Source organism: Larimichthys crocea, chromosome VIII (genome assembly GCF_000972845.2).
Source record: "Larimichthys crocea isolate SSNF chromosome VIII, L_crocea_2.0, whole genome shotgun sequence".
Taxonomy (NCBI): Eukaryota; Metazoa; Chordata; class Actinopteri; family Sciaenidae; genus Larimichthys; species Larimichthys crocea.
The window spans coordinates 5,136,611-5,208,699 of record NC_040018.1 but is presented as its reverse complement, the minus strand read 5'-3'; the positions used below and the strand labels follow the sequence as shown (position 1 = coordinate 5,208,699).

At 40.8% G+C, this 72,089-nt stretch overlaps 1 protein-coding gene across 1 annotated transcript; it reads left to right on the top strand.

Annotated features, from left to right (window-relative positions):
• Positions 1-27,922: 27,922 nt before the first annotated feature.
• lrrc4cb (leucine rich repeat containing 4C, genome duplicate b) lies at positions 27,923-68,290 on the top strand. The gene is made up of 2 exons (XM_019273443.2): positions 27,923-29,683; positions 63,763-68,290. The coding sequence occupies exon 2, from the start codon at positions 63,790-63,792 to the stop codon at positions 65,683-65,685; it is 1,896 nt and encodes a 631-aa protein (XP_019128988.1). The 5' UTR covers positions 27,923-29,683; positions 63,763-63,789; the 3' UTR covers positions 65,686-68,290.
• The last annotated feature ends 3,799 nt before the right edge of the window (positions 68,291-72,089 follow it).

Here is a 72,089-nt window from a genome sequence, read left to right as displayed (position 1 = left end):
CTCCGTATTTCTGCTCACGGTTTGCATTCCTAAAAGCTCATTTTAATTCATGTTTGTTCACTAAAACTTTAAATGGTATACACAGCATGTTGCCGGGGTAGACATGAAATCACATAGCTCTTTTTGATCCTTCATCATTGCGACCATTAGCGGTCTTTTTTTTTGGAACACATTATCAGTTGCTATCTCATTACAACCATCGCAGAAAATGTTATTTCCCCCCAGCCTTTTCAATCAATTGAGAGACGTATAACCGCTCAAATGCTGTAGTGGCGCCCCTCAACCCATAAATTATGTTCAAGTTCTATTAATGTGTTTGGCACCCATGTCTCAGGAGAAAAGGAACACTCATTGCAGCGCCATATTTTTACGATATTGATTAAAGTGTAAATGTGTTTATGATTTTTAGCTTCAGTAAAAGCCTTGTGACAGGCCAAATGGTGATATATATTAATATTATTGACGTTCAGACGCAAGTACTGTGAGCTTACGTGTCAGCCAGCCAGTCAGCTCAACAGTCACACATCCACACACACACACACACACACAAAAAACACTTGAAGATCACTAATGTATCTCAGAGACGGGGTCAAAAGACAGCTTTTGTATTTTGACATTCTTTTACCACTCCTTTTTTTGACATTTTGTACTATTTAGCTTTCATTAGTTAAGAGAATGACGAGAGAATTTATGGACAGACAGGAGCCAGCATTATATATAAAACAAGTGGTGGATTTAAAGCCAGAGCATTTACATGGTACTGTATGTTCCTTAGCCCACTTAGTCACTAAGACATTAGATTTTGAAGTTGGCTCTTGAACACAGCAGTAAATTGTCACAGTCTTGTTACAAAATTGTTATAATCTCCCTCCCACTTAAATAAATTAAATTTGATATTTCTCGCACCTTGGTCTTCACTAAGAGAATGATTATGTTGTTTTTTTTTCCACACAAAAGAACGTCCATCTCGCAGTAGTCAACTTGCTGTGGTAGCACTTGAACACTGCAACTTTGTTCCGGTGATTTATCGACCACAAAGCAACATGGATTATATTTGTCTAAATATGGTTTTAACTTTGCAATCATGGAGCTCCATGGGTCTCTACCTGGCCTGATTCGGAGGGTCAGACTTTTCACTGGCAATAAATTAAGACCAATAAGTGACAGGACTAAGGGCAACACCCCCTGTCCTCCGGCTCAACAGTTTCTGGGCAAAACATCAGTAGAGTCTCCACCTGTAAAGTTTTTTGAAGTTCTGATTTGTCATAGGATGCCCACGTTAAATATATGCCCACAAAGACGTGGCCAAAGATCCATTACCTCAGTGTAAGAGCTGGTCTCCCATGTGACATTCTAAAACAAATATACCTGACCTTCATTCGTCCAATCCTTTACTATGCCAGCCCAGTTCGGTTGGGCTCACAAAAGGCCTCTGAGGAGCTGGAGAGGGTACAAAAACAATGCTGCAGGATCGCTGGCATTCTGTCTTTTTCTCTTCCATCACTGAGTGAAAGGCATGATGAGGCCACTTTGTGCACCCTTGCCAACATACTCAAGGACAGTTAATCCCCCTTGCACAATTTCCTGCCTGCGGCCTCAACACCCACTTACTCGCTTCGTCTGCACAGAGAATTTCGTAGCCCCCACGAGTAGAACCAAAAGACATGAACTTCCCTTTATACCATGTGCTCTTTAAATTGTTTAATAAATGACATATTCATTTTAGGGTTTATGCTCTCAATGCTATGTTTTTTCTCATGATGCTGATCACTGTTAAGTTTGACACATTTGGGTCAATGCTGCAGTACCCTGCCTTGTCAAACTTGGGAGTTGAAGCCTACCACTTACAAACATACTTCTCTTTACAGTATAGGTAAAATGCCACCAATATGTGAACCTGAGACCATTACATCTGTTGGAAAATCTCTTCATATTTCAACATTTCAAAAGAGAACTGATCAGTCACTTTATTCTGGTCATCAGCTGGTAGTAACCACAAATCCAAAGTCAGTTACTGGAAGTAACACCATTCACACTCATGCTCTGACAAGCCAGGTGTTCACTACTTGCTTAGCTGAAACCAGCTAAAAAAAAAGTTGTACCACTTAGCCAATGATCCAGATTCTCAAGAGCTGATGGGAACCGAGCACTTGTTAAAAGGACGGAGACAATTGGGCTTACATTTACAATTTGACCAGAACATGGTTTGTTTCAAGTTTCTCTGCCCCCAACTGGTATAAAGCCCTGTAATGTACTCAACTAAACCGAACATTTAGTCATAGTTATTTCTGATTGATTTGAGTTGTCAATGGCTGCCAAAGTAAGTATGACATTTTAAAGTAGTTGCAGTGTATCACACCTTATTGACCTGATTCAGTAAATGTGTGTAACAGTTAGTAGTCAAATTTCCTGCACGTAATTTTAGCAGAAATATTGATTTGAAGGGACCGGGAAACGCGAGTCAATAAATAAATTAACTTTGACGTGATATTGAGAAAACTGACTGAATTTACCTGATGATTAAACATAAAAAAAAATGTAATACTGATGGCTGCACCTATTTGCAAGTCAAATCATAGGTTACCTCTGTGGGTGGCAAGGTGTAGCTGAAGTAGATGCATTATTAGAGCTCTACAGAAAAATATAAACAAAGGACAACAGAAATGTTCATAATGGATCTTAACTAATCAGCACTGAGTGTTGAAGAAACATTCGTTGTAATTCAGAGCACATCAAGCTTTTATGAAGTACTGATGGTACTGATTAAAGCAAACCGGCAAAGAAATGTTTTTGATGGAGGATTTTAGGGGGGATTAATATCTGTTTGTCACCAGGTAACAAAACAAAAGATAATGAGGACCTTGAGTTACTGCTGGTTCAGGTTGGCAATAAGACTTTATCCTCTCTATCAGGTTTAATTTACTGAGCTGCATGCCACATAATCTAATCTAGATAGCCGGCTAAATAAGCTTAGTAAGACACATAAATCAAGTGGCTGTAGCTGCTGTGAGTTGTAGCTATGCAAACAAAAAGGTTCTAGTCCCAGCTCGTGCTGCTACAGGTTTCGAGGTACAGTTTAAGAAAACATAATCATGTACTTACTTTTGCTCATGTCCTCTGCAAGCAATAATGGTTTGATGTCTGCCAAATTCGAATGTGAATCAGCCTCCTCAGCAAACTTATCAGACCGACAGCAGCACTTTGCTCTGGGCCCTCTTCTTTCCTTAATCCTTTCACCCAGGCCCCACTTTGTTTTCTTGCCTGCTCTGACTTTGCTGATAGAGATGTAAAGGACTTCAATCCGCTTCCCTAGAAAACCTCTGTCTGCACTCCCAAATACAATTATTTCTGGACTGTAGATATGTGCAGTTTCAACTAAGTGGTCAAAAACAACCTAGAGTGCATCGTGTGTAGTTAAGTTTTAAAACTGCATGAATATCACATATAGCCTCCTAACGAACTCTTTAAAGTGTCTTTTTAGTCACAAGCTCGAGCTTTTTATTGTACAACTGTGTCCTCAGTTTAGTCAAATTGGATTGCATAGTAAGTTAATAAGTGTACCAATTTTTATTGCAAACATCTGCCAAAATATTTACTCTGCAAAAGACTAGAGTGTCAGACTGACTGACAAGCTGACATCGCCATCCCAAGAGCTATGCAACGAGCAGGGCTAATAAATACAGAAATTCATAATTATGCTGATTGCAATTATATGCACGCACAATTCACAGCAAATAAAATACATTCAGTGCATACTTGTTTTAATTCCACTGTGTTCACAAATCCATAATAAACATGAACATTCTTGTCCATTCAGTCTTGAACATTATTGATTGGTGTATAATAATACAAGGCTGGTTCTGTTTGTGTTTATATTTGCCATATTTTACCACTACCCTTTTTTTTTTTTTTTTTTTGTAAAAGTGTGTCTGCCAATAATTTACTTTGTGCTATCTTGAGGAAAGTGCAGGATTCATTAAAACCAAAAGAGTTTATCCTCTTGGGGTCATAAATTCTCTCTGCAAATTGCATAGCAATCTGCTACAATTAGGTTATGAGAAAACCTCCATGCACAATTAAAGTACATCATGAGGCAACAAAAACAGAGTTCCTCCACTGGGGACAATTATTATACACAACAAATTTAATAGAAATTCAGTTGCTTTTGGGCCTGTAATTGTCAATAGGTGTGCTTTACAGGATAAGACCTACTGTAACATTTTATCCTCCCAAATTCCCAATATTTAAATGGTAATTCTACAATTTATCAGGTCGTACAGTGCCAAGTGGATATAAGATGTCTCATCATGAATGAACAATATCTAACTATTTATGTATACTTTATCAGTTGACTGCATTTATAGAGTAGCATTTTATATTTAAGTTTGGTAGTCTTTGCAGAGATGTGTGCATGTCTGACTTCAAACATGCAGAGTTCATTATAACTAGCTTTGAGAGCAGAGCTTTGACTCCAGCTTTGGTTTCCTACTCGGCAGAGGCCTTTTTTCCCCAGGGCTATGAACAGATCCTCAAACAGACGGATCGGACAAGAAAGATCATCAATAAAAATTCAGATTTTATATTACCTTTTATGTGTAAATCTGTCGTCATATGTGCCTTTTAATTTTAATTTTAATTTTAATTACATGTAAGATCCTTTATTCAAGAGCAAATCAGAAGAGACTGAACATACAGCAGAGAGAGAGAGAGGGTATGTGACAGAGATTATGAACCAGATTTATCATTGATTGATAATAATTCCCCTAAATCCTAATTTCCTAGAGACAACCAGGCCCTGGACAACCCAAAGTCATAAATTATGTTGATCCTCCAGACTACAGGACAGGAAATGAATTTCATTCTGATTCTCTAAACTCTAGTCTGAAAGCCAAGTCTGCAATACTCATTTTTACAAAGAAATGCCACTAAATAGTGACGCTGATAGCCAGACACTGTTCCCTAGAGGCACATCAGTGACGAAATGTGATAATCTCATAAAATGTTGACGTTACGTAAAAGCCTGGATTAAATTAGCTGGTGTTAAATATAAATCTGACAGGCTAATATATTGTATAGGCCTTTAACAGTCACTTTATCAAAGCAAAGTTGTGACGTTGAATTGTCCTTGAAAGTGTTGAGGCTCTGTGAAAAATATGCCAAACCTGACAAAGATTAAATGGATTACAATCATAAATTCAAGTAATGCATCCGCTCACATCCTTCATGTTCCATGGAAGTGTAGTCAGGACTGCAGTCATCAATGTGCTAATACGTCTAGGAGCCCAGCTGACATTTTACATGGTATTAGTTTGAAAGTCTTTCGCTGCTTAGTCCTAAATTTAGTCAGTTTTAATTAGCTGCTGTAACAGCAAACCAACTTCAAACCGTTTTTATATTCAAGCACCACTTGCAATGTAAAACACAGCTTCTTCTCTCCTGACCATAAATGCTCATGGCCTTGACACAAAGTGCAGTTTCACCTTTAAGTAAATGGTTTTATAGTGTTCAATCATTTGCTTGTTTGTTTAATAACCTACCAATGATTGTTCAAACTCACTTTATTTCTTTGGAGACAAGTTCTGGAGATCAGAGGTCTCCAACATCGTGGTCCTATTTAACCATTACCAGCCAATATAGTTTTACATAACCCACGCGATTTCTTTATCAGATTTTTACTAGATTTGTATTCTTGTCCATATTCACATTTGAAACCACATAGGAACCTGACTGTAGATAGTCTGTCTTCCTACTGATGTACTCATTAGCATGCTTGGTAAATACACATGCACAGTAAAAGACTGAGTTATACATTATTCATTATTCAGCTTCTTGTCATCTTGAGTTTTGTTGGACCTTTTCATAACAAGTTAGAACGCAAAAGAAAATGTGGTTGTTGTTGTTTATTAATTAGTATTGATTGATTTGGAAAGAAAAAAAAGCATGTTTGAGCCTCCAGATTGTACTTTTATGGAGCTTTAGTATGTGTGTGTATGCCAGAGACAGCTTCAGCTGTGCCAGTTGAAATGCAGCTAGACTGGATGGGACTTGGTGGTCATTTCATGTCTCAGACATTTTAGTAGGATTATTTTCAAGGGAGAGACGAGCATATGATGTAACAGTGGACAAGAAAGTCTAAATCACTGGAAGGGTTTTCAGTAAATTGTGGCATTCATTGTAGGATGTATTTTCATGTGTGTTAAATTGGCATGAGGTGTAGTCACACACTCAGTACTTAAGCCCAAGGGTTTGAGCATTTTTTAAATCATACCATTTGTAAATGCTGATCATGTTTGTGGGTTATTCTGTTGTGGGTTGTGGATGACTTTTCTAAAAAGACATCCGAATTTCTAAATATTTTCTGAGAAATAAGACTGCAGATTTTGTCCCCTATCATTTGCACTGTAGTTGCTTTGTGAAGGAGACTCTTGGCAGTCAGTATCAACAGTTGTAGTGCTCTCAATGTGTACACGGAAATGTGAGTATTGTTTTAAAACATACCTGAAGAAAAAAGAAAAGAAAAGCTGTGTTTGGCAAGGGTTTAGATGGGAAGCTTTTCATTTATGCATTTGTTTGAGGTTGGTGTTTACTGCATGAGCTTCTGTGTATTTTAGTGATGCTTCTTATGAATTTCAATTACAACTTAGCTGATCTTGGTTTGGAGGCTGACAGGAAATTGGGGAAAGGGAGCAGAAATGAGGGTCCCAGCCAAACTCAAACCAGGGATGTGAACCCCTTGGAAGAGATGAGAAAGCTCACAAAAGACAAGCTCTTCTTAGCTTCAGTGCAATAAGCAGAAGGACAGCAGTAACAGTAAAGAGCAAACTGTGGAAATTTGTGGAAATGAAAATCGGGCGGAGCCCCTGACAAAACTGTTAAGGCAACTCCACAGTGATTTCTTTGACTGGAAGTAGCAACAAACATGCTGTTATCCATAATGAAAAAGACAACTGAGATGATATTGCCCAAATTGGTTTCAGTGGATTTGAGAGTACCATTGGGCACCTGTGACTTGTGCAAACTTCTTTTGGCTACGGCCAAAAACGATATAAAAGCACAGAGGGAGTGGGAGCTCTCATACTGAGTCCAGGATGGGTGCCAGGCACACTTGTAGCCCATTGTCTGAGATAATTTTTGTCTATCCAAACACACATGGTTTGTTAGCAGACTAGCAAAAGAATGGTATATGGAAGGGTAACTTTGGCAGTAGCAGCACAGATGAAGTGACATATCTTTGGAAGTTAATAAAAGGACAAGTGGGTACCCCAGGTTTCTATAGATCTGAAAGTGTTCTCCTGACAGCAACTCAGAGAGAAAAACATAAAGCTTAAGAAGCTGTCCGATAGACCAGCATTTCGCTGCTACAGGAATAAATGACGTCCATGCGTTGTAAATTCCACTCCCCCCAAAACCCAGTAAAGATTTGTTTGAGAAAGAAAGATAAATCCACTTATATCTGAGATCAATTTCTCCAGGGTCTGACCAACCACAGACAAGTCCATGCTGTTCACTCCCACACAACTCAGCGGCCATTGTATCCCGCAGCCAGGGCTTCTGCCTTGAGTGCCTCAGATGGTACCAGCCTGAGATCAGCTTTGAGCAGCTGCCGAGCACTTTCTTACGTCAAACACCATCAGCGACTGGATGACTTATTGACCAATTGACCTTCTTGGGTGTGTTAAATGAAGATTGACCATTGAATCAGAACATTTTGGAAGCCAATATAAATCTGAGTGAGAAGAAGAAAGAAGCCACTGCAATTGTTCTTCATTGAGTTTGCAAAGTCCTTTCATATTGTGTATGGAAAAGCTTGAGAGCAAAGAAGAATGTGTGTTGATGCATGTACTCACCAAGGACTTCAACAAGGACTGTTCCATGTGTGAGAACCAAGACAGGCGAGGCTGGAAGGATCGGGTTGCGAAATGTGTGTGTGTGTGTGGATGTGTGCTGCAGTATGTTTGTAGATATAATCAAATTATATGTAGCAGGCACCGGATATCTGGACACTTGGGGTTTTCATGTAACACAATCGCATCATGTTTTCTCTGCTGTCCTTGTTAGCATGAAAAAGCTATTAATTCTAACCACTTTACAGTTGTCGACTGTAGATTTGACCGCACTATCTATGACTGAGTACAGACGCAGAACACAAACTTACAAGAAAAAGGTAAAGTTCTAAAACCTATTTGGCTTAAACTAGCATTAGATGAGCTTTTGGCTGTTTGGGGGCATAAAAAACAAGATGCAACAAAGCTTCAGGGTGATTTGGCGAACAGTTAATCTATAAACTGATATCAAGAAGTGTATAAGCATAGTAATGCAGAATCTGTACGCATGGGACCAAGATTTTGACATCGGAAACGCTCTATTTTCCGTTCGTAGTGCGAGTAGTATTGACCAATCACATTTGAGTTTTAATTGCAATAGTTTACGTGGAAAACAAATGAGGCTAAATTCATCAGCTATAATGATTTAGATTTTTATTAGCTGCATTCATGTGAATCTATCTCTTAATAGAGATTAGCTGCAATTTGTCTGGTTTGTGGAGATTCATTGTTCAAGAAGCTTTAGTCCAGATTATCTGGTTTTTGGATAATTACTGGCTACACCGAAAGCCATGAAACACTAGCCGTTGCCCCCAGAGGCTAATTCGTCATCAAGCAATACCAGACAGGTTCCAAGATTGGCTAATAGTTGCTTATTTGCACATCAGGCAGACACAGAAGAGCATTGTATTGCTGTATCATTTAGAGTCATGTTTCTTGTCATTTGATAAATCTAAGACCTACTGACTCTCTTTTTAACCTGTTTAACATGTTTGGTCTCCACTCACTCCTGACAGAGATAGCGGGTTCTTTAGCTCACTAGAGTCACTAACTTCATCTGTCTACCCTTTTGTGCCAGGGAGGTATCTTATAGCGGGTGGGAGTAAATCTGCAAAGTGTACAACCAAAACAATGAGCTAAAAGATGCTGAAACACTCTGTTGTGCTTGCAGAGTTTTCTGAGAATTCTCGGTGGGTTTGTGATCATGACTGAATCCCTTTATAAACACTTTGATCCATTGTTAATAAAGAATATTGGTTAATTATAGCAGCCTTAAAGTGCTGAAATGTGAGTGCTTGTTTAGTTTATGGACAGAAAATTAAGGTACTTATTGGAAAAAAAAAGGCAAACACCTGCTGCAAAATATAAATGAAATATATCTTTGGGTTTTAGAGCTTTGGTTGGACAAAATGAAATATATCTTTGGGTTTTAGAGCTTTGGTTGGACAAAACCGACAATTTAAAGACTTCTTCTTGGAAAATTATGACCTTTTGGAACCCCTTAAGTAACCAAGCAATCACCAATTCATTAGAAAGGTAATAGACAGATTAACCAATAATCAATTGTAACTAATTGTTTCTCACATAGACAGAGAGCAATACAAGCTGCACTCGAAAAGGCACCGACACCTGAAGGGTTCAAACCCAGAGACGTCTTCCTATGAGGCACTATCCATGTATCTACTCTACACTGTAGAGTTAATCTATTTGGTCATATCCTAGCTGCATAAACTGGCCTATCAAAATTAGATTGTAGATTTATTAACCAAGTGTATTGTATGAGCCCTGGGATTCCTTCTCCTGATTCATTTAGCTTCCCGGGCATGTGCGTCATTCACCTCCCCCTCATCACATACCCCAATTGGAGCATGAGGTTCTGTCATGCAAACTACTTTTTGCCAAATCAAATTTGAATGGATTGGAGGGATGACAACCATTCCCAGTGAATGGATTTGCAAGGGACTTTGTTCCTTCTTGGCACACATCCCTGCTTCAAGAAGCACCCATAAGACAGAGTGCCTTTACAGCTGCCGCTGCACATCTCTGCTATCTCAGTTGAAATATTTTTGCACTCCTGCAGTGCATTTCATACATAACATGATTGGATACATCCAGTGGAGATCTGGCAAGACTCACATCTAATCTAGTTACTTCCACATCTGGATTAAATGAACCGCGTGCTGAGTAGATATAGGATGATGCATTGTTTTACACATATTTTATTATCAAAGCAGAACCGTGTTTATCTGACATTTTCTGAGGAATGGAAGTTGTTTTATCTTGGGAAATGATTGGATGACTGCATCATTATATTTGTCTTTACTTTGAACCTCAAAGGTAAAATGGTTTATCCTAGATGCAATCATAGAGCTGCAGTGGAAGTGATTTAACAACTCGTTTCAGTTTATAGTCAGTGGACTGTGATTGCTTCTGAAGTCAGAGCGTTTGAAACGGCCAGTATACTGTCCAGTTGTTCATGGCTGGTACTTCTAGGTTTGAGTGATCTGACAGCTTCACTACTGCTCTGCAGCACGACATGACAGCAATATGTTAGCCCAGCTTAGCTGTCACATTTACATCCCATAAGCATGTGGTGGCCCAACAGCTTTTGCCTTTTTTCCTGGTTGTCCCCACTGCATCCTTTTGATTCTTGTTAAATGTAGCTGTTGGAGGCGGCTACAAATAGCTGACTGGGAACATGATGATTTTTTGATGCCCTCTGCTGGTGCCTTGTTGCTGCTAATTAGTGCTTGTGGGGTACTATTAATAATGCTGTGATTTATTTTACCACTTAGTATTTAAACTCGGTTAAGTGATTAAAATGAATTTAGAGAATAATTTAGAACACAAGTGGTAGTCTTTGAATTGCAGATATCCTCATCTTTCAATCATAATGAATATATTACAAAATTAGAACTTAATTGCGAATAATAGGCCTAACACCAGAGCAGTATATGAGAAAAACATCTCTACACTGTTTATTATGACAAAGGCATTTCAATCATGAGCAGCAGAGGAAAAAAGGTGTTGTGTTCTTGGCGTTTGAGTTGTAATTACATCTGTTCAGTTTACTGAGCACTCATAACTAACCTGAAATTGAACTCAATGGTGCAGTTGCCATAGAGCTGCTGCCTCAGCAGAGGCATGATGAGGTAAATTAGACAGTCAAAACTGAGTCTTTACTCTTTTTAAAGGATCTTTGTGCAGGATTTAGTGGCAGTGGTGTAGCTCCTGATAGTAATCCCTTCAACATGACGGACTCGGTATAAGAAGACGCTCATTTTGAGGTAAAAGACATTTTCAGGTGATTATAGACTCATTAAACGATTCATTATACACATTTTATATTGCATTTCTGCCATTTTCTGTAAATAGCGCCCCATAAATCTTACACACCGACCCTTTAAAAGGTGTGTATTATTAAACTTCATTGTTTACCGAGGATTATTTTATACCTGATTTACACAAATTGTCAGACATAAAACTAGAGGAAAATAGTTTCCACAGCCTGAACACACACAAGAACAAAATCTAAATCAAACAAACTACCTCAAAAACATAGCCACATAAAAAGATAAGATAGACTTTATTGATTTTCACCAGGGGGAAATTCAGTTAGGCACACAACAGAGTCAGAAGTACACGAGTACATTAGTGTTATTACTACAGTTTGTTGAGGGCAGTAGTGATGGTAGAGGGCACAATGCTCTTATGGTTTGCTTTTTTACATAACAGGGATCTGTATGTGAGGCTGTACGGGGAGTAGAGCGAAGCATGAGTTCAGGAGGTTGGCGGGGGTCGCGTGCTATGTTGAGTGCTTTGCATGTGGTGGCAGTGTTAATGAGTGCTGGGAGGCTGGGATTAGAAAAACCAGCGAGGACCATTTCGAAGAGTTTGTTACTGTTGGTGAAGCGTGGTGAAGTAGAACATGTAACAAGAGACGAGGAGGGTTCTGTGATTCACTGTGTATTTTGATCTATATTGAGGTTATATTGAAGTATTTCTCTGTTTTCTCATATATTTGACAACACAGCTGGTTCATCCTCGTTTCAGCCACAACACCCTATCAGCTTTTTTTGTTTTTGCCAAAGGGATTCATCAAACCGCTAAGTGGGGACTGGACCAGAACATTACATCCCTGTTGTTTTGATGATGTTATGCATTCACACAGAAACAGTACGTAATACAGCAAGCGATACATATATCATATCTCCATGGTGATGGATGTTTTCTGTTTACGGTGGCCAAGCACAGACAACCTTTTCATTTATACCTTCTCCCTTCATATGGAGCAGTGCCGAGAAGTCGATCAGTCAATTAGTCGACAGGTAATTAATTGATAAGTTTTCTCATCAGTGAATTGTTGTTGTAAAGCTGCAATAATGAAGCCATGAGACTTATTACTTCTGCAGCTCCTCTCAGCTTCTCCCTTTCTTTTAGCTCTTTCAGCTCATTTTTTTTTTTTTTTTTTTTGCTGTTTTGGTTCACGCTCATCACTTTCATCGACCCCATTTCCGAGCAGCAGGCAGCTGTTTTCAGTGAACAAGCTCCAATAAACCCACTTTGAGCTTCCTTCCCATGCCCGAAGGAATGGCGGTCAAAGGTAGCAGCTAGCAGGTGAACATCGTCAGTCATTTAGCTGCTATGGATATTTGTTGTTAATGTCAACAAATGTTTCGGCTTCTCAAATGTGAGCATTTACATTTTTTTTCTGTATTATTGTGCATTGAACACATTTGGGCTGTTGGTTGGACGAAGCAAACAATTCAAAGATGTAACTTTTGGTGCCAGAATATCATTTTCGGGCATGTTATAGACATAGAAGCAGTCATTCGTTGTGCCCTTATTATGGATCTTCCCCAAGTGAGACTGCGAGTGCAACAGCAGTTTCTAATGAAGGGTTAAAATAGATTTATGGAAGGGCCATTAAATGCAGTTTTGTAACACCAGTCCCAGAGTTTAAATGATGAGGGGTGGAGGAGGATCCTCTCAAACCACAATAACAAGCAGATTTCAGTCACAGATCATCCTTGACATAAACAAAGGAGTGTCCCTTTATTAATGAATAAAAGATAAATAAATAATTACACAAAGAAATGTTGCACAAGGGTGCTATGACACAACATTTTAGTGCTGCATCTTCCTTAACTTGTCTGGACCTCAGTGTGAGTAATTAATGAAAATACTGAAGTAACATTTTCACAGTAGAGATGACTAAGACAGCCAGGCACAGAGACCCAGTACAAAGGAGTGTGGGGGTGAGGAATATCTCTGTATTACACCTTGGATTAAAAAAAAGGAAGTAAAGGCTCCATTTCGTACACATTTAAGTTTTCATAGATTTATGCCAGATCTTGTACAAAATATTTCATTTTACAGAGGGTGAACTATCACATCTCCATCTCGACATTATCGAAGTGCACAATCAATAGAGCTTGGCTGATATTTGCAGTTTTGCAAATGTCTTATAAGATTGTAGCTTGCAACAAATGTGCCATGGCACTGCAGGGAAGCTGCAACAACTCAGCGTTGCTATTTTCCTTTTCAAATACTGTATGTGCAAATCTTGTAGCCACATTATATTTGTGTAATTTCTCAGAAGGAAATGTCCCCTTTGTTGTATTTTGGATTGCATTGTTTGCCCTACTTTCCTTCACACTAACTTGGCATGCTGAAGCACCCACTCAGCACTAGCCCACAGTGTCTGGCAGAGACGTGTCTAGTTCACATTTCTGTCAGCCTCCCTGCCAGTTATGCTTTCTAGGGCCACAGTCGAACACAGAGGGACGCGGCACTCGCTATACAAGCTTACAGTAAAATCTGGAGTGTGATCTGCTCCGTGTTCACATGGAGCAGATCACACCCCATGCATGTTTTTTTTTTTTTAAACTCGAATTAATGAGCGTCCAGCAGGATTCATCATTAAGGTTCATTTGAGTCAAGTATTTAAAAATAACAACGATCGCTGGAGACAAGCATTTCTAGGAACATATAACACACTGAAAAGGAAACGCGACTCACATGTTAATTCTTGACATACCATGTCCATATTGCAACTTGCCACGTGATCGTTGAATCCTGAAACACACATGCGTAGGAATTTAAACCCACCATGAAGTCAACCATTGGTTTGTGGACTGTCATTGCCTTGAGCCATCTTGTTTCTTTGGAAGCAGAAGTGTTGGAGCAGGGGAGGATACGCATTGATACACAATATGTCCTTATTGGATGTGACGGAGAATCTGAGGACAAACCGTGGTATCGATTTAGTAGCCACGCCCTAAAGCATACCCTTCTTTATTGTCTGTTTTACTCTAAATGGGATCATGGTTTGCAAAAATAAACATTGCGTGCGTGAAGAAAGCCATAGACAGTATAAAACATGGTTGTAGTATCTGTGACATACTCTGGCTGTCGCCATCTTGGCAGTTCTTGGCCTCTGCCAGCTCCACAATAATCCAAAGAATGGGCAAAGCTGTATGGCATGGGTGGAGCTGAGGCAGGCCGAATGAAGCTCAAACAAAGTGACCATGCTCTTAATTTCTGCATAACTTTAAGCCTTAATATAAATTGAATATTAAGTTTTGTGCAAGGCTGTGAACATGTTTATTTCTGTACATTGGCCATTTTAATACGGGGACTCTTGTACCCAGAGTCAAGTGGCCGTTTAAGAAACTGGGGTTTTTGGCACTTCCACTTTGGATTCTTGCCTAAAACTGGCGAGTGAAACCACAAACTCATGTGGAAACTGTTTCCTGAAGTACTAAACCGGGTCATAAGGTCATTTTTATTACTGAAACTCAATACAATGAGTTTTTAAGTGGAGTCACCCCCTGTTGGCCGTTAGAAAGAATTCCAGTTTAAGGCACTTCCACATTGGCTTCACTTTTCACACCCACTATATATTATACAGTGTATGGAGCTTATATATTCTACAGCAGTCAGAGTGGGGATAAAAAATAGATGGCTTTCACATCTATGATCATTGCATCTCTCTGGTGAAAATAAAGCTGGTTATAGCATCTGGCTTCCTGATGGTACAGTAGCACTGACCAACTGTGCTTTGTTGTCGGGTTTTGAATTAGCGACACTATTCGATATTGTACCTCAAGATGAATTTTCAAACGCGTCTCTATCATCTCTATCAGACTATAGAAACGAGCAGACATGTGTTAATTCAAGCAGCAAGAGGTACGCAGATGAGTATCTTATTGCCCCGCAGAAGGTGAATGATTAAAAACATGAGCTCACAAAACCTAAAGGTCTGCAGCCTCGCTGGAATAACACAAGACCGGGGCTGAGTGCTACAAACGCCTGCAAAGCTGAGGTAATAATTTAGACATGCCGCCAGCAGACAGGTCTTACTGAGCTCTTAGGAAACCATGACGGCACCTCATCCGTCATCTGTCATCTTCCCTTCAGCCCATCTCCTGGGCCCGGCTGGAGAGCATCCTCCATCTCTCTTTGCCCACATAGACAGACACATACACCCTCAAATATGATGGATGAGGGGAACGAGCACACAAGCCTTACTCTTTCAACAGAGCATGACTCCATTTACACCTACAACATTACCAGTGAGCACTCTGGCTGGTGGACCGCAGTGTTGTCCTTATCCTGACCACTTTTAAGAACAAACGCAGACAGATGTAGGGCGTACTTGGCTCCATTTTCACTCTCGTTCAGGGAGTCTAATCTCAAAGCTGGTGTTTGAGCGGAGAGGAGTTAAAATGTGCCTTCCAGCATGAGAATAAGGAAGTTAAAAAATGAGTGAGCCACAGTGAGATCTGCATCCTGGTTATTTGACTGACTTAGTGCAACATTGTTCAGTACAATTGAGTTCAGGACAAAGACTGTCAAGAATATTTTGGATCTTTTTTTCTTTGAATGAGAAAAGTGATAACAGCCTGTATTTTATTACTTTATAGTATTTAAAGCTTCTCTACTTGAATGTCTTCAGAACTGTCAAACTCAGACACTTTAATAATAAAATATGTCATGAATCAATCCCTACTTTTTTAACTAACCTTAATTATTTCTTGTGCGGTTGAGAGCTGCTGTATTTTATCTCTCTTAAGCCACGAGATACGCAGCGCTTTTCACTCTTCGCAGAGTAAGTCACCTTGTTCGAATTTGGCTTTCGGGAAAGTTCCTTTACAGTTTCTGAGATGGCAAACCTGTCAAAGCCTGTTTTATATTTAATGTGTTTGCTTTACTCTTCATTTTTTTTTCTGAAACGAGCAGATTTCTGCAGTCACTATGACAGTAAGTGATAATGTGAGTGCAAGAAACTCTAACAGGAGGTGTAAAGTAATGTTTAACTTACTCTGTATGCATATGGATGAATCCCTTTTTTGAGTTTACTGAACTAATTAATATCAATAAAACACAAATATATACATATACTGTATCTACAAAGATAGATACATTTGAGCCCTGTGATGAACTGAGACCTGTCCAGGATGTACCACACCTCTCACCCAATGCCAGCTGCTATCAGCTCATGGATGGATGGATGGAAACCAGGGAGCGGAGTCCTAAGACTTCCCCCTTATACTGCATTGTACTTTGCTCAAAACCAGGATCCTTAAGTGTAGGCCTACTGCACGTTTGTGCACATGTGTGTATTTTCATTATGAGTGGTGGGGGGGGGGATTATTTCAGCGCTGAGTGCACCTTTCACCTCGATGGATGCCATGAATGCTGCTAGGTAAGAGTAAACCTCCTGCAGCGCTTTAGAAAACCGCTTTTCTCTTCAGCGTGACAGTTAACTGTTCACATACTGACAGGTTCTGTCAGAAAGAGCTGCAAGCGTCACAGCCCATGACACTTGCCTATGACTCATAGGCTAGCAACAGACTTGACAATGACACACTGATTGATTGACTCACATAGAGACAAATCAGTGATGAATTCAGACATGCGGTGTTGCTGTTTATGTTTTTTCCGTGCTAGGTCAAGGAATGATTAGTGAGAGAACATCGATGCAAGTGCTGAAAACAACTATAATAGAATTCTTTTAAAAATAGGCACATTTTAGTGTCAGGACTCAGCGCTGTATGCTTGCAGTACATGTGGTTTGAGCTCTCTCTGGTTGAAATCTTCAAATCTCTTTTACCTCCAGGCTCCGTCGTCAGAAGTGTTGCACCGTGGCACCTGTAACCACACCCAGCAGTGATGTCACAGTGTACGCACATGACCTGACATCACTGCTAGGTGAGAATTAACACCACTAGATGAGAAATAACATTTTCAAGGGGTGTATATTCACACTTATAAGCTTATCCTCTCCAAAATACATAAAACACCTTCTCTGAATTCAAATATCCAACCTAGTCTAGCCTTCCAAAACAACTCATGTGACAGTGTTCTGTTTTTTGAACGCCGTGGTTAAAGTGCGGTTAAATTCAGGCAGCAAAAATAATAAAAAAGACATTTGTGTTCGGTTTAAAGAAACCAATGTTGACACTGCTGGTATGAGACATTTTGTGACAATGCACTCTACTTCCAGCCATGTTTTTCTGGTGTGGACGGTCTCTGAAGAGCAGTGCATCTGCTGACCACAAGCTCAGCTGTTTGTCCACATGGCTGGAATAATCACTTCATAATTACAGAAGGAAAACAAAAAGGCAACAATCCACATTTTACATTAGAGGCATCTCATCACGTCCTGAGATGATGAAAATGCTGTCAAAGAGTTTATTCATCCACAAGGCTGTATTCTGACTTCAACAGCAGGCACTAGCGAGGAAAAAAAACAGCACAAAGACAACAGAAGACACAGATCAAATAATCAAATCTTTGCACACGCCACATTGGTCTGTGTCCAAGTATCGACTAAGGCCGCAGTATGTCAAGAGCAAGCGCGTCAATACAGGTTTTAACCGGTTCCACTTGTATTTTAAATGACTGTAGTCCAAACAAAATAAAGTAGTAAAAACAGAATATGGAAGCCAAAGAGACATCCTTTGCAGGTTGCAACTGGAATATATAAAGAATATATTAAACTTTGTATGTATGTATATGCAAATTGCTGACATGCAGCCATGGCCAAGACTGAGTCGAAAACCCAGCTGGCTCACTTCCAATGATACATGATTTGAATATTAGATTGAGATGCTGACTGAGAGACGACCTTTCACAAGTATTTATATAGATCTGTTTACTGGGGCACGTGAACGTCATGTGCTGTGACGTAAAGGAGGAATGTCAGCCGGTGCAGTTATGTAATGTTGACTCTTTAGGTATTTTAGTGAAGTGGGCTGTGCAGCAGGCATGGCTTAGTGTGAAATGTGAAACATCTCAGCCGCATAAGTGAGGCAGGAGAGGGTGCAATAACAGGAATTGAAAGATAATGTTCTTTTAGATGTGCGTATTTGCAGTTATATATAGTCTTATGTGCACAAAATATACTGCTTAGGACGTCAGAGCTAATGTGTGTACATTAAACTTCCTGTTCTCTCTTTAAGATGATAATCCATCCCCTGCTTTCTAATAATCCAATGTGGGTATTTATTTTACCTCACGAGTGAGTTAAGCTAATACTCCCACTTTCCCCTCATTACTGTGGAGCCAGAGGTTATTTAATCTGTGGATTCTGTGTCAGGAATGCACAGGACTGAAGAGAACCTCTTTGTCTTGCACGGCACAGACTCCACGGGTTACATAAACAAACAAACACGAGAAAGCCAAATCAATCTTGCAGGGAACTCTTTAAATGAATCACATGATCACATTTTTTCTCCCGGCGATCCCGCACGTTGATATTTTGTGATCCTCCTGCTGCAGATCTGATCAATGTTCCTTGCGCAATTTACTATTGCTTCCCGTGTTTATTTAGATATTTATTTCTTTACCGTTTATTTTTATTTATTTATTTTTTCGCTGATCCTGCTCTTATCGATCGGCTGCACTCTGTTGCAGCTGAGAGGGATGGGTAGGTGGTGTGTGGGCGTTTTATGATCCGTCCTCATCCTCTTTCCATCCTGTAAAGTGCTTAACGACAATCAATCTTAACTCCCCTCCTTAGGAGATAACGTCGACCATGAGGTTGGTATTGATTTGTGAAGAGGCCTCCAGGTGGTCTTTAGTCATTCCACAAACCTCACCTACTCGCAGAAAGAGAAAAATACTGATTTAGAAGGAATCGAGAAACCCAGGAGCCATAACCTCTATTAATCAAATTAGTTGCCTGGTGAATGGAGCAGTTAGATTAGTTGGTTACATAATGAATTGTGCTGCCTGTCTGATTGTCACGCAGATTTATGCCCCAGTCACTATTTGTAGGTGAGTATATCCTTCTTCTGACATCTGAATTAGGCTTCTCTATGGCTGCTCGACCTGGATTATGGCACAAAAGACTGTAACATCAGATCCTGTGTATCGATTAAAACAACCACCTGATCATATCTGTCGTCCATCAGCCATTTTATAGGATTGCAGAGGAGAGAAAACGGTCTTGTTAAGGTGACAATTTGATCGTCAAGACAACTGAAGAGCGTTCGCTCGTACCAGATCTCTCCCTCCACACATCGATTTTTAACATGAATGCGTCTGGCATTCAGAGAGGTTTTTTTGCTGTAAGATAAGATTCAAATTTCAGTGCATGAGTACTTAGAGATCAGTGTTGCAGAAGACTGGCTCAGGCTGTAAGAGGCAATCCTACAAATGGAAGGTCAGTGCTTTGGTCCTTTATGACACCCGCTGTCCATTCTGATTAAGGAAGGCATTGAACTGCCACTGCAGGAGCAACACGAGGATCTCAACCTGCAGCTCCATCTTTACCCCTGATAAATACTTACGTTTATCTGCTTCTAATGAAAGTCGAACGAGATCATTTCCTCCTTGCGCTTGCCCGATACGGGGATTTTCTAAACCACGAATCGAAAGAAATCAGACCACATTAAAATCCTATATGCATATCTCCTCTCAGACGTGTATTAAATCATTCAACGCATCGCTCATCCTAATCATTTTAACTTAACCCTTGAAAGCATTCCTCATTGTAAAAGTTGTTTTATGCATCAAGCTCACGACGACACCCGACAGATCAACTATGACAGCGTGCAAATAATGAGCTGATTTTGGTCTTTTCTCACCGCCGTATGGGCCGAACACACGGGGAAGCGTCATAACTCACCGAGTTCCAGTTTGCTTTATCGTGACACGCTACAGCGTTTATGGCAAAATAACAGGACACACTAAATTTCCCTTAACTGCTGTCCCTGTGCACTCCTCGCTGCCTAAAGCATTTGCATTAATCACCATCCTTATGCACTGAAGTCTATCCGAGCCGCGCTTTGCAGGTTCATGTGACGAGGTAAAAACTATCGAGAAAAGTTACCAGATAAAAAGATAAAAACACCCCAGCCCGTTTTAGAAACCTCTCTCTTGTCTTCATGTTTATGCTAATAAGGCTCATTATAATGCTTTATAGAAATCTAGGGCCTGCACAGGAAGTCACATGATACTCTTTTGGAGGTCATTCAAATTCAATGGGGACCTGCTGCAATTAATCAAAATAATGTATTCTGGAGAAACAAGGCCTGTTGGACAGCAGCGTTCAACAACGATGGGAACATGGAGCGTATTTGACTACGTGCCAATGGATCCATATTGGCATGGAATAAGAAGTGGAAGCGGCTTTGGATAACAGAAATTGTTTCTCTGCACCCAAAATAATCTCGGCTAGAACCTACGAGAACAGCCACAACATTTTTTATTTATTTATTTTTTTACTTGCCTGATGAGTCTTTTAAAGCACCCACCAGAAAGATATGAAATACTGCCTCCACAGATATTGCCACGTTTATTGCACAAATGAATGTCAATGGTGAACAAATTGGCCCTGAATGCCTCCTTACTGACAATATCGTTAATTTAAAGTACTTAGGTGAGATGAAAATAATTGACAAACAGACTAAAGTTAAGATGGAACTTTATTTTATTCACTTTATTGTTGTGCAGCAGCTGCAATACAAAGTAGGAAGGAGGAAGGAGGGTGCAAACATAAAATGAAAAGCTCCTTTTTTAGTCTTGATATACAGAGATTTGACTCTGGTTTCCACTTATCTTTGCTTGAGTTGAATTCACTGCATAAAAGAAATCATCTGCAGTTTTTTTTTTTTTTTTCCCTTGTCATGTAAGCCACAAAGGCCTTTATGAAATGAGGCTTTCTTTTGTGGCCAAGCATATGAAGGTCAAAAAGTCAATATGGAAGTCATGTCCTACATAAAATGTGAATAGATGTTTCTCTTTGACCTACATGCAGATTATTTTGGAACCCTTATAAGCTATGAAAAATAGAAGACTTAGGGTGCTGCAGTGGCATACTAAATACAGTTGCCAGTCCACATAAACCTTATTTTAACAGCAGCTAAACACATTTCATAAAAGATTCTTTTGCTACAAATATTTTTAAACCTTTCTCAGGATTCTTTGGCTTTAAAGGGTTGGGCATGCGGTCTTCCTGCCCCCAGGAGCATCTTAAACTGGCACCTTTCCTTTCACGACCGAGTGGAAACATTTAGTGCCTTAACAGCCATTTCGCCAGCTGAGTTATTTTTTTTCTTTAATCCACAAAGGGGCTTTAGTGTAACATGCATGCACAGAAATGCCACTTCAATTATCTGGAACTGCTGTAATGAGAGGAAATACGGTCCATTAAGGTTCATCCTCCTATGCTGCTTACTGTGATCACTGAATACTAACAAAATGAAATGAGGGGGTGGGGTGGGGTGTAGTATACGTTTTCCCTCTCTCATGTAGTCTTAATATATAGACAGGTGAATACGTAGAGAAGGGATAAAACATGCAAATGCTCCTGTACGGGGAATAAGAGGGCACTGAATGGCCCTCACAGTCAGCAGATTTCAACCTAGTCGAACACCGATGGGACATTTCAAAGTCTTGTCTGACTTGTTAAGCTGAGCAGACTCTCTGCATTCTTATTTGTTTTGTTCGTTGTGTTAACTTACACTAAGCATTCAAATCAGCCTTTTCAGCAGAGCCAGAACATGCGACTTTTACGCACAAACGCTCCCACAATAAGGCGCTTGCATTGAACGCAAGCACCTCCGACGAGACGGCGACGTCCTTTGCGCTGTCGACAAAAGGAGATAAAGTCAGCGTTACTTTGTGCAATTCCAGCGTCGAAGAGAAATATAAAGTCGCAGATGGCTGGAAAGATGCAGACAATACTGGCGCCTGCTCTGCAGTGAAGTTCGGTTTTATATTGCAGCAGTATCAGTCGAAACAGTCTTAACCAAAACATGTAAAATGCTACTCCGGTAACGTTAAAGCAAGCAGTTCATAATAGATCTTTTGTGGGAAGTCAAACCACTGAACTGCTCAAACTGCAAGACATCCGACCAAAAAATATACATATATATATGAACAGAACATCCTTTATCATGGTGCCCATCCCCTCAGATTGCATGTCAAACGACAGCCTCAGTCCATACAGTGTCTGCCTGGTTTTATGCCAGGTTCAGACTACATGATATTTTTGCCTGTTAACGCAGAGTCATAAATTCTCTCCGCTACATGACATACTACACATTGGTCCCAAACCAATCATAGAAGTGTGTGCTGGGGAATGACCTCTGGAGACAAGAATATAAAGAAACAATGGCGTCCGAAGTGCACGTGTGACCTTTTCTCTGTTCCACAGTTCCACCTCGCAGCACCGACATCATTCCTTTATTTTTTTTTTTTTTTACTTCGCCAATTTACTGCTGTGCACTCGAGAGTGCTCTGTGCTCCGATTGGTCAAAACAAGTCTGGCATGATCGTCTTTCTGGCGGGACGTCGTGAGGTGACATAATACATTACACTGGATAAAATGATCAGTTGTCTCTTACCAGGCTGGTATCATGTAGTCTGAACCCGACATTAGATAGTAGCTGTGGTAGGTTTAAGGCCACTTCACTAACAGGAGGAGACAGTGGTTGCACATTTACCTTTACCTGAGTATTGTACTTACAGTATGTACCAAGTATTTTTACAATTTTAGTGTAATTTATACTTCTATTCCACTATAGAGGTAATTAGTTTTGTGTATTTACATTTATTTAACAGATATAGTTACTAGTTATTTGCAGACTCAGGCTTTACATGCAAACACATGATAGTTTTATAAATTATGATGCATTAACATACAGTACAGAGTAGGAAAGAGGGCAAATATAAACTATTAATAATATGGTAATTACTACAGAAGAGTGAATAAAATATGAGAAACAATATATTAAAAATGCTGCTTACATAGTAATCCATCAGAAATAATAATCCAATCTTTTAATAATACGACACTGAGAGGGTTTCTAGGCTGTATGGGCTGTAGGCATAATGAGCATTTTTACATTTCATATTACTGCGTTTGCTGTAAGATTTTGAATGCAGGACTTTTACTACAGAGTACTGATATATTATTGTATTGCTGTTTTTACTAAAATTAAAGGTCTGAACACTTATTCCACCTCTGCCCTACCAATTAACCTTTAGTCACATAAAACTGCAGCCTGACTGTCTGATTCATTTTGTCTCCTAACTCTTTTATTACTGTAATCTAACCAAGCAAGTTTCCTAATTCTATGCAGTTTATTTAAGGCAGGTGATGTCTAATCCACTCTGCCTGCGAGGAGGATGATAATCTCTCGTGTTCATGATCGCGGCGACCGGGCCGAGCTCCCCCTGAAGAAAGGATCAGGACTTCTGTCGCTCCTCTGCTGTGCACTTCTGAGACGAGTGGACATTTCCTGTCTGTCGGGATACAGGTAGCAGGCTCACTTGGTGCTAATAACGCAGTCCCTCAGCCTGTCTCTCATTGAATTTAGGCCAAACGTGACAGGAATACTTCCCTCTTCAAAGTCAGGCAGCCAGATGCATATATAGTCTCTGCGTCCGTCGGCTGCTGTGGTGGGGATGAGACGAGTCAAGTACACTCAGCCTTTGCTCTCTGCGTGGGCTTCATCTTCTGGATATCTGTCTCTTTGGGGGCGGCCATTTTAATATTCAAACCAAGCAGAGAGAACAAGTGCAGAGGGACAGCGGCCATTTGAATAATTGAAGAGGCGCTGTAGTGCTAGAGGATCCTCTCTCTCCTCTCTCTCTGCCATATTTTCCCTTCTATCTTTTTTTTTTTTTTTTTTCCCCAGCCCGGCTTCTTGAAGTTTGTCCCAGAAAGCAGTCTGGGACATGTGCTACCACAGCAGCCGATTCCAACGATCCCAATAGGCTGATGGAAGAAGATAGAAAAGAGAGAAGAAGGGAAAGAGATGTCTCACAGAGAGAGAGAAATCGAGAGGCCAAATCTATTTTGACAGGAAAGTGGCTCCAGACCAAAATGAGAGATAAAAAGAATTAACTAAAGCCATCTCTACCCATAATTTGTTAAACACTTTTACATATCTTTTCCCATCTGTGTTCTTCAATTTGTTTGACAGACTTTAAAGCCGGGCTGTTTAAATAAGTCAGTGAGAAGAACCTTCTTCTCCCCCTCAAGACCAAATGCAGCATAAAGTGGCTTTAAATTTTCAGCATTCTTTCTCATTTTTATCCCGTCTCCAGCAGTTATTTGAAGATAATTTGAAATTCAGTGGCGATGATAAGCGATGCACATTGTGCCTTTTTGTTAATCACGTAAGAGCCCTTTGTTGGGAAAGTTCAAATCCATGAGGCATTTAGAAGAGCAAAGCGAAGGACGAGACGCACCTTGACATATTCGTCATAATAATATTCTATATTAAGCTGTCCTGGGTTCACTCATGTGTCGGAATAAAGGTTGAAAGTGAGTGTCTGTCTATCTTGTGCCCAAAAACTGAAACTAATCTTGTTGAAAATGTTATTAATATGCATCGGGATTCAGGTAATCACACAACTTCTAAGCGAGCATAGTTAATGGAATCCTTTGGAAACATTCACAGGAACAGACGTCTGGTCTAAACCATTTCTAACTTTGCTATTTCCATAGAAAATAGAAGCTGTCAAGCTGTCACATATGTTTGATGTTTGGGTTGATTTACCGCCCAGAAGTCTTTTGTGGGCTGGAAATCTCTGGCACTGACTCTAAGTATTGCTGTTGTATGGATTCAAATGGGGCTAAATACAACACGGTATATTTATATTGTCCTTGTATGAAAAACGTTGTAATGAGGGAGTACATTGTTGGAGCTGCATGTGGTTGACATTGATTTGATTGTGCAGATCTGCTGAGGCTTTCATTTAGAGCAACACAGGCTGTGCGCGCCTCTCCCCTTGTTCCGAGCGCTTTTATTTTTAATTCTTCTACACAGGAGATCTCGAGGAATTAAAATTCATATTTCATCAAAGCGTGAATAAAACGCTGATAACAGAAAATATATCAAATGCACATGCGGTCTTTATAAGGAAGACCCTCACTGTTATGTAACTGTTACCCTATTAATATTAGTGCAGCGTATGAAAAAATTATAATGAAGTCCGATTATGCCTCAATATAAAATCCACAAAGGTCCGGTTCTGTGCACCTGGATCTGACTTCTTTCGAGGCAATGAAAATTCTCTCAGAGGAGATTTCCACTGATTTAGCTTCTTAGACGAGGATTATATTTAATCTATGTGAAATTGGCTTGTGTTTTGACAAGCTACCCTTTTACTTTTGCATGAGGAGGAAAGTTCAGACTTTAACAGCTGGAGAAGAAAAGCACTACAATGCTTTATGATGGTGTAGGAACTGTTTTCAGTCCAAGATAATAAAGTTGGGTTAATGATTAGTGGGTAAAAAGAAAAAAAAGAGGGACTTAAGGTCTTAATTTGATTGACAATACAAAGTCTGACACTGCTTCATAAGTTCTTATGACTCATTTTGTCATGTCGCGGTGAATCAGTTCAGGAGGAGTGTGTTTTTACTGTTTATTGAGGTCTATTATGTTTAAAGGGAGATTTAGTGCAGAGTTTTAAAAATGTCAAACAGAAGCACAAGGACACATTTTCAAAGCCTTATTTCTTATTATGATCCTCCTACATGCACCTCTCAATCTCAGCTGTATATAAAACTCAACGTACTTCTTTATAAATACATTATATTTTTGCTCCTAGTTTTACAAAGAAAAGATGGTGATACGATTAGATAGGTAGGTAGGTAGGTGGGTGGGTGTACTGCTGGCACCTACTGCTGTTCCCTGTCCCCATTTGACAAATGTGGTTTTGAAATGTTGCAGCAACTCCAGCAACAGTTGATCCATACATTGTCATGAACTCTGAAGCAGCAGTTCAAGGTTGGTCTGAACTTGGTCTCCTGTCCTCCATTTAGGACCGGCATCAAGTCAAAACGTGTCCTATATAAACAGTACTGATTTTTCATAGAACTGGTGAACAGAGCTTCTTTGAAGTGAAGCAGTATGTGTCTTACACCTGCAGTCTCCCTACTCCCTGCAGGGGCAGCAACACTGGTTGAAAAAAAAGAATCTTCTTCAGGTCCAATGACAAACACGACACATGGATCACATTTGGTAAATTTTGGATTATGACTCTCCAGACAAGCCGGAAATGTGCAGCGTCGTGGTTGAAATGTGCAGATGTGTGTAAAGAGGTACTGTCGTTTTATATGGTAATGGATTTAAACAGCTAAAATGAAAGTGTGGTGCAGCTGACAGGACCCCAGCTCACCTGGCTCGTCACAGCGGTTAGCTCCCTCTGGTAACGCACAGCCAGCTGGCAAAAAAAACACCTCGCACGGCCGGCGCCCAGTTCTCTTTTTAGCCAAACTGCAACTGGTAATTTACAGTTGGGCTGGGTCGTGAAAGGTAGGCAGCCAGAGGGGGCAACCGATAAGAGATGAGCACACAGAGACACAGCAAACAGTTGTGCTCTCTGACTTCCAACACTGTATCCCACTGAGGGATCACATGTGTTACGATGAAGTTTACCACCAGGCAGGTTGTATTTTTTTCAGCTTGAAGTCAAAATCAAGCACAGCTCAACTAGCAGTAAGTCACTTCTGGCTCAGATGGATTGTCCACAAACCAATGGGTGATATCACAATGGGTGAACACATTACAGCAGTCTTGTTTCAGAAGTCGTGCTAACAATTCCCCCGTTGTTTTGTTGTGAATATTTGCTGGTTTTCTAAATCCAGTTAAATATCCTGGGCTTTATATAACAAAACAATTTTGAAGACATTAACTTGCAAAAATCATCATATATTTCTGTCATTCCTGGACAAAATGACACGTTGAGAAAATAATGACAATAATAGTTGCAGCCACAATTCCTGGTGCTGAGAAGCACTGACCAACTCATCGCTCCTGCAGGTTGACACTGGGCTGAGATCTGGTTATAGCAAATGATTCAGATCATTTTCACACTCCAACCATTCAGTGGGCTCCCTCCTGCTCACTATTGGAAGCATCTGCTCCTGGTTTCTCCAATAATTTATTCAGGTTCAGATTCATTTTTTTTTCTCACACGTATGATTGATGAACCGTAATCACTTACTTTGGGAACTCTCTGTGAAGAAAGCTCTTGCTCACTTCTCATTTGATTATTCAGCGTGTGTGAAGAAAGCTCTTGCTCACTTCTCATTTGATTATTCAGCGTGTGTGTGTGTGTGATCAAAACACGTAATACGATGCCATTACGATTGATTTATATTCATCTTTGTTCTCTTTCTGTCTCATAAAGCGGAGTGGCCTCAGTGACCGGGAAAAAGACTTTCTGGTGTGTCACCTAATGAGACACCCTGTTCATCTCAGATCACATGAATGAACGCTCACCTGTCTGTCTGTCTGTCTGCCTGTCTGCCTGTCTATCTGCAGGTCTTCCAGACACCTCCTTACCTACAGTGCCAACCTGTTTGCTACACCGGCGGCTTAAGTTTCCCCTCTTTATATTAACATCTCTAGTAAAGGCAATTAGGCAAGCCGGTTTCAGCCATGCAGAGGTTGCCTAGGTTACTTTTGTCTTCCTTCTGACAGCATCTGTTAAAAAGGGGGAATAAACTGCTGCCATTAAAAAACATGCTTACTGCAAACAGCAGGTGGGGAAAATCCAAAGCATTAGTCATTTCATTCATAGCTGTCTGTAATATGCTGGACACATGCACATATTGTATTTGTGCTTTTATATGGGGGAGTCCTGATAAGACATGTTGAATGTGATGAATTTATTTGTTGGATGCAGACTGAGGTCCGTTTTATTTATTTATTTATTTTCCGGATGACTGGATAGAGACTAACGCCTGTAGGTGGCAACCATACCTCATCAACAATTGAATCACACCCGCATACACACACACACACACACACACACACACACACACGCATAAAAGATCACATCAGATCTGCGTTTTCTTATGCGTCAGTGCCATTGATCCATAGTAATTAACGACCGCCGGGTGATTTAAATGAGGAGATGGACGCGCAGGCAAAGTGCTCAAAGTTAAAGTGGTCCGGAGGGGGTTGGTGGGCATACGTCGGCATCACGCCTACAACACATGCGCGCACCTACCACCTTACACTTACAACCACGAGCGTGACTCACATACACGCACCCGCACGCACCCGCACCGCACGCACGCAGATCTGGAGACCCGTGATTTTTTAACGCGCTCGCTATTCAAGTCATGGACTGCAGAGAGCGGGGGAACCATTAAGGAAGCCGGTGGCCAAAAAAAAAAAAAAAAAAAAGCAAGGCTTTATTTGCAACACACGGATGATGCTGCCGCCACACCACCACCCGGATCGGACACACTCTCTCCCTGACAAGCGGAATTATTACTAATAGCCGCGCTTATCAATCAATAATAGCTTTGGGGGTGGAGTGGCATCCAGTGGATTCTTGCACCCTCTACTTGATAGAAAATACTGTATGCCATATGCTCTCTGCGATTTTTTTTTTTAGTGCAGCCTATGGCAACCCATTTGTCCTGATGCGACGCGTGTGATGGTTGCAGTGGGACGGATATCCTTAATTTTATCCAATAGGCGTTCTCAAGGATCTTTTTTTTTTCTATCTTTTTTTTTTTTGTAGGACGCTTCTTCTTCTTCTTCTTCTTCTTCTTCTGCACCCCTTTCTGCACTGACCTTATCAAGCATGCTTTAAATAAATAAAAAATAAATAAATAGGTAACTGTTAATTGTCCACTGCTGAGCTTGTGTTCATTTGTTCGGAGAAACAGTCTGACTGCTGATTCCAGAAGAATTACTTCACTTTTCTTTATTTTGATTTGATTTTTTTTTTTCAGGGATTTTAACAGGAAACCACCGGTGGGAGTCAATTTGGACTGGCTTTCTTTTTCTTTTTTCTTTTTTTTCTTTTTTTTTTTTGATTGGGGGGTTGAGAACGAAGGGCCTATATACTGACTTGATCCCCACAAACCAACCAACCAAACACCGCCACTAACCCCCCCTCATCAAAAACTCTGCAGGATTTCCTCCTCCTCAGTCCAGAGGAATATCTTCCAAGTCCAGTGGGTTACCGCTGCTCCTCTGAGGGGAAGGCTTTTCTCTTCTTTTTTTTTGTTCTCTCTCTCTCTCTCCTTCTTCTTCTTCTTCCTCCATCGCCGCTCATTATTACATCCAAGGGGAATGGTGGCCGCACCGCAGATCCACGCAACTCTTTTTGAATGTTTGGCATTTTTCGCAGGCGAGCATCTTGACTTGTGATCGAGAGAGAGAGAGAGAGAGAGAGAGAGAGAGAGAGAGAGAGAGAGAGAGAGAGAGAGAGGGAGAGAGAGAGACGCGGACTGCAGCACCCTCCAATCCCTTTCACATGGAGATTTGTGCCTCGGTCGTACTGCAAATCTTGAAAACGGGGACCGGGGCCCTGCTGATTTTTCCTCCACTGCTCTCAACCCCGATTTCATTTATTCGAGAAAATGCGTGAGTATCTGATCGATTTCACTCCCAATTCTGCCCATTCGGCGTGATCTGCTGCTGTATATTCCCCCACGTAGACCGATTATTCATCGCCGTTTAACCCATGATTTGTGCTTGGCTCGCAGACTTCAATGTAAAGATACTTTTTTTCGTGTGTGTGTGTGTGTGTGTGTGTGTGTCCTTTTCCATCTCTTATAGGTTAGGATAGCTGTCGCATCCTCTTTCGTGTGTGAGCGATTGTGTGTGTTCCTGAAAATGTGTGTGTGAGACACATCCAGAGAGAGATAAAGATAGATGGAGAACAGAAAAGGGGGGTTGAGGAGGTGTGTGTGTGTGTGTGTGTGGAAGTGGAGGACGGGGTGGTGTGGGGGTAGCTGGTGCAACAAATTGTGTGTTTGAGCGCTTGGTAGAGACTGTATGGTCTGTGGTAGTCCCTGTTGCCAGCAGGACATTACTGCTAGAAAAAGGCCTACGTCATATGGTAATTCAAATTCAGTTCAGGTATTCTCAGCATACACGTTTGCAGCAAAAAGAGCGCCGGATTGGCCAGGTGGGCAGGCTGGCCCACAGGAAGGGCGCTTTGAGTTGAGAATGTGGCAAAGCAAAGAAAGCCTCAGGTCCAAAAAAAAAAAAAAAAAAAAAAAGCATTTAGCTCATGCACATACCTCGGACATGTTTCCACTCTCTTTGAATGCTTTCAGCAAAGCCACCCGTTGGGTGATATACAGAAATGAAGGTTTTCCTCTAACAGGGGCCGAGCAGGTTAACCACAAGTGCATTTTCTAGGAAATTTTGAAAAGTGTCAAGTCTCAGAGTCCTTTGAATAGGAGCTGTCCATCAGTGGGAGGTGCTGAAAATGCCCTGACGCTGAAAATACTCGTGTGTTGGCTGAAATTGGGTAGAGGGAGCTGCATTTGGAGCAGACACCACATGCTGAAATAGCTGGTGCTGGTGCTGGTGCTGGTGTTGGTGCCGGTGCAGCCAAAAGCATTTCCACATCCTCAAGTGTACAGGCTTTTTTATATTCACATCTGGTGGTTTTACAACCTGCCTGTAAAATGAAGGACACGGTCCAAGTGTTTAAGAATGAGTCCATCTATCTATTCAGGGTTGGTTACCACAATATATGCATATATAGAGAGAGAGGTTAGTAGCCTCCTCCTTGCTTGGGTTGGGGATTTAATCACTAAATGGTGAATTGGATCTGTGAATTTGCAAAGACTGCATAGACTAAAAAAAACAAGAAGGTCAGATCCTGTTACACATCAGTTCTTCTTTAGCATCAATGGGTTCTTTAAAATGTCTGAAAAATGGCAATTTGAGCGATAAAAATGTAGTTTCTCACCAACATGATGTCATTTGCTCATGTCCAGCTGCCCTGGCTGTAACTGCTAAAATTAAGACCACACACCAATAAGTGTCTCAACAGGGCATTGGGTCACTGTGAGGCCAGCTGAGCTGCCACACTGAGCTTTGAGATTCTTAAAAAAACTTTGAGATTCTTAAAAAGAAGATGTGACTCAATGTTTTCCATTATTTGAACTTTAAAGTTGGCTCGAAGCATTGTACTCCGCACGGTTGAGAACTGGTCACCATTGCTGCCATATGATCACCATGCTCATCAAACAACTACAGAGACCCGTGGTGTACCCTGTGGAGTTGTCACCTTGGAATATTCCTCAATCATCAGGACAGAAACAGCAGAGCATGTGGTCACCCTGACAGCTGTTGTTGGTTTTGGCATTTACCTGTGTGCTAAGGGACTGAATGGATGTAAACCACGCCAGGACCACTCACTAGAAACAGCACTGACAGAAGCCTTCACTGTGGGAAATAAGCACTTGGGCGAATGGATTTCTTTTCATGCGTGACACACATGTAGTCAACCACTGGTTCAGAACAGGGTGAATGATGACTCATCTAACCATCCAGGTTTTTTCCTCCCCAGTAAACCGCTGCTTTTGTTCTTGCACAACCTGCGGCGTAAAAAGAGGTCATTTAGATTATAATAAAGGATTGCAATACAATTCCACCGTAGCATTGCATCCTACATTTCTTGTTACACCTTAGACAGAAATTTGTAGTTGAGTGTATTTACAATGTCTTGTCTGTTTTTTCCTATATCTGGAAATAATGCACAAAAATCACAGTGGAGGACTCTTCCCAGGTGGTTATGTCGTTTCAACGTATTTTCATGCCATCATCACTGTTGCTGCATTTTCCTTTCATCAAACGTCATTAAGTCAAACAATGTACATCACAGAAGCTCCAGAAAAAGAAAAAAAAAAACATACTTCCATAATCAGCCCTCTGTAAAAGTCCCGGATTTCTACTCTGAGCCACAGGAGCCAAAATAATGAGCAACAGGGTCTGCCCAGGGTTTTTACACACAACACTAAGCATGGTGGGATGTTAATCACTGAGTAATTTTAAGGACAAGTCACATGCATGTGCGGAATTAACCATAGGCCTTTGTTTTTGTTTTATCCCTCTCCCTTTTTTCAGATGTCAAATGACCTTCTCAGTCAAACAGGGATTCATAATTAATTTCCTAAACTCCTCGGGTTATGGGTCAGACACAAAAACACAGTTCAGTGGTGCAGCAGCCAAGTCTCTATCTGATTTCAGTGTGACACTTTCAAAAAATCTAGTCTACGTTCAGCGTCTAGGCTATTGTGGTGCTGAAAGACATGCAGGCTTCATTTGGTGCTTATAGAAAACGAGTCGATACGATACAAAAAGAAAGGAAAATACCAAATATTATCTGGATTCTACATCTCAGGCGCAAGGATCAAAATATTTTGCTCAGTGGGTCTAGCTTCTCCCTTTCATTCGGTAAATGACTGAGTAACCTTCTGACAAGACTAAACCCCTCTTTGTATAATAATGGTGTTTGTTTCACTACAATGGATCTTTTCTTTGCTGAAATGATGTACTAGGGTAGATTAACGCCCGTTTTTGAGAGCCTGGGGTTTTAACCTGTTATAAGCAAAAATGCTGATTCATTTTCAAATTACTATCTTCTCTATTGCACTTATGCTTTTGGCGATTGATGGGGGCAGTCAGTGTTTTTGAGGGATATGCGATACGGGGGAACTGTTTTGTCGTTTCATCAATTTATATTGTCGTCTTGGCCTTCTCCATACTTCTCTGTGTGATATGAGGATTGGTGTTGGGAGTGGTGATAAATTATGGCTGAGGTTCTGTCTGGATAAAGTGAAAAACAGCACAATCCCTCCAGGCCTGTGCTTTTTATCTTAACTTATGCCGAAGGACTGTGTGGATTTCTGCATGTATATGTACAGTACGTGTCTGTGTGACATAAATAACAGAGTGGGATGCAGCTTGAGATTACACTGACTTCCAGTCGGCTCCATTTTGATAGATAGCGCTCTGTATCTTTCCAGTAGTACCTCCACAAAACATGTGTTTGTGTCGAGACAAGACACGAGCCAATCTGAACGAGTTGAACCGCTCGAGTGTGAAAGAGTCCAATGCATGCCAGCCTGGAGAGACTTAGTATTCACTGTGGCAGCTTAAGTTATGCCTTTGTGCACCAGAAAGGGGATTATTCAGCGAATCCTGCTCTGTGTCATTCACAAGTCTGCATTTCTAAATCAACAAATATTAATGTGGTGATGTATGAAGAGGCTGCATCGCTCTGTGTGTGCCTATAGATCCACTACTGTTCAACACCACTGAGTGTGACTTTTATAGAAAGTGACTGGATGGATGGGCGTCTGCAAAAAAAATCACAACTTATGGCGCAAATGTCATTATGACACATTGACTGTTTTGACTGCAGCCGTTGGTGGCTTATTTCACCATCTGTGTTGTGTGCTACGTGTCTGTCGTGGCCTGCAGCCGGAACCAGCCATCAACTCCAGTGAGAGCCTCTGAGAGAAAGAGTATGTTCAGTGTACGGATGCCACGTTGTTTCTGCCTCTTCAGCAAGCAGCCACTTTTCTGCAAATACCATAATGTCCTTTATAGATTCCAGATTCCCAACAACCTGCAGATATACAGTTTAGCAATAATGCTCAAGTCGACATTATTTTCTGTGATTATATGTGCGGTCAGATGCGAGGCATAGTTGAGTACCGCCCCCTACTCTGAGGAATGCATTATCACAGTAAACAGTGTCCTAAAGGCAATTATGGCTATTATACAACAGTTTCACTGCTTTCATGGTATCAAATGTTTTCTTTAGAGTCTAGCAATGAAACAAAGACATAGCACAACAGTCAATGCAGCTTACAGGAAAAGATACAAAGCTTGGGAATCATTCCTGGGAATATGTAGGGTTGTGCTCTGATCTCATTTTGGACCTGATCCCACGTTGATCAAGCAGTCTTATTAGTTCAATTCAGAGCCAAACAAACCTCTTATTGATTATTTTTAACTCCACTCTTTCTCTTTTGTAAGCAAAACCAGTGGCAACGTTCAGGAAAGACTGATCATCAATATTCCAATAAGCATGGTATTGATTTGCAGGTCTAAGAGTGTCTAGATGTCCAGGTTAAAGATCGGGTGAAGCTGGTCTTAACATACGACATAGTTGTTGTTTAACTGCATTTGATTGGCTAAGTTTGAATGTGGAGCAGGTCTTACGCAGACATTTAAATATAGTCACGAGAAGCTGTGGAAACAGTAAGCAACAAGTGCAAATCACCAAATCAACACGAGAAGATATGATCTATATGGGAACAGTTAGTAGAACTGTTTTGATCTTCAATGATTTTATCTTTATGGCCTTCTGTTAAAATATTATTGAAGTTTTATATCATAAATGTTCATTACCTAAACTTGGTGACTGCTAAAACTAAAAAGACTCAATTCCGATTCAGAAAAAAATGCTTTTAAACTCCCAACTGGAGGAATGTAGGTCTACAATTAAAGGTCCATTGTTTAGAATTTAGTGGCATCCAGTGTTCTGGTGGCAGATTGCAACCCCTTTGTTTCACCCTCTCCATCCAAGCAAGAAGGAGAAACTACCGGTCGAAAAATGCAAAATGTCCGATCTAGAGTCAGTGTTTAGCTTGCCTGTTATGAATAGACCTAAAAGGCTCAATCGGAGGGAACGAAAAACATAGCAAATCTTATTTTCAGTAGATTATATTCTAACTGAAACGTGATTATAAACATTATATTTAATTTCTGCCATACTCTGTAAATAGAGGCCCCTAAATCTTACATACTGGACCTTTAATTAACCCTGATGCTGCCAATGCTGTGACATACAATGGTCACAGAAAATATGAATTAAGCTTGAATTAATTAACGGCTCTTCTGAGGCCACTTACTAGCTAAGACAAACGAGAAACTGGGAGAGAGAATAAGTAAGAGTCAAAGGTTAACAACATGAGAGAGACACTGAGATATTTTAAATGTGTTGCCACCTAGTGCTACTAAGTAATCTCTAGCTTAAAGAAACTCCAGCGTATGTTCTGTATATCAGACAGTCTGCCAGTGAAGGCGTGAAAGGTGGCTGTTCCTTCGTGGAGGACAGCAGCTTGGATTCACAGCTGTTACGACAAGTCTGAAAAACTACAGTCAGAGGGGGAAAAGTATCAAAATGTCTGTATCACTTCTGCAGCACAATCCGTTTCTCCTCTATCCATCTGTACGGTCAATATGTTCCAGACAGTCAAATCTTTGCCAATAAACAAAGTTAGCCCAAAGTTTGGAGCATATTGAGAATGTAGATGGACAGTGGTGGAAGCATGTTCCGCTACAGGAGAGACTTTGAAAGTTTCTGTGAACAGTTTGCTTCAACTGGGCTAACTCTTTGAATCTATGTCACCACAAATCAAAGCTATTGTCATCCGCAAAGGAGTAAGATAAAAACCTTAAAAAGGCCCGACAGGGAGTGAGAGTGTCTAAGTAAAAAATCTAATTTTTTGGGATCTTTTGTATTCCTTCACTTCTCCTTCCGGACTGTGTTCAGAAAAAAGAACAGAAATAGAAACTTAGCAGTAGAGATATGGTCGGTTCACAATGACAATGCACAGATTGATGTCTAGCAGGTATGCTAAGAGTTGCTAATTAGCAATAAACCCAAAGAAAAGCTGGGGGTGATCGTAAGATTTCAAGGTTTTTGGTAATAATTAAATATTAAAGAATTTAGATGTTATAATTCATCCTGAAATGAACTTGGAGGTCTGTATTTCAGGGAATTTCATTTAATAACTGTCGACGCATTTCATGCAAGACAACAAATGTGGCGGTGCGAGAGGGAAAAAGTCAGACAACCAGCAAAAGTAATTCGTTATTCATCATGAATGTCTGTGCAAAATTTCGTGCCAATCCATCTGCTAGATGTGGAAACATTTCACTGGCTAAGTGAAAGGTTGGCCTGCCAGTAGTGAATCTTTGACTGGGAATAGTGAGGGATTCACCAGGATGCATTGTCATGGCACAATCAAACATCAAAACACATCAATGTTGTCATTGTCAAGACATTTTACTGCCAAATGCCAAAAGGTCAACCACATGGTGTCACTAGAAGGAATAGTCACCAGAGTCAGTAGCATCCTTCCTCTGGAGACCATGCATGTCTGTACCACATTTCATGGCAATCCAACCAACAGACTGACAGACCAGCAGACACTGACATCCCTAGAGCCGTGCCGCTAGCATTGGCTAGAAATGGTGCCATTTGCAATTCCTTATTTTGCATCTTTCTCTGTGAAACAAAACTCTTCACTGCTCTGCTTGCACAGCCCAAAGCTTTACACCATAAGGAATTTCCTGGAGGATTTCCATTTGAGAAGTTACGCTTCTCCCTTCAACTTTGTTTTTTTTTTTTTTTTTTCCAGTGGGGTGGTGTGACTCACAGTGCTAATTAGAGACTCACAGATGCCAAATCAAAACTTTACCTTGCAAAAACCACAGGCAGCTTATATGCGGAGCACATTTTATCTATATCCCACCCACCAGGTTTGCACAGCACCTGCGTATATGTCACTTCACAACAGAATCTGGACTACAACAAAGGAAGTCATATTCAGCCATTTGATGTGCCAAGTTCAATCATAATGTAGGTGAAAGCAAGCCTTTGGAAGGGCTTTGCCTTGAAGCCCGGGCAAATCTCATTGTCTCCTTATCAGCCTCAAATTTACTCCGCCTTACTGAGATATTCCCTTAGAGAATTAGGGATAATAGCTGAAGTGATGACTGTCATGATGAGTCTCTATCTCTCTCATGTTCAATGCCCACCCCTCTTTCTCTTTCTCCTGTTTATCTAATTCTCCATATATTAATATACATTTTATCTCCTGCCAGTTCATTTAGCTCTGATGTCTTTGATGAGAATATCTTAACGTTACTAAGAGCCATGCATGCACGGACCTTCATGTTGCAACTCAGCAGGAATAGACAGTGATTCATTATACAGTGAAGGGAGTTACGGAATCAGTGCATGAGTGAAAGTGATATCTAGTTCATTAATGCTTGGGCAAACAGTGCACATTCGAGTTGCTGGAAAACGCTATATTGGCTTAATTGGCAAAGATGAAACCCCAGTAACTGGCGCCAAGTCAAACACTGCTAAACCAAGAAGGGAATCTTGTAAGGCTGACAAAATTGTCTCTTTTTTGTGTGGCTCGGAGTCGCCTCTGCTACATTTTTCCCCTTTTATGACAACACTTTTCTCCAACCACAGTGTTTTCTCGGCTTCAACAAGCCTGTTAGAACATCTTGTTCTTTTGTTGCCGTGCGCATTATTGGCGAACGTCATTGTTTGCCACAAGAGCATTTTGTCCTTCAAAATCAAAGGAAAAGAAAGGGAAAAGCTCTTATGATGTCATTCTTTGTGTCTTGTAACCTCAATAATAACACAAAGACCCCTTTCATTTGTTGTGAAATGTATTAAGCTAAGTATCCAATGCAGCTGGGGTGCTTAAAGGTCTGGAGTGTAAGATTTAGCGGGCTACATTTTCAGATGGTAGAAATGGAGTATGATATTCATATCTGTGTTTTCATTTGTGTATAATAACCTCAAAATAAGAAGTGTGGTGTTTCCGTTACCTCTGAATGAGGCTTTCATTTCCAGAGAGAGAATAAGTCCTTTTCCATTGCCATGTTTCTACAGTAGCCTAGAACAGACAAACCAAACACTGGTTCAAGAGAATGCCTTTCACGTTTTTCACAGGTCTCTGCAAGTTCTCCTTTTACACTTGGAAGGAGAAGGTGAGGTGAAGGATATTTCTAAGGTGGCCGGGAACCCTCAATGCTGCAAATAAAAGAAACACTGCAAACAAAAAGAAACAGCGCTACAAAGACAAAACAGCGCTATTTTTTTCAAGTGAATGCAATACGCTTCTGTACTTCTTCTTCTTCGCTCACATAAAAAACTACAGGTGCACCGGCAAAAATAGTCCCCGGTAATTCACTTCCGTTGTGAAGTTTCTTTTATTTGCAGCGCTGTTTCTTTTATTTGCAGCGGCGTTTCTTTCTTTTATTTGCAGCGCTGTTTCTTTTTGTTTGCAGCGTTTCTTTTATTTGTAGCGCTGTTTCTTTTTGTTTGCAGCGTTTCTTTTATTTGCAGCATTGAGGGTTTCCCAGCCACCGTAATATTCAGTTAATTGCTATCTGCACCTCACTTGATGCCACTAAATTCTACACACCGGACCTTTAAAGGATAGTCGCAACACAATGTGATCTTTCACTTGTTTCCTGCAAACTGCAACTGTTTAAAGGTCCAGTGTGTAAGATTTAGGAGTATTTATGGGCAGACATGGAATATAACATTTATTATACTTAGATCAATAGATTAGATATGACTTTTTGCTTTTAATGTGGATTTGGCGTTTTTCTTACATGCTTGGAAAGAAAGGGTGAGGCGTGGGAGAGTATTCATTTGGCTGCAATCTGCAACTTCACCACTAGGTAAGACTAAATCCTACACACTGGACCTTTAAACTCACTTGACAAAGGTATGTCCCAATCATATATTTTTTCCTTTTTTTGTAGCAAAATTTGTCCGAGTCCGAGTTTGTCTGAGTCTCTGTGGATACCACGATTTATCTGTCAGAGTTAACGAACCTTTAGAAAATACCTTGATCAGCCGATACACAAGATCAGGATTGGAAAATACCTAAATGGATGTAACGCTGTCATTCATTTACATTCAAATGTTTTAAACAAATGCTGTCCTAATACTGATTATAGCATCATGGAAATTACAGGATGGAAATATGCAATACATTTTACAATTATATAATAGCACAAAACTTTGAAATATTAGCAGTAAGAAAGGGATATGATACACCTGTAGGTTCTTCGGACTAAGTGGAGAATTGTTTCTGGAAAGACCTGCTGCTATTTTTCAGCATTTCAAAAAACAATGACAGAAAAACCATTCATCTCTATTTTACCGGCTGAGACACAAACATCTTCTGAACTCAGAACGTGCTGTACATCCAAAATATTGTGTGTAATAGCTCAGTAACAGTTGGGATGAGCCATAAACGTAGTGTTTTACATGAGTTCAGTGTTTCCTTAATGATTAAATATGATTTTCGATGAACAGTTTGTCATTTTAGGTTGGAAAAAGCCAAAGTTCACTACTCCTCGAACATGTTTGTCATTAACAAAACAATGATATAATTAAAAGTAATCGGCAGATTAAACAATAAAGAAAATTAAATCATTAATAGTGACAGAAACTCATCACTTTGTCACGCTTTGTTAAGCGTGGTGTACTTCCTTGTATGTTGTCTTTCGGAATGCACAGCTGAAGCTGAATTTTGCAGGCTCATCTAACTAGCACCTGCTGCTTGGACTTAATTATCCAGGCAGGGAATACGGACACAAACAGAGGGGGAGTCCTAGGTCTTTATCTCATTCGCACCCTGGTAATGAAAATGACTAACAATAAGGGCCAGTTAATGATGTTAGAGACTGCACTGCTTGACTAACTTACCTACCACTTGCAGTGTGGTGATTTTAATTAGCGACATCACTTAGGAGCTGACTCTGTCAAGGATGCAGAAATGCATACATTGTTGTTGACTGTGTCCAGTCCGGCTGCAGTGAGTCGTGTACGTGTTTTTTTTTTCTTTCCTCGACGACTGAGTATGAACAATCCAGCAAGTCAGACAAAGTACAGTGTCATTACGCCTGATACTAAGAATAAAATCTGACTGTGCTTTTCAGTGAACAAAATGTCAAAACAGTTCAGGCACCGGAAAAGTAAACAAGTATTTTGTATTTCTATTTTAGCTTGACTGTCTAATATTAAGTCACCACAGTGTGTTTGAAAATGCTCTGGAAAGGAAAAGAGCTCTTCAACAGTCCAAAACCAGGAGACATTCAGTTTATGAGACAAAGACACTGATTATCAAAAAGTTATCGATCAGTATGCCGTCAGTTTGACCGCCTCGTAGTGTTGTGTCACCATAATGCGTTTTGAAAATGCTTTGGAGAGGAAAAGAGTTTATCTCAACCTAAAGAGGAAGCGTGCGCCTTCTCAGAAATGACAAGCGTTTCAGTGGCGTGATGTTTTTATGATGCGTCAATAAATCACATCAGAACGACGGCAGCGGCTAACGATTGATTTGATTATGACCCAATTAATAAGGTTTGTTTTGTCAAACAAACAGTCCAGAGATATTCAGGTGATCATATGAGACAGAGATGATTAACTGATCTGATCTGATTAACTTGACTTCCCGTCAATCCACTAATTGTTTCAGCCGTAATCAAAACGCGACAAATCTCATTACATTCTAAAACAAAGGATTAGTGCAAAATTATTATTATTCATTATTTCATAATCAACAAGCAGCTAACTTTGATAGATAATTAAACATGTTTAGGTACTGCCCAACAATCCCTGTTTTTTTACTTTTCTTTGTCATATCTGATCATAAATCAAATCTTTGGGTTTTAAAATGTTGCTCAGGTAAAATCATTTATTTAAAAATGATTACTCCAGGCTCTGGGAATTGTGATGGATGATGTTTCACAATTTTTTTTTTTTTTGCACAGTCAATAGACGACGCAGTAAAAGTTGCGGTCGTATCTTATTTCACTGAAGCTGTGAGTTGAGCCACGAGCATCAGTATCTTCATTCACTAGTCCGCCTGCCAGTATCCACGAGTCGTGTTTTTTTTCTCATTCTTGGGTAGCGACGATATGTAGATTATGTATCATGAGTCATTTAATATAGCGTAGAAGCAGCTAGGCTAAGGGGCATATGGCCATGCTGGAGGAGAGCCACGGGGGCTTAAGGCGGGGTAAACGGATGGGCAGAGACTGTCGGTGAGTGAGCTGCTCAGCTCTGCATCATGTTTCATTGTTGTCTCTGCAGTGAGCACACTGTTTACCCAACAGCAGTAAATAAAACAGTATGATCATTTTTTATTATTTTTTTTTTTTGCTCCATGTTAGAGAAAGTTGGTGTTCTGGGGAATTAGGGCTGTCACGCTGTAAATACCGTTTGTCTGTGCATGAAGATGAGAGAGACAGAAAGAGAGGCAGTGCGTCTGTGATCCTACTAAGATATCCTCAGTGACAAAAGACGCCGCGATCACACATTATTCACGGACAGTTTGTACCAACACTAACGTTCTGCTGAGGCTATGATCGGCTGTGATTGGTTGAATACACTAGAGGAAATGCTGCTGCAGAGCTAGGGAGCTTGACGACGGTGTGTGTGTGTGTGTGTGTCGACTGTTGATTATGGGGAGAGCCTGTGGTTCCATCTATTTCATATTCATGAGCCAAATGGTTCACGTTGTATTATTCATGAACAAATTAGACGTTCAAAACACCAGTGTGAGCGAGGCCGTATGCAGAATGCATAGGGATTCATAGACATAACTTTTCACTTGAAACTCTCCCACCTTTTCCTGGTCCGATGCACAGATTTACATTTTGTTTCTTACCATCACTGATTCTGATGCTGCGTGTGAAATAAGCTGCTGAAGCTGAATATAGGCTATCCTGCAGATTTGTTTGTTTGTTTGTTTTTTTATCATTCTGGGCTTCTGTCCTAACAGCAGTTTCCACCATCTACAAGCAAAGCGAAGAAGAAGAAAAAAATATTATCCTGTTTACTGTACGAGAGGTTGAGATCCAACCGGCTTGTAAGAGACCGGCTTTGTTCTGCCTCTCTGATCAGCTGGCTTGCTAGCAGTCGGGACAGAGCAACAGAAGTGTGTCCAATCAAGCTGAGCCTTGTTTTTAAAAAGGCCCCGCAGTCCTTGGGCAAGGGCCGCGTTTATGACCCAAAATCGAGGCGATGAGCCTGGCCCTCTTCCAGGCCCTCGAGCTTGTATATTCTGTTTGAGCATATCCAGAGGAAAGTGCAGCACTGCAAGGAGGCCCCACTAGACACCTGTACATGTGTAACTGACTGTGTGAGAATGTATGCGAGTGTGTGTGTAAACCTTGTTAACCTTCAAACCTGCTCGGGTTTTCTTCAGTGCAGACGCGGTAATACAAATGAAATCGCTGATAAAAGAAGCTGCGCAATGTAAATAGTCTCACAGCTCATTTCTGAACAAGAGACATTCAGTGAACTCAGAGAGAGAGAAAAAAAAAACGTTATATCCCAAATAAATACACAATATAGTCACTCAGTCGCATTAAATACAGTCTGCACAGTGTTGCGTGGAATTACCTTTGACTTGACTTGAGCTAACAATCAAATAAAAAGCACCTGGTTTACATTAGCCAAATAGGAAGATACAGTAAAGTCATATTTGTGATTACAATGCCTGGTCAATTACTGTAATGGTGTGGATTTTTGAGCATTAGGTGATCAGAGTGTTGATCCCTAAATTGAAGGTCACAATCACAATTCGATGACTTTGTGTTCCCGTAATCTATTTGAACAGATCCTCCGACTGCAAATTAAATAGATTAGGTGAGGTGAGGAGTGACCCACATATAAAATTAACATATCTGTTTATGGCCTGCAGAAATAATACTGTGAATGTAATTTTCATACTTTAAGTAGTAAATTTCACACCTTAAAAAAGATTTTCATTGAAATAAGCGCCTGTTTAGTCACTCTCTATTGTCTGATGAGGTCACACAATGGTGACTGAGCGTAGACGGTGTAAAATATGGATGTAGTATCCTTGAGGTTGTGAAGTTTAGAGTGTGGCAGCTTTGAACAGGTGAGTTATATAAATAAAATCACCCTCAGTACAGTTGTCATGAACGGGAAAATCAGGGAGATCAATCTTGATCTTCGTACCTGGCAGTAAACATGTATATTTCTTTTTTAACATGGGGGCTCACGGAGACTGACTTGTACTGTAGCCAGGCTCAGGTTGATGTTCGAGGAACTGCAGTTTCCGGCGCTTCCACATGTTCACTTCACAGTCACGGAGGTTGCCGCTTGTGACTAAGCCCATGGTCCACTCATGAAAGTATTGCAGTGTTTATGTATTTGCAGAATTTGGAACTGTGGGTGTCTGAGGCAATATCCCTGGGGAAAAAAATACTGCATCAAGTTACTGCTAATGCAAACGGAAAGCTACTGCTGCAGCTTCACTTTAAAAGCATGTTGACTTTGATTAGAAAGCGGACACGGGAAATGCGTCGTGTTTGTCAGTGAGCTCGACACTGGCCGCTCGTCCAAAATGCATCTACAAAACAAGACAACAGTCATTTTCTTCATTCATTTGACAGCGGATCAGTTTGAAATTCCAGGGTGTAATGAAACAAGAAGGAGAAGCCTCAGTGAGCTGTATATATAATATAAAGGCTTGCACATCTCCAACTTCTTAGCGAGGTAACCAGCCACTTTCACTCTGCCGTGCTGTTTGCAGACTTGTGCTAAACATGAAATCAGATCACGTCTGAATGATGGAAAATTATCTCCTGATGTCTTTATTAAGATGAACATTTATTTTATTAATCCCGGTGGGGAAATTCTGCTTTTTATATTTTTAAATGACAATAATTTGGTTTGCTGCCCCTGGAATCCTGGGACCTGTAAGTATTAAACCACATTTAGGTGTCGTTGAAATCTTAAGGATTGCCACTTTAACTGCTAAATTTATCTTTGAAACTCTTTCACATGCGAAATGCATCATCCATCTTTTTTACTACTTTCAAATTCTCCTTTTCAAATGTGAAACAAGCTGCAGAGGAAGTAAACTCTGTCACAACAGGGATGTCTGAGTCAGCCACCTCAACCGTTCTGTGCTGTTGTCGTATTGTTGTAATGGTTTGTTTTCCTCAGAGTGGATCCATGCCAGCATGCCCTGCAATTTTGCCTCGCTGGTGATCAATAGGCATTAGCTTGAGACAAGTGTTTTGTCGAGTAGGTTGTTCAGGGAATGATTGGCAGCTCTCTGCTTCACTCAGACATCATTGTGTACCCTTCCTACACCTGACTGAGTGAACACGCTTCTCAACCCGAATGAATGAACATGCCACTGGCTGGTCTGTCACTGCTCCGTGCTTATTATTCGCACATTCAAAAAAACATTGCAGCCGTTTCTGGAGCGCTGCAAATTATCCATCAAACTCTGTTTCTGGATCAGTCTGAGGTGGAGTAAAAAAGGCTACGCTGTCACTACACTGCCAGAGCAAAGTTCTGGGATTTAACAGTAACCCTGCTCATTACTGTTTTTACTTTGCTTGTTGTCATTGTGTTCACACAGATTTCCAAAACCAAAATGCATGTTATTAGCACTCCTTCCTTTGCCCTTAAGACCAAGGCAATAACCTCAGGCACTGCTTCCTAACTGGCCACTGCCCTTAACTAGTGAAAGGAGGAATTTCCCCTAGACCTACGGTAAAATAGTGGTTCACAAAGTTTGGGGTTTTCAAGAATATGGTAGGGGTTTGATCAATTCTGTCTAATCACACACTTGAAAGGCTTATTTCTCTCAATTTTGTCAGAATTTGTCAAAATCCATGTCAGTGAGCTCATCTTCTCCGCCAGGATTATCTATCCACTTGACAGGTGTGGCCTATCAAAATACGGATTAAACAGCATGACGGTTACGCTGATTTTCCGTCAAAGACAACAGGTACTGGCCAATCAGAGGTAGAGTACCGGGGCGAGGGTCATGACATGACATGACCTGGCTAAGTCACACCTGTATCACGCTGTTTAATCGGCATCATGATCCGCCACACCCGTCCGGTGGATGGATTATCTTGGCAAAGGCACTAACTTGGATTTGAATACATGCGTGGACACTATTTGAGAGACATACACATTTGGTGTGCTCCCATTTTAAGTAAAAGATCGAAGACTTTACTACTTTTACTGAAAAACAAAAAGTGCTGCATTTTTGTGTTCAGAAGATTAAATTGGAGATTCTCCAGGAATTGACAGCTGGATCATTTCTCTCGAGGCGAGTCACCATTGTGTTCTTGTCGTCAACTCTTTCTGATACTACAAGTCCACTGTTAATGTACAGTATGAACCTTTATTAGTTCCTGGTACAGCCTCAGGTAGAGTGACCAACTCCAAATGTGAAGCCTAACACTACTTACATATTTTCTACGATGCTCTTTATTACCAAAATGTGGTTGATAGTTAAATAAGATAATCTAAGTTTAACAAATCCAGATATTTTGGATCCAAGCTGCCCACTGGCATCCAAATCACACCATTATGTAAACTTAGAATTTTGGTGGTTGATCCAAGCATTCAACTATTCAATGACAAAAATAAACACCTAATCCTGAATGATTCATTTACTCATTGAAATTGTCTGTTTGCCTTTGTCTTGTGTTTGTACAGGCTGAATTAGGTCTACAGGAGTTTCACTCTAAAACCTGCGACTGCATGATGCTTTGAACAGCTAGATCCAAACACTCTCAGTAACAAGAGAGGTTTTTATTCCAATTTACCAAACCTATGTATTTTGCAAATACAACTGAAGCTGAATTGATTTCCTTTCACACATCTCCTGCAGTTAGTGCACCATTCAGCCTGCAACAATAGCGGTGGAGAAAAACATTTACCGGCGAAATTTACATGTTAATACAACAGCATCAGGGATAGACTTCCATGGTAGATCCACACGCTCAGACTGTCAGCTGCAACTGGTTGTTTTCTATGTGACTTTGGCCACAGTCAGCTTACTTTGCCACCTATTGGTAAGTGCAATAAATGTGTAACTGAATAAGAAGAAGTATTCCTTTAAAAAATATAATACAAAAGGAATTTAGCATGAGATCACCTGATTTTGAACGTCAAGTTACACAGATATATCATAATCTCGTATCATATTTTATTATATCGTAAAATGTAAATTGTCTGTGCAGCTGCCTTTATTGGATTACATAGTGGAGCAATGATAATGCCTCACTTAGCGTGACAAATTCATTAAAGTCTAAAGTGGCTGCATATTCATGTGCAGCTCTGTGTACAGTAACAGTCTCCTGAATTGTGATGTAAGATTCGATGAATAGAAATTTGCACAACAAAGACATCTAAAGATCTATCGGGGGAGGCAGAGAATGTGTCAGCGGACTTTGGAGATGTGCAACAGGAAGGATAATTTAATTATTGAAAATCTCGTGGACTCCTTTCTCTGCTTTTCCCCGCGGTGTTCAAGGTTAATTGTCATAAGTTCAGGGCAATCTAAAAACCGAGGCACAAGGGAGGGGACGGGAGCAGATACAGGACGCCAAAATCCAATTTTATTAAGATGATTGCGCATTCAAGCAATATTTTTCATTACGTATTGATTCTTCGGTGGACAGTGGACCGTCAGGAAGCTTCAAAGAGTTGCTCCAATTTTCGACCTAAGTTACCGCTGGTCCCCTCCTCTTACTGACATCACAGAAAATAGAAAAGCCAATGTAACACATTTATTGAACTAAAGTAAAAGGTAATACGAAATGTCCTCTGAACCATATCCTAAACTGAGGCTCTTGGCTGTGAGATTAACAAAGGTGTTTGGCATTGCAAAGGCGCTGGAGATAGACACAGGCCATTCCAGACACCAGCATGTTAGCGTGTCTCAGCCGTTTAGAGGATTGCTTGTGTAATGCCATCTGTATTCAGGGGATGAACACCCACTTTTACACCAGGGCAGAGAGAGAGGAGCGACAGTGACTTCAGCCAACATCTGTCGCTTTCCCTCTATCTTCCATTCACTTATCTGCCAGTCGCTTTCATCCACTTAAAATTTTGACACAAGACCGGATATGTTAATTGAAGACACAACTCACTCTTCAAAATGAATATGGCGGATAAAAGCGTTTGTGAACATGAAACATGAACTGCGACAAAACGGAACACTGACTGGCTGTTGATGCAAAACGCTCAGTAAATAATTTGTTCCCCTCCTTATTTATGCACTGAGCCCTGTTGCATACGAGATATCCACTTACAAAATCCACACATGCAACGTTCCTAACTAAAGGTTTCACTATTAAATCTGAAGCTGGGATTCTTCCGCTCAGGGATTCGAGTAGAAAGCTGAGATCATTCATCAAATTGACAGAAAAATGATCTACAGCTACTGGGATACTCCTTGTTTCAGACTTTATTGTCTTGTGATAGTAAACTGAACATCTTTCAGTTTGTTTAACAAAATAGGAAGAACTATGACGGCCATTTTGACTATTTTCAGACATTTTATAGAGCAAACAATCAGCAGATTAAATGAGAACTGAAATAATTATTGGTTGCACTCCTTGCGTTGCCCCTTTGGTATTAATCCTGAAGTTTTGAACCTATATTTGGCTGAAAATGTAGCACAGGGTTGTGCTGCAGCGTGGTGTATCATTATTTTTAACTAGATAATGTGCAGGTTTTATTCTCAGCAAAAGTATTGGAAGAAGAATAACAAGCATGGCGACAGAAGACGAGCGATGAACGGTGACATTGTTGAGTTTTATTGGAAGTGCTGTGTCATGTGACTAAAAGGTTTAGATCTGTAACAAGGCATCAGCGACCCAACCTGCTCTTGTTCAATCTTGTCTCGACCTTGGTTATTATCACGTCATCGGACACAAGATGAAGACGCTCTGGCTGACAGTCCCGTCTTCGCTCCAGAACAATGTAAGGAAGAGAATTGCCCATTTTGGAGACACACACACACACAGATACCCAGACCTCCAGAACAAGCCAGTAAAACTTTTTACCGCTGTTTTTCTGCTGCTCTTCAGGTCGAATAGTGGTTGGTGGTGACATTAATAACAGGTAAAGGTTGTTGGGGGGGAAAGACGTGACACATGTCATGACTGTTATAGTAAATGGTCCATTTTGCAGATCTGCATGATGCTGCCGTGGACAAATTGCTGTTACGTGTTCCTATATAAAGGAACTGTTTGCACAGTACCAATGCGAAGGGGCAAAAAATCTGTAAAACACGGCTTTCTGGTGACACAGCAGTCACTCAACGCTGTTTAGAGGACACTTTGTGTGTCCAAATGTGATGAGATTTTTTGATTTTGGCAGCAGTTTTGGTGATAAATGATCGTTGCTTTGTCCAAAAAAAACAAACAAGGGACAGGTTTGTTTTGTACCTCATCCTTTAAGTGCTTTTCATCTTCGGATGGCGTCACCAATCTTCACTCCACTAGACAGTTATTTATGCAATCCTTTTCCTTACGTTTTGTGTCGGCGTAATCGTCTTTGCTCAGCCGTGTTTGTTTTTGCCGGTTTGGCTGTCGGCGCTCGTGCTAACTGCCCAGGTCTTCCTCTGTTTACCTCCAAACAAGCTGCTGTTTGCCGCTCCAAGAAAAGCACAAGCATCATTTTCTGTGCCGTGCTACAAGACCTCCAAGGCACCGAGTGCTTAGGACAGCAAATGTAAAAGTTTTCATGACCTGGATATACGTTGAATCGCTACAGTATGGAAGAAAGTGTCAATAGAGAACGATGCATATTGCTAATTGCCTCTTCAGCATTTAATGTGTTTGCAGTTGGTAATCAGAGGCAGTTATTGACTTTACTTTAGACAGGTTTTGTGTTAAAAGGCGGTTAACTTATAGATTAACATGCATATGTGTCGATGGTTCAAATGAGTGTACCTTAATGGGGTTTGCTGCTAAGATTCGGGATTGATCCTCACACTCAATCAGTGTTGTTTCATAAATGAGAAACCTGAATGACATCAGCCTCACACACACACACACACACACACACACATGAAGATTTTTAACTGTGGTCAACAGATAATAATAATAATAAAAAAAAAAAAGAAGCTTGAGGTTATTACCATTGATCTGAACCACCTGCCAGAGAGACAATTAGACTATTAGTCTATTGGATGGAATAAACAGGCGCATCTCTCACACACACATATACTGCAGGATTATTTCCACTCCAACCTTTACCACCGCTGTCACAACAAGGCCAAACAAGCCACTTTTCTTGCTCAAATATAGCTCAAACAAGCACCTCTATTCCCCTCCCTCCTCATCTAGACTGAACAGAGGGGGTGATCAGCGTGCCCTATTTCGGGGTTACGTGACGTTATTTTGTTCTTGTAGCTCTTTCGCAATCAAATAAACATGCCTGTGTTTGTTTTTAATGGGGCACAGCACATATAAAGTTCTCCATGCGAACGCAGCGCGAATCAAACGCCTTGAAACAAGTTCAGGTTACGTGTGTGCTTTGACTGTCAAACGTACATCCCCGACACCGACAATGCTGACTTTTGTTTTTAATTAGCCTTCCCTCTGAATAATAAATGGGGAGATTGTTTGTTATTTATAGGTCATGTAGGCGCATTTGCATGTTTCTATTTTGGATTCAGTCTCGTGTCAGAGAGATCTCGTCGCGTGTACTTACAGCACCAGAAGAGTCCTGACAGCAAGTTGCACCCTTTAAACAAGTAAACATGATTTATATATATAAAAAAACAAACAAAAAAAACCCTGAAGCACGAGTACTGAAAAACAGCTCCTCTTAAATACTGTACACAGAAAACCAGTCTATCAGAGCTCTTTCCATTTTGGAGCGGGCCCTGATTTTAATTACTATACATGGTGAATTAGCTAATGAATAATGAATGGATTCCTCACACTAAGTGCTCTGACTGCTAATGCACTTGCAGTTCGCTCACTCTAGAAGCCCCTCACACACACACACACACACACACACACACACACACACACACACACTGCCAATGTTGCTTTCTGGTTCTGTCTTTTTTTAGACCCCCCCCCCCAAGTCTGATTCACATACACAGTTTCTCCCCACCTCTGCCTTTCTCACTCTCACTGAGATTTGATTAGATTTTTCCCTCTGTAAGGAATTATTTAGTGACGAGAGTAGAGAATGAGACCGCGAGAGAAAGAGAGAGAGAGAGAGAGAAAGGCTTCGGGATAGAGGGAGACAGATAGCGGTGGTTCTCTGGGGAGGGAGGGAGAAAGGTGCTTCGAGGAAAGAGGGTGAAAAAGCTGGAGGATTAAGGTGCAGAGAGAGAGACAATGTATTCTATGTGCTCAGTGTGCAGAACTTAAAATTCCATGGAGTTCATGGAGTTAGGATTAAAAAAATAAATAATCTGCAACTATATATCTACAAACATGGAGAAATATATGGGGTTCTGAATTATACAAGCAGATGGTTGTGTGTTTTATCCCGCTGGCCAGCTGGGGAGTAACAGACATAGATACAGACATACAGGCTCAGTGTGGATTTTTTACATTATTTATCGCCGGTATCTGTAGAAGTTTCTTTCATGTACTCCAGTTGCCTCCCACTATCCAAACACATGCAGGTTAGGTGGAGTGGGGGGCTCTAAAGTGCCCGTGGGTGTGAATGCGTGTGTCTGTCTGAATGTGTGCTTTTCACCCAGTGCATGATGAGATAGTGAGATAGAAAAGAGACGGATGGATGGATTTTCTGACAGTATCACTGTAACTGGTACATTTTGAAGTATGTTGAAACATTTTAAGCTGCTAAAAATCTATATTTTCATGCTTACAAACATGTTTCAAACTCTCTCTTTCAAACTATGACCTTGTCCCATTTCACATGGGAAACGAACAGTGGTCTCCTGGGGGAGCCCTGCGTTTGACCCATCCAACCACGACGACCTTGTCCCTACGCAGGCTCGCCTCGCTCTTTACACTCACCTGACTTCGACAGCACATCAAAACCTTACACAAGACAGGCACGTCGGAGAAATGACGCCAGAGGTGTAGCCACAGCGTCATATTGCATTTGAAGTGCAGAGCTGCTGAGCGAGCTGCCATATTTTTTGACATGTTAGGTTTCCTCTCAGCTTTATGGAAAGTTTCAGCCCTTGTTTTGTTTTTTTCTGTGTTTTTTTTTTTCCAGCTTAGTTTTCAACCATCGCCAGCAGCTGTTATTCCATCCAAAAATCTCTCTGTACACTACCTGCCCTGTTCCAAACAGCAGACTTGCTGATGAACATGGTGGGGGTATTTATCCTAAAAAAAAATAAATAAAAAAAAACAGATAAGACCCAAAAAAATAGCTAAAGGGAGAGCATATTCATCAGGTGCCAAGAAACATGGCTCCAAATGAATGCCCAGGTTGCTCCACATCTGCTGGATGTATAAATAAACAGCTGATTTCTGCAAAATTTGCCACATCAGCATTAAAGGCGGTAATATGTCAGTGCTGCTTTCATAGCTACTTTCATGCTGACCTCGAGTTATTGCACGTTTTCAGGCAACAGAACTCTAAATTTGGTGATTTTCAGATAAATGAAATGATTAGGAGACAAATCTCCGACGTCTATAGAGTAATTTAAAGACTGTTTATCTTGTACGTGTATCTCCTTCAGAGGAGCATGAAAAACATTGTTTATTTTAATCATGAAACAAGCTACCACGTTGGGAATAACTGCCTTCCTTTGCAATATGTTTAGCATAAAACACACAGACGCTGCATGCTTGACTTGAAAAATCATACGTGAAGGAAGGAAGGAAAACAAAAGACCTCACATGAATAATAATCAGCACCACAGCGGCTGGACAGCTCCACCTCGGGCTAACACGGACTAAATATGAACGGTGTCAAACGTGTGAGATAAATCCCGGGCTAATGTTAACTCAGGATTAAAGCCCGAGGTTAGTGGGTTCAAAGACAAATGTACTGTAGCATGGTGCGTTCAACAACTGCGGCGCAATTTGCAAAAGGTGATAAATGTCCAATGTGAAATTAGTATTGTAATTTCATGTATGATGGAATTCAAACATCACATATCATTATATTCATCACTAAGCCGTGCAGCGGACCCAGAATTATGGTTCACTTCACAGTCTGATTATAGTATACTCAAGTGTTGCATGTACAGTTTTAAAAGTTGGCAAGGAAATCTCACAGTTGCATTTTTATATCATCTATTATCAATAATCTTATCTTTAGAGGCCGGAGGCTGCTGCAAGAGATTCCCGGATAAAATGTCACCATGTTGTGCAATTATTACATCAGAAATAAAATCATATCCGTGGATTAAATTCGTAGTGCCATCTTTTGAGAGGGTCAGTAGAGTTTTTTAAAACACTCGTGTTTTTAAAGAATGGAAGTGAGCTCCTGAATGCCACGCTGTGTTCATACTTCATCAGAATACTGTCTTTTTTGTCAATTATGATAATCTGCTTGTGAAATGTCAAAAAGAAACAACAACACCACAAATACCAAGGACAAACAAGGACAAACCAACAGATTTTGGAGGGTGGGTTTACAAATTTTGGCACAACACCAATTCTTAACAGCTTATTAGCATGCCAGCTGAGCCTCCTCACCATCAGCAAATAATGAAAGAAAAACAAGATGGACTACCTACTGTACGCTGTCAACACTGGCTACACACAATCAATCAGCCATCAGCAGTGAGAGACTTAATACAGTCCCTCACCTAGTGCAATCACAGCTAGTCTCTTTAGGAGCTCGCTCGGTGGATAATAAAGCGTAAAACACTTCCTCCACCACCGTCAAAATAAGAGCCTAATGATTGTCATCGGACACGAACGATAAAAGAAATAAATAAATAAAAAAAAGTCACATAGTGTTTGTGCTGCAACAATACAACAAATCCCAGGCCTTCCAAATGACCTTGCACAAGCAGAGCAACAATATGGCTCCTGGTGATGATTTGTGATCCTCTTGGTAGATCCGAGCCTTTATGAGAGGCCGTGTACATCCATCTTTTTTACAAAACTGTTGACTGCCACTTGAATAATTGCATTTCCCCCGTGCTTTGATTTCTGACTGACTTTTAAGGCGGTCTCCCACCGAGTGCCATGCATCCGCTGCTAAAGTATCAAAGCAGATTAACGGAGAGAGAAAAAGAGGAGGGGAAAGAGGCGAGAAGAAGAAGAAGAAGAAGAAAAAAAACACACACACACCACTGAGAAAAATGTCTGCTCTACAGCTTTCATTTAGCGAGTCCAAATATATTTGATGGTGGTTATTTTTAAACAGACCTTAATCCTCCGCTCACCCTTCATCGCGAGGTAGATAATTATAGTAATCTGGTCGAAGGGAATTTAATTTCCTAGCTGTGACTCGTTGCAGCGGGACAGACTAGTTGCTTTATGAAAGGAGTGCCCTACAATCCTGACAGTTAGATGACAACACATATGCAACATGGAACATTACTTAGGATTCACTTGAGCAATCTTGAGATACTAATTAGCTCTAGTGGCACCACAACACGACACACGGCAGGGATATAGTTTAAGAAGAATAGCTGAGAAGTACCCATTGTTCTTTTTGTTCTATATAGAGGACGAGGTGAATAGATTGCCTTCGAAGTAGGACAACCTAATGGCGCTCTCCCTAATATTCACTTCAAATAAAAATCTACCCTCTACTTCTGGAAGCTTTGTGCCTTATGTTGGGAATATTCGTTTGAAGATATTCTAAGTAGGGGGGAGATTTCAGATCCTCCCGTTTGTATCCAGACAGGAAAGAGCTTGTAATGTACACGCCGTTCTTGTCCTGCCCTTGAGCAAACGATTCCCCGCTGACTCTGTGCACAGCTCCGGGGGGCCACACCATGTGAAGATGACCCTGCACTCTGACCTCCCCGGAGGGAACAGGAGTGAAAAGAGTTGCACTGCGGGGATCAATAGAAGTACCACGTCGTTATCGCTTTATTCTACTCAGTTAAGCAATTTGGGGAAAAGGGGAGTTTAGCTTGCATTTAATCCTTGACCAAGATATGCAGGCTTCTGCTTTGTGTCATTTGTACACTGTGTGTGTGTGTGTGTGTGTGTGTGTGTGTGTGTGTGTGTGTGTATATCTCACGCAGGATTAAATTTGATCCCCGAGTAAATGTCGCAGCAAAAGTTTGTAATTATTAGTTCCATCTTTTTCATACTTGTGATCTCACAGCGCAGTAAAGAATAATATGCAGTATATTTGTGTTTGTGGAGAATATTGAAAAAACTTCTTAGGCTCTGTGGCAAAGCATAATGAAATATACATTTTTTCTCAGTGCAACACAGTTTTTGTTGACGCTTGCATAAAGGTAATTATGCGTAAACAGCCTACTCACAGTCTCACAGGTGGATACTGTATGCTCTTTATGGAAGCATAACTAGATCATTGCTGTGTGCTTTTTAAGACTATATAGGCCAATTCATATGTTGAAGCCCATTAACTAAACACAAGTTTCCTTTCAGCTTTCATCCTGGGTTTTTTTTTATTTATTTTTTTTATGCCGCCATACATGATAATGAGTTCTGGAGCCTGGCCTCGGAGTGAGATACACATCTGAATTCATGTCTTAGCCCTTGAAATCCATCACTGTTGCATCAGAAAAGCAACACCCGCTTTTGAAATTTTGGAAGAAGTTACATATTAATGCTTACAGTCAGGAGCGCTGTGTCGGAGGAGCGTCTTGCCTCTGTTTGTCTTCTGTGGTTTTCTCTCTCCACCTTCTTGTAAAATTCGGTCACGTCAAGCTGACAGACAAGGCAAAGCAACAATGCTTCCAAGAGATCGGTTTCGTGGTGAGCGCACCTTAAAAAAAAATAAAAAAATCGGCATTTGTAGTTTTCTCAAAAAACTTTTAATTGGGAGAAAAGTAGTTTGCATCGTTGGCATAATGTCCACAATGTGTAGGCTTCAGCCTACATATTTTCAGTCTTGCTGAGGAACTGTTTGGATGTATCGATTTGATATGTTTGTGGGTGTGTAAGAGTATACTTGTGTTTTCATTATTAATGTTTTCTATTCTATCGACCTTAAAGATCAAGTCAAAATCGCCTACCTTTTTGCAAGACTAGCACTCAGTCTTCACTATAATTATATTGTGATATTACTGTAACACATGTAACCTTAATATGATTTAGGCTCACGCATGTATCCTGTGTAAAATTTGGTGTCAACGCCAATCAACATTCCAACTGTGTGTCAGCATGTTGATATGCGACCACACATATCCTCGGCATTGTACTTATTAGACACGTGTTAATGACTTCTCACATGCTGATAGACGGGGCAGCAGAATCCAGAGAAAGGATTTACAACGAGAGACATTGGCACACTGGCGGGCAGCAATCATAAACAAAAGAACAAAAGACTGCACCACGTATGGTGCCATCTGTTGTCAGTATCCTGTCACCCCGATGTGCACACAAAAGCTCCAGAGAGAACTGCCTCCAACTTCTTCTATTCAGTCAATTTGCAAACTAGAATGGCCGGAATTCATTGGCAAATAGCTGTGACTGAACAGGGAACACTCCAGTGAACTAATCCCTTCGAGCACTCTGCATTTTGCAGGGAGCGGCAACCTGCCAAGACCGACCATTGAAGCTACGTTGCTATTGTGTCATTTTTAATGCAACACTGTTGTCTTTCTCAGTACGAACAATGAACGACGGTATTTTGTCCTTTTTGGAAGCATTACCAATACACCAGTGAAAGGCCACGGGAAGGCGGAAATCTAAATGGCCCCTAGGAATTGCAAACTAAAATAGTTTTTATCCTGTTTTTATGACTATTTGAAGTTTATGTGTTATATCATTAAAACCTAACTGCTGTACGTTCTACTGCTTCTGAACCTGAAAGGAAACACATTCAGTATGTTATTAACACATTTGGAAAAAGCCAAGCTCCCGTGATGAAGCATAAAATGTAACAAGGGCATCACTGTGATGTGGAACCTTTTTAATTAAATATTTTTTTAAAAATCATCTTTCAAACGAAATGAGTGTCAAGAGTTTGTTTAGAATTCTTTTTTTTCTTCTTCCTGGCAATCCAGCGTTGTTCCACAGCTGCATGTTCACCTACTTCACCCACCTCGCCCAAAGCCTCGGCTAAAGCAGTGATCTGTTTAACTACTGTAAGAAGGCAGCTTATGGGGTCTGTTCAGCTCATTATTCTGCCACTGCTGCTGTCTGTGTGTACTCACCTACCTAAACCCAAGCTGCCACCTGCCTTTTTCAGGGTTTTTTTTTTTTTTTTTTTTTTTGCACTGCGTGTGGAGATAATGTGTCTCCACAGTTTTCTGAACACTAAAACAAAAATGTTTTGCAGTGGGAGTGTTAGTCCATATGTGTAACCAATTACCAAGTTTCCCCCTCACTGACTGAGTCATGCCAACATACTTCACTGTGCTATGTTTTCATTTAGTCCAGTCAGCCTCGACTCCACCGCGACGCCCTTCAACCTGCAATTGGCCGGATCTCTTTTTAGGAACGCAGTCGTGGGAGCAGATTGGTGGGCTAGACAAGTGACACGAATACTAACAGCGCCCTCGCATTCAGTCAGTCTGCCACCCAGGGCATCCTGTCTTAATCCCTTTGCAGAGACCAGACAGAGCCTTGGCAGAGTGCATCTGAACATGGAGGTCCCTGCAGATTATTTAGCCCATGCAATTATCATAATGGAGGCAGCGTAAGGTAATACGTGAATAGGAATTGAATTATCACTTGAAAGGTGTCTCTTTATAACCTCTCACTCTAGCTCTTTTTAGTATTGGCACACGATAGCAACCTTCCGGCTTCCCGGCACACGTAATAACATACAGGAACTTTACATTGTATAACTCGATGCTGTTCACTGCCGTAACACGACTTAAATTCCCTGAACCACTCTCCAGTCAGACCAAGACTCACTGCAGTTTCAAAGCCACTTAATAAACACAGGCAAACAAAACAGGGCTGTCACAATTCAATAGCAAAGACCGCACTCATCAGTCCACGAGGCAAAGTGGTTGGATGGCTGATAATGATATTACATTTCTCCTCAGAAACAAGAGATTGATTAAAAATAATGTCTTTTGTACTGTTCTCAGACATAATACCGTAGCATATTGCCTGACAGCAAATTAAAATGTGTCTAAAAGGTTTTTGTCCTCGCAGTGATTCTGTCTGACCGTAATTCCAGATGGCAGTTTGATTGCTCTCGTTTTTTTTTTTTTTGCCCCTCTTTTTAATTTAATCTCATTCCACCACAGACTGGAGAAAATGAGCCTGGTCATCTAAAATTGTGATGATTTTCAATAATACGATCGTGCCATCTGGGAGCGCTGCTGCCCTGAGGGGATGGTGGAGGTTAAGCTCAGGTCAGAGGGTCAAACTGCACCGACCACTTTTCTCATACTTCATCATGACCTAGATTAAACGGCCGGCATTCTTCTGTTGGTCAGAGAAATAAAGCGTGTTTGATGAGTTATAGGCCCTTTTTTTTTCACATTGGGCAGAACAATGGCAATAAATAAAAATGAGAACTTTCAGTATGAGCTGTATGGACACTAGCCTCGCCCCTGCATAGATGTGGGAACGAAATGAATGGATGGGTTTTCTGTTCTGATCCATATACATTTAATGGGCTTTTTCAGAATGCCAACTAAAAGCTTGATCAATATTTTTTCACACTGAATCAAATCACCCCGTGCAGGCGTGAGAGGAGTTGCTCATAGCACCAAAATCACTGATGGTGTCGGCCAACTCTGCAGTCCCATAAAGCTTTGTAGCCTCTTGTAGCTCATTGTTTAGGATTTTATGACCTGCATACAGTATTTGGTGTATTGTTGAGTCGATTTATCAGTCAGCTTGTTTTCATGTTTTTGTGGCCTCTAGTGTCCAAAAAAATCGATTAATACAGCTTTAAAATTAAAGGGACCAATGGAGCTTTTATGTGGAAGCATTCAGAAAATCCAATTACATTGTTCTATTACAATGCTCTATTGAACTGTCCAAAATAACTCACACTCCGGCTCTTGTGTTCAAGTTTAACAAACACTTCTTGGTTAGCTTTATTAAGTCCCTGCAGCCTTCATAGCTTACTGGACACTATAGCTGAGATCCATTCTGTCTTTTGGCAGCCGCCCATTTGTGAGCCACTTTATCTCCACACTGATGAGAGAAAACACTTCAGCATAACCCACAAGTATGACCTTGCTTATGTGTGTGTTTTTTTTTTCCATTCCATATCTGAAGCCGTATTTCAACAATACAATATAGAAGGGTTCATGGATAGTATATCCCATGCAATCAGGATGATGTTACATTGAATCCACTGAAAATTAAATATTTTGGCCGCCGTACAGCAATTTTGCCAGATTGCAAACTTTCATTAGCTTGAAAATGAAATATCGGCGCTGCTGTCCGTTCCCTTCCAAATAATCAGATTGAAGACACAGAAATTATTTGTGTCTCATCCGGAGCTGAAATAATGATTTCTCATTCATCTCCGGGCATCCCACCGAGTGAAGTGATAGTCGACACAGGGCGTAGCTAAAAGAAATAAATATTTGAGACCTTTGAGACAGTGCACTGCAGCAGTGTCCTGGAATTCTTCTCACAGAGGAGACCAGAGAAAAGAGACTGCGCTGCCAGCACACCTTGTTTTTGAAAGTCTTTTGTTTCAAAGCATCACTCCTCCTCCTCCTCCTCCAACGGCTGGCCCAAACAACTCCAATGATAAAGACTATGAAAGCTAGAGGAAATGACAAACGTGATTAGACCATAGCCACGGTTAACATGACAATACACAGGCGTTATGACGCATATGTCATCTGCAGTGAGGCCTGAAGTCTAAAAATTCTGAACTTACCCTAGTTACAGGCATAGACAGTTTTAAATTGGCTGCAGCAAGCAAGCTGGTGACAATACTAAAAAAAAATATTTGTTGGATAACACCATCCCACGAGGATGACAATGTTCAACAAAATATACACCTTTTTTTTTTTTTTTGCTTTTCGGACTCGTCCAGTCAACGAAAGGGCGATCATTTCTATTCCCGTTAAAAGAACAGACTTTGGCTGATAAGTCAGCAGCGCCCTACAGCCTCCGAGATTTATTTCCCTAACACCAGCACTCATTGTGTACCGGGGCCAAGGAGGGGGAGGGGAATTGCTTTTTCTTTCAGGTGGAGCAGAGGTGGAGGACTGAAGCACTCTCAGTCTGCATGACAGGATGAGACAGCAGCATTGGTTCCCTCTAGGTATCATGGCCCCAGTGCGGAGATTTTTAAAGCGCTTCCCCCCCCTCTGAGACAAACATGAAACATGCACGCATGCTTTCAACCAAGAGCTCTATTTTTCCTTCAAAGTGGTGGATTTGAAAGTCTGGTCTTCTCTTTAACAACATGAAGCATAGCAGACAGATGGTCACAGTCATGAAATTGAATTACCCACTTAACAAATCAAGTAATTATTGTTCAGATGTTTACATACATGTGGGCTACTAATGTGCTAATGACTGAGCAGCACAGCAACACTTCAGACATAAAGCTGTGCATGGGATTCGGAACACTCAGCATGCATTTTATTTTAAGCTTATAGCAACACTGCTGTTGTGTTTTATTGACCTGATGGAACTGAAAAAATATATAAAACGCATAAAAGTCCATCTATTGTACTCGAGCACGGTTAGCTATTTTCTAAATGTAAGACAGTTTGTTTACTTATTTTATGGCTATTGTTGACGTATCTTCATATTCTATAACCAACTGATGTGCCAGTTGTTTTCTAAATAAATCAATGAATCACTTTGTCTATAACTCGTTATTAGAAATGCCCATTAGAGAACCCAGGGTGACGTATTCAAATTGGGTCTTTTATTTGACAAATAATCCATAACCAAAGATAATGAGTGATAGATGTTCTGCAAAATAGGTGCTGATTCATTTTCTGTTGACTAATTGCTTAAGCTCTACTTTGATCCCCCGCCCATTTAAATAGATACTGCTGGTACTATTCTGTATTCTCTCTGTGTGTTTTTAGTTAACAAATTGCCTGAAAAGGCCAAACAAATAAATTGATCCTTCTAACGAGTATTTTCTGTGTATCCAAAAAGCACGCTGCAGTAAGTACGAGCTTACTCCTTTTGTGCCATACAGCTCCACTATTAATGAGCTGACATGTCCCTCCATTACAATGAACATGTGTAGTTACATGGGTAGAACATGGGAATCAATTCTAAGAACATGGAAGTCAATCCGAGGAACATTTCACCCACAGATGCGCTATCTACTCCTGTTTGAGTTAACTGCATTTCTCAGCTGTTGGAGGATAGTATTGAGTTTTTTTTATGTCTTTTCCTGGATTTGCTCACAATAATACGTACTGTGTTGTTTTAGTTAGGTAGCATATGTGCTTACTTATCGTGTAACCTGTACGTATAGTATATTCTAATATATTCCATCATTTCAAACACTGACACAGCATACTTGTTATCCGTCTGTATCTCCGAGGCACAGTGTCTGTACACAGGTCTTGCGAGACCCAGAGGTTTCAAAATCAGCGCAAACGAGGTTAAAAACAAGACAGGCAACAAACGTATGCAAATGTTATTAATCAGTAATGTGTTGAATGAATTAGCGAGATGACATTCAGTTCATCAGACAGCCCTCTTAGTGGCCACGGGCTTCTTCCTCCACTATGATGAGAGACTTGCCAGATTTCATATCACTTCATATTTCACCCGCTCTGTCACTTTTCACACTAACTGGATACAACTGCAAAGGGCTGCGATCAGTAATTGTCCAATAAACTTGTGACTTTTGTTCTGATGCTTTTTTCTCCCACCAAATATCACAATAAATTATGACACGGATATTTTTTGGCAGTTTCATTTTAGTCATTATAATACATGAAAAACTCCTGCTGACAGGGCATATTAGGAACTCATTTGTAATACCTGACATCAGGTATTAGCTGCAATAATTCACTATTCGAATCTCGTGTCACACATATGATTAGCGTGCATTTTTTGTCTTGTGGTAGAAGTGCAAATTTATTTTTTGTTGTGACTTGCTTGGCATAATACTATTGCACCTACTGTAACCCATAAATTCCCCCATAGTGCTCTAAGGGGAAATGCTAAATATGCAAACAAGCGAGGAACAAAAAAATCAAAATGTGACTGTGAAGCAAGTTGTTCAATAATGCAACATTTCCTGTTACATTTCTCACTGGTGTGCCATCTTCCTCAATTTGACTCGTGTAAAGCAAGTGTTTATCCTCATATTCATACCGCAAGACTATGAAACAGAGAATCTTTTCTTGGAAGTGTTACTTAATTGCTTCAACTGGTAGACATCCAGTTATTTAGGTCTTTTTGCGTCTTAGGCTGCCAAGCTTGCTTCCCTGTCGTGTGTGAATGTCCAAGCTAACACATTTCGCTAGGCGAAGTAGAATGCCGCCGCTCGCCGTGCACGACGCTGACAAGACTCTAATCATCTGACATTGTAATTTAAGTGCTCCGAAATACTCTCGCTTTGTATTACAGACTCCTTGCTATGCGCAGTCTGATTGAGACATATGTTACCATAGCACTTTTCCAACAAACTCATTATAACAAATGAATTTGGCAAATCACAGTGGTGTCAAACATAATGCCAGTGGCTGCTGGTGCAGAAGCAGAAAAGTAAGGGTGGGTGTGTTTTTATGTTGCTGGAAGGATTTTAGATGTAAGCAGCTAGTGCTTTCTGTAACTCTGAATACACGTTGAGCTTGCCTAGATGGAATTAATCCACAGTGTTGCATAGATGTTTGAAGCAAATGTTAAAATATGTGTCATCCCTTTATGTAATGAAGCATTCTGTGCTGATAAAATGTATTTGGATGAAAATGTTTCACCAAGGGTGGATGTGGCCAGAGTTATACAACAACACGCTCACTGCTGAATTCTACACATTAAATTAGGCATTCCAGTGGAAATGCAAACGGAGATGTTTTATTGACAGCCGATAAGCTCTATCAGCTATCAGTCAGTTTGTCATGTCTGGCATTTTCTTCTCTTCGATGGCAGCGCAGGGTTGTTGTAATTCCAGCCAGACAAAATGAGCTCCTGCCAGTGGGATGCCTCATTCGATCTGATTCCCCACCAGAGGCAGCCTCTCTCCACCACGGCTGGTGTTGCAGCCCGGCTGGTGCAAAACTAAGCCACATGTAGACTCATTTCTACTGATTAAGTCAGCCACTCATCCTCACTGGAGAACATTTCCACCTCAGTTAACAATTTTTACAGTTTAGAAAACACCTGTCATAATATACTCATTTATTCCTGCTCTTGGGTTGACGGAAAGGGACGATTAACGGCTAACTTGAATTAAGAGACGAGGAGCCAGCAGACGAGGCTAATGCGTTTTTTGCACTAGGCAATAGTCCTTTGCTCTTGGCAAAGGCATTCATTTGCACTGAAGAATTGTGTCTGCATCACTTAATAGCTAAAGCCTGACGCAGAGCTGTCACACTGTATAATTTCACAGCATATGCGATATGTTTGCCGTACAATATGTATTGATTTATTTGTAGGTCACCATCTTAGTGGGCAGAAGATAATAGGTGGTGATAGGAACACATCAACACTGCTGTGCGGAGGTGGGAGCTACAGCCTGTACTGTATGTGTATGAATGCCTTAGTCTATTTTTATTCTGAGCACACTCAATATTCCTAGACAGCCTGGTTGAATATGATAATCCAATCTAATTTAATCTAATCTGAAATGAGAGTTACAAGTTTTTTAACAGTCACCTGATTTGGGAGATGTTAAATTCTGCTGTGGTTATGCAAAGACAATACCAGACCTCTTCACATTCATAAATCTTGTTATTTGTTATATTTTCGTGTGACGATAAACAATAATGAAAAGTAAATAGCACTGGAATATTGCTCTGAGTAGGCGTTAATCATGAATCCATAAAGCAATGCCATTTTAAAACCACAGGAAATGAATTACAAATCGAATATTTCAAAGTCAATAAACTAGAATATCTTAGTATAAATTTGAGATAATGAAAAAAATAATCAATAGGAAACATTTATCACTTATTTGTTAACATACTGTTGGGATTTACATCCTGATATAAGCACAGTTTAAGGCAAGAATAGATGTTGTTGTTTTTTCTCTCTGCCAGTGTTTGCATTGCAAAGGTTGTACAGTGTCTTGTATTGTTTTTTCAACATATTTCAGATCTTCTATACAAACGTCTCATTGGCAGACGTTACTTGTTTGTGGCATTGCTGAACCACTTTTCACTTTCAGGAATGGGTCCTATTGAAATGAATAGATTGCGCCATTTCTTTTAAGACTTTCACAGCCAAGTTTTTGTGTATTAAATAATTCAAAGCTTAGGATTCCATTGAGTAAGGGGTCTTACAAGAAATTCACAGGTCCTGCTCGAATGGCCCTGCTCATTTTTCATTTTCAGTCTCCAGTGTAGATGAATCAGCTTCTGTGAAGAAATCTGGGACAATCCAGGGTTAGGGGAGCTAACAAAAAGCTTAATATATTCCACAGATGGGCAGTATTGTCAATTAATTGAAGCGGTTAATTAATTTTGCTCTTTCCATCATTGTAAGCACATCGGGCTGCAAGTCATGATTATTTTCATTATCATTTAATCTGGTGATCATTTTTTGATGAATCATTCATTCAACTATAATATGTTAAAATAGTCACTATACTGTAGTTTCCCAGAGCGGCATATTACATATTTGTTTCACTGTTTGCTTTATCAAACCAACAATCCAATCGCAAAGACATTCAGTTTAGGATCATATAATAAATACAAAAGCAGCACTTGTTTATATTTGAGAAGCTGAAACAAGCAAATATTTATTAACTTCCTGTTGAATGTTGGAAAAGTTCCTCTATTGAGCCACTGAATCTTATGACTACTAAAACAACATAAACAATGTTATTCTCACTACTTTATGTGGTTACTAAATATTGTTCTTTCTTTTTCTTGTTGTTGCAGAGAACACAAACATCAGATGAACTATGAATGCTGAACACAATGATCTCCTCCCTCCAGCGCCAGACAATGAGAGGTCGTAGGCTGAAGGGGGCGCTGTCCAACCCCCTCTTTGTGCTGCTTTTGGCCCTTCAGATCCTGGTGGTGGCTGGGCTTGTTCGCGCTCAGACCTGTCCTTCTGTTTGCTCATGCAGTAACCAATTCAGCAAAGTAATATGCACCCGCCGCAGTCTACGGGATGTCCCAGATGGCATTTCTACCAACACTCGCTACCTGAACCTCCAGGACAACCTCATCCAGGTGATTAAGGTGGACAGTTTCAAACATCTGCGCCATCTGGAGATCCTGCAGCTGAGCAAGAACCACATCCGCAGCATTGAAATTGGCGCCTTCAATGGGTTGGCCAGTCTAAATACCTTGGAGCTCTTTGATAATCGGCTCACGACAATCCCAAATGGAGCATTTGAGTACTTGTCCAAGCTTAAGGAATTGTGGCTACGGAACAACCCCATCGAAAGTATACCATCTTATGCCTTCAACCGGGTGCCCTCGCTACGAAGGCTGGATCTTGGTGAGCTCAAACGGCTCTCCTACATTTCTGAAGGAGCCTTCAAGGACTTGAGCAACCTGCGCTACCTAAACCTGGGAATGTGCAATCTCAAGGAGATCCCCAACATATTACCATTGGTCAGGCTTGAAGAGCTAGAAATGTCAGGAAACCAGATCTCTGTTATCAAGCCCAGCTCCTTTACAGGATTAGTGAACCTCCAGAAGCTGTGGATGATGCATGCCCAGATCCAAACAATCGAGAGGAATTCCTTTGATGACCTTCAGTCGATGGTAGAGCTCAACCTGGCTCACAACAACCTTACCTTTCTACCACATGACCTGTTCACACCGTTGCATCGTCTGGAGCGGGTCCACCTTCATCACAACCCTTGGAACTGCAACTGTGATATCTTGTGGCTCAGCTGGTGGTTGAAGGAGGCAGTACCTGCCAATACCAGCTGCTGCGCCCGTTGCCATACTCCTACGGCCTTTAAAGGTCGTTACATCGGAGAATTGGACCACAGCTACTTCCAGTGTGATGTTCCTGTCATCGTGGAGCCACCCAGTGACTTAAATGTGACAGAAGGCATGGGTGCAGAGCTTAAATGTCGTACAAGCTCGTTGACATCCATCAGTTGGCTTACACCAAATGGCTCGCTGGTGACACATGGAGCTTATAAGGTGCGTTTGTCTGTACTCAATGACGGGACACTGAACTTTACTAGTGTCACAATGCAGGACACTGGGACTTACACCTGCATGGTTAGCAACACAGCAGGCAACATTTCTGCGTCTGCTGTGCTGAATGTCACTTCGGTGGAAAACAGCGGGGTCACCTATTTTACCACAGTCACCGTGGAGACCATTGAGACACCGGGGGAAGATAGCCAAACACCACTTCCACCATTTGGCTGGGTGTCATCCTCAACAACAAAAGGTACTCCTGTTTCAACCAGGACAACAGAGCGGACTTACACCATTCCAGTTCTTGACGTGGATGGTGAGGGAGCCCTCAATGGCCTGGATGAGGTGATGAAAACCACCAAGATTATCATTGGCTGCTTCGTGGCCATCACGCTCATGGCTGCTGTTCTGCTGGTTATTTTCTACAAGATGAGGAAGCAGCATAACCAGCAGGATCCTGATGGCCCTGCCTCCTCCATGGAGGTCATTACTGTTGAGGAAGAGCTTGCGGGTGTCGCTGCCATGGAGAGACACCTATCGCTGCCCCCTCTGGAGCACTACAACCACTACAACACCTACAAGAGCACTTACCATCACCCTCCTATGCTCAGTACCATACACAGCTCAGCCACACAGGAACCTTTACTGATTCAAGCCTGCTCAAAAGACAATGTACAAGAGACCCAAATCTGATCTTGAATTTGACTTATCCAGTATCAGCAGTTTCATACTTGGAGTACAATGGACCAAAACATGACGATAAAAGATATCAAAATGACATTGACTTGAAAGAGTTGATGTCGATAAATCAGCATTCGGTAAAGGGACGACATATGATACTTTAACAAGTGTCTTTACAAAAACAAAGATTATTTATTAAAAGTATGTCTAGTGGCTAAATGAAGAAAAACAATTTGTGATAGCTTTTTAGCTCATTTTATTTCTCTCTCTCTCTCTCTGTGTAATACTGCACAAGGGAAAGAATGGTTTACTAAAAGCGAATATATGTATCAAATGCAGCTCATGTGAACTGAGAATTAATCCAATGCCGTTATTTGAATCATTTGATTTTACCTGATAAGAACGCCTCCTGTTGAACGGCCCTGCATTTATAAGCATTTATTTGCTCGTTGTTCAGCATACCATGTCCAATTTGGCGGAGGTTTATAAGAGGCAAAACATAAAATGGGTTTATTTTCATTGCCATCATAGTTTAGCTGTCACTCAACGCAAAATGAGATCTTTTAATGACACAGCTCTGGATGATATCACAGTGAAGCCAGCATGCCTAAGGAGCAAAACAGCCAAATGAGTAAATGTGCATTTCCCCTGTGGCTCCTAAACAACAGCCATACATCCTTCACTTTAATTAAGATTAAGTTCATGCTCCCACCCCTCCTCCAACCTTTTCTTACGACTTTTCCTTCCTTCTACCTTTTTCTGCCCTTATTCTACCCTCTCCTCTCTCGCTGAATTCTCCGCCATCCCTCTCTTGGCCTCTCCCCGCTGTCCTCCCGCTCCTTTGATTGTCTCTCTGTCACTTAGCTCAGGCACGTTCCTCACCCCTCGCCATGTCTCATTTGTTTCGCTTTATCCGCCGGCATGTGCCACACGACACAGAATATTGCATGGGCAAATGAAGGGGAGCATAAGGCTGCGGTGTGTAGCCTCCCTGTTAACCCAGTAATGATCTACGTCCACTCAGTGTCGCGTTACCTTGCCATCACCCCAGGGTCACACGAGCTTGGGTGCTGATAGTCCATCTGTTATACAGATAAAGAGGCAAATGAGGCTGCTTTGTAATGTAGTGTGACCCTGTCAGACAACACACAGACGGGGCTAACATAGTCAGCGAGGCAGCTAGGAACCTGCAACAAAATAAGGGGAGATGGGTTATAGCTCATTAATCTGTATCAGCAGTTCATTTGCAGACTAACAGAGGAAAGCTGATAACAAAACAGCATGAGACTTTTTCACTCTCCATGTGCCCAACATCTAACCGGGAATAGAGGCCTTTGATATTGAAGCGACCCCTGCTCAGTCTCATTTTTGTCAGAGGAAAAACACACGCACACACACTTTGATGTTGCATCATTTATAGACCATCAGACATTGTCTATCCTGTAGTCTGTTTACGCTTTGCTTTTTCATTTAGTCTTTCAAAGAGGAAGGCTTAAGGAAGGGGGAGGGCGGGGATGAAAAGTGAAGAGAACAGTGGGTGGGGAGAGAGAGGGAGGCGGAGGCGGAGGGGAGGGGGGCACGATGGTCATGAGGGGTCTTCAAACAGAGATATTGCAGATATGAAGGGAGAGGAGTGAAAAAAAAAGATAAGGCATAAGGAGGCAAAACTAGCCATCAGACTGTCGCCATGGAAACAGTGACCTTGTGCAGAAAGTAAGAAGAGGTAGATATGCCTTTCGCTTTGGTCTCTGTGCAACAAGCATATTTTAAGTTCCCACCGGCCATTTCATAAATGCGAATGATTATAAACAATCCTGGCATAATGGAATGTATTTTTTTTTTTTAATGGTTTCGATGGCGTTCCACCGAGTGTTACAAACGAGCGTTGGTAGCGTTAATGAGTGAACCATTCTTTCCCTTTTCCACTGTTTTCTTTTACAATGCTGAATTCCTTTTCAATGCTTTTGGTGGCTTAATGATTCAATGTTGATGCTGGCTACAGTGAAAAAAAAAGAAAAAAAAAAAGGTTGAGATTTTTTTTTTATATATATTTGGAGATGAGGATTGCGAGTTGTTCCGAATGAATGAAATATCTCCGTGTTGGTATTTACATGAGCAGGATGGCTTTATGTGGAGAGAGATATTTGAATGCCAGAATGAAATTAAGACTGAGCTGCAGAATGTTGGACTTGAAATACCAGCAGAGTGAGCTTGATTTTTGTGCAAAGACCTAAGCCAAGGTGATCAAATTCTTGTGTGTTATTCTGCCAACTGTCTATGTACGGGGAGGGTTACTGTATGTGGGAATATTCTCTCTCATTTTTGGAGAGAATAATCATCAAATGGTTAAATTTCTACAAAAAAAAAATATTTTCAAAAACATAATGCAAAAAAAAAAAATATTCAGATCATAATTTTACATGTGCTTCAATTGTTAAAAAAAAGACGAAAAAGCAAAACAAAAACAAGAAAAAAAAGGAAAAAAAAAACAAGAGACTGTGCTTGTCAGGAGTCCAACTAATTTCTCTGAGGATGATGTTCAATTATTGATACCTGAGATTGTAGTTCATACTGTACATGAATACAAATAAAAATTGCAATTCTTTTTTTTCCATTAGATTTCACCGAATGCATTATTCACGGGAGACGTTGTCACCATTTTGCTGTCTTTGTTCCGTTCGCACATGAACACTTGTATAGCAATATTCAAACAAAAAGGATTACTAAGCAGCATCCAGAATGCTGAACCGAGAAGAAACGCTGTAAAGAAAATGCACTCTCGCTTATTTTATGGAGGTCAGAGGAGGGAAGTGGATCTCTCGGAGAGGGAAGGGAAGTGATCTTTCTGTATTATACATGGGAAGTTGGACTCTTTTATCCAGTTTGAATCACTCCATCTTTCTGACAGAATCTTTTGATTCATGCAGGCAAATCCGAGATTTTCATAACCAAGAGCACAATAGGCTACTCCTGCTCTCTCGCCGCTGACGATGAACAAAGAACCTTGCAGAACCTTGTCAAAGTAAGAAAAATACAAATTGTATTTAATACTTAATCAAACTGAATTTCCGCTGGAAACAATCAATACTTGTGCACAAAATTATAACAATTCAGTGAAGAGACTGCTTTTTTTATTGTAACATCCTACCCAAATAGCACAAAATGGCTCACAATCACAGTTGCCTTTGGGATTGTTCCTATTCCATTTACAAAGTGCTTGATGTGAGGCAATTGGCGCAGGCTTCATTCAGTCGTGGATGTTCATTCTCAATTATTTGGGATGTTTATTCCAACAACGGGGCCGTTAATTCATTTGCTAACTGGTCAATTTATTCAGCAGGTAACACTCTCAATACAACAATGCTGAAAACCCATTCAGAAACTTGACAGTGACTTCCAGGCAGTACACACGATCTACGTGGGAAGTATCTCTTTACAAGCGGTGAATCAGATGAACATGTACACGAGGCGTAGGTTTAGTTTGAACTGTATGTGGACATTCTTTTCACATTCCTGCATTCTTCTTAGTACACTCGCGTCAGTTATTGTACGTCATCCGATCCAGCTCTGTATCCAGAGAATGCAAGTCCCAGTAATTGTGAGCATAATCTGACAAGGAGGGCAGGAAGCAAAAAATAAACCCAGGCTGCTCCCTCCGTGGCTGTGAGGATGTGTGTGGCGCACTAATGTGCCGGTGTGACGAACTGGTCATCTTAAAAAACTCAAGAATCAGCTGCAGGACTGCAAACGCAATCATTAAAAACTGATGTTCATTAGTTGATGTTGGAAATTTTCTGTGGTACGTAAATGCACACAAGTGTCAGCAACACAGAGTTTGCAGATAAAAGGAAAACACAAAGAATAGCATATAAGGCAAAACAACACAGGACACAGCTGCGTTAGAGCGACGGAGGACGAATTAAACTACAAGATCTGAACTATGAGGATATGATCAAGGCTCATTAAACACCAAGATACTACATGGTGGTTTATATAAGCGCGTCACCCGAACTTGACACTTTCCACACATTTCCACAAGAATACCATGTAAAATGTCTCTTAGGTCGATGCAATACTGCACTAAGAAAAAAAGCGACAGATTATCATTTTTTATTTTTAAATCTTTGCTGCAACAGCCCCGGAATGTGTGCGCATTAAAAAATGATCAAACTAAATCTAAACTTCCTAATCAATTGCTCTGGAGGTGTTTTCTTGGAAAGTGCTTGGAAGGTGTTTTTCTCGCTCCCAAAAAGCAACCCCTTGTGACCAACGACTAAAATAAAAATGGTGTTAGGAAAAACTTGCGCTGCACCGATTTATATATATATATATAAAAAAAAAAAATCTCAGTGGATTTGGGCTCAGCTCATCTGGTACTTCCACCCACACACAGCACATCCACAGGACATAATTGTTAAATCTGTCTTCCTGAAAAAGTGAAGCATGTTCCGGGAGTTTAGTACCTATATTCTAATATATGTATAATATATTATTTTTAGCTGTAATATATCTGCTGCCCAAAAAGAAAAAATGCATCCTAATAGACTGGTTGCACAGCAGACATTTTGACATAGCAGAAAACTCATGGCTGTATTAATGATGGCTGCATTCCACTTAAGGGAGGTCCAGCTATTGTGAGAGCTGGTTCACTGTCACTGTTACTGGGACACTCGTTACTGGTGTTAAGTCCGCCGGTGTTTGTCAAGTCAAAATGTCTGCTGTGCAGCCAGTCTGTCGAGCTGAACTGAGCAGGGCTGAGCTGGGCCTGTGGCAAAAAAAAACAAAACAAAACATAGACACTGGCTTAAAAATAAATGAGACAAATGGAATAAAACACGTGATACTAAGACTTTGTAGATATTTGCATTATTGCAGCAGAACAAGAGGTTGATTGAGAACATGTACAATCTTATTGCAGATAAATTATTAACAACTTCTGCGCTATTGTGGGCTGATTGCAACATACGTCAGGTAAAGAATATGAATTATAAAAATCCAGTTTGAAGGCGTATCGAATTTTTAAATATCGCCCAGCATCTTATGCTCCTTCAGGGCAGAATTGATCTTTCAAAATGTAAATCACAGCAAGGTGTTTTATCTGGTACTCCGTGTGTGTCTGCACATGTGGTACCACGTCAGTGTTAAAGCTCCTTAAAGCAGCAAAAAAAAAATAATCTGTTTCCAAGGTTCCATGCAGAAGAAAGGGAGAAGTCATGAATCTGGAGCCAAGGGTGGGCTACACCAGCCAAAATATGTATAAATATCATATTTGCTGCTGCTCTTAAGTTAAAATGTATTGTCATAACGCAGCCCATGGGCCATGACAAAAATAGGGCATGCAAATGCAACCGTTTTTTTTTTTTTTTTTTTACATTTCTTTTAGTGCAGAAAATAAAGTGTGTTAGTCGGTGACACAGGTAGTGTAAATGTGGATGTGTGTGTGCGTGTGTGTGTGTGTAGTCTAGTGTGATGTGTTGAAAGGTAAAAAAAAAAAAATGAAACAAAGAGCTGAGGAAAGCAAAAAAATACAAAAGATTGCAGGTAGTGGCAGGGGAAAGAAAGAGAGCTGTGCTGGGAGGAGGTAGGACTTTTATATCCTATAGAGCACTGGGCCAAGGTGCTCCAGATCTAGCTGGACACCGCAATCAGGTTCCTCTGGCACCTTCAAGACAACACAGGTAAAAACGGATGCCGCACACACACACACACACACTGCCAGACTAGCCAGGGGCTGTCACTGTATTCTGCTGTGTTTAAAACAGACATGATACCTGTTGGAGTGGAGAATTCTATTCATCAGCGGTCAGGTCAGTCAGTCAGTGGAGAGAATGTGCACAGGAGTCCAAGACGTCTTATGCTGAAAGGTTTATTGAAGCTCGGCCAAGGAGAATGGAGGATTTATCAATATGCTTGTCATGGCGCGCTGCAGCCTCAATTCTGAAGACGCCGTCCTCTCTGGCTCGTCCATATGCCCTCAGGACAGTGACATCACTACCTTGAATGGTCTAATTCGGCATCTGCATTATAAGATATTTGCGAATTGCGTCTACGAACAAGGGAATATGTTTACCCTTAGGGGTCCGACAGTGTTATCCGACTCTGCAGAGACTTCTACGTTAAGTACCTATCTGTTGTGTCGAGGAAAGAGAGCCAGCCCTATCCTCTGTTACCATAGTAATGATCCAAATGGTTCCTGCTGTCCTAAACAAACGCATACAGCAGCTCTGTATCTCAAAGAAAGAAGTCAGTATCCACATAAGAATCTAAGATTTAACACTATCTCTACAGTGACCTCCAGACATATGCTCGGCCTTGTGTAACCCCAATATGCGGCTTGCTAGAATAGATACATCCCTCACAATACCCAAACCAGATGCTCTCATTTTCAGGCGCATTAGGTTACAAGTATGTCCCCT

What these genes read in the sequence shown, in the direction of transcription:
- lrrc4cb (XM_019273443.2), top strand. Translation starts at nt 63,790, where the DNA reads ATGCTGAACACAATGATCTCCTCCCTCCAGCGCCAGACAATGAGAGGT.